Source organism: Balaenoptera ricei, chromosome 2 (genome assembly GCF_028023285.1).
Source record: "Balaenoptera ricei isolate mBalRic1 chromosome 2, mBalRic1.hap2, whole genome shotgun sequence".
Taxonomy (NCBI): domain Eukaryota; kingdom Metazoa; phylum Chordata; class Mammalia; order Artiodactyla; family Balaenopteridae; genus Balaenoptera; species Balaenoptera ricei.
Genome location: NC_082640.1, coordinates 160083084 through 160153674, shown reverse-complemented (window position 1 = coordinate 160153674; position 70591 = coordinate 160083084). Strand labels below are relative to the sequence as shown.

The 70591-nt window shown below is 46.3% G+C and overlaps 2 protein-coding genes, 1 non-coding gene and 1 pseudogene across 11 annotated transcripts; 2 read left to right on the top strand and 2 right to left on the bottom strand.

Annotated features, from left to right (window-relative positions):
* Positions 1-22238: 22238 nt before the first annotated feature.
* Positions 22239-24380, bottom strand: VRTN (vertebrae development associated). The gene has a single exon (XM_059915780.1). It carries the CDS (start codon positions 24378-24380, stop codon positions 22239-22241), a length of 2142 nt encoding a protein of 713 aa, XP_059771763.1.
* A 14835-nt stretch (positions 24381-39215) lies between these two features.
* LOC132360696 (BOS complex subunit TMEM147-like) lies at positions 39216-39864 on the top strand (annotated as a pseudogene).
* Positions 39865-41899: 2035 nt separating this feature from the next.
* LOC132360911 (U6 spliceosomal RNA) lies at positions 41900-42005 on the bottom strand. The gene has a single exon (XR_009501230.1). It is a non-coding gene; the product is annotated as a U6 spliceosomal RNA (small nuclear RNA).
* Positions 42006-55842: 13837 nt separating this feature from the next.
* On the top strand, positions 55843-70356 carry ABCD4 (ATP binding cassette subfamily D member 4). 9 transcript variants are annotated; one of them, XM_059914646.1, is made up of 19 exons: positions 55843-56017; positions 58440-58558; positions 58717-58844; positions 60032-60171; positions 61289-61405; positions 61763-61888; positions 62536-62586; positions 64144-64238; positions 64468-64589; positions 64698-64789; positions 65004-65093; positions 66646-66854; positions 66992-67083; positions 67537-67573; positions 67962-68011; positions 68457-68509; positions 68831-68907; positions 69556-69671; positions 69835-70356. In XM_059914646.1, exons 1-19 carry the CDS (start codon positions 55980-55982, stop codon positions 69901-69903), a joined length of 1821 nt encoding a protein of 606 aa, XP_059770629.1. In that variant the 5' UTR covers positions 55843-55979; the 3' UTR covers positions 69904-70356. The 9 variants fall into 9 exon arrangements, with proteins under 9 accessions (XP_059770629.1, XP_059770636.1, XP_059770635.1 ...); XM_059914649.1 differs by having other exon boundaries at positions 55844-56017; positions 58468-58558; XM_059914650.1 differs by lacking the exon at positions 58717-58844 and adding an exon at positions 58881-58946 and having other exon boundaries at positions 55844-56017; positions 58406-58558.
* The last annotated feature ends 235 nt before the right edge of the window (positions 70357-70591 follow it).

The window sequence follows — 70591 nt, the reverse complement described above, 5'->3', positions numbered from 1 at the left end:
AGAGGGTGTGATAGGAGGCAGGTGGAGAGCAGGTTCAGGCAGTAAACACAGCCTGGAACCAGCACCGTGCTGGGGAGTGGAGAGGAATCAGGCCCGGCTGGAACGCAGGGGGCCGGAGGAAAGCAACAATAATCAGCTTGGCTAACAGTTAACTTCTTAACCTCCTTGGAGACACAGACCCCTTTGAGGATGCACTGGCAGCTGAAGACTTGCCCCAGAAAGATGCACACCTGCACGCGCAATTTTATACACAGCCTCAGGCACACCCAGAGCCCCTACGGCCACCCCAGAGCACAAAACCTGCTGAAACTGTTCACTGTGGCCCCCAAGATGTGCCCAAAGCCCTCACCGCCCCTCGCAGTCTGGCCCCACGCCTACTGTGGCCTTATCCACTGCCCACGACACCCCCATTTTCAAGATCCCTGTGCAACGGCTCTTTGTTCCAGGCGTTTTTGATCCTAGGGTACACTTTCCCCTCAGGAACTTCTCCTCCTCCTCCTCCTCCTCCTCACCATTCAGAAGCTGCCTCTCTCCTCCAGGCATGTTTAATCATATCTCCTACTTAGCACGGTCTTCCAGGGTCAATGTTGCATATCTTTATTGTCTGTTTGCATATCTGATCTGTTCCCATCCCCTCACCCACACAGGTTTTGTGCAACCGGAGGGCCAGGACCTAATCTGATCCATAGCAGGTATGTACTAAATGAATGAACCCAAATATCACTGAATTGGGGCAGAGCTGCCAGGAGGTCCTGTTTCCCAGCAGCCCCTGAGGGCCCAGAGAAGGGTTTTTAAGGGCTGTGGTTGGTGATGGGCCATGTTCTTAGGAATAAGAATTGAATCTGATTCTGTAGTTCATGCATAGAAGTCCGTGGAACCGGGGAAGGACAAGGCACAGGGTTGGGGAGGGGCCACATGTAGGGTTGCCAGGTATCTTTTTTAAATTAATTAATTATTTATTTATTTATTTTGGCTGCGTTGGGTCTTCGTTGCTGCACATGGGCTTTCTCCAGTTGCAGCGAGTGGGAGCTACTCTTCGTTGCGGTGCATGGGCTTCTCATTGTCTTCGCTTCTCTTGTTGTGAAGCACGGGCTCTAGGTGCGCGGGCTTCAGTAGTTGTGGCACGTGGGCTCAGTAGTTGTGGCTCACGGACTCTAGAGTGCAGGCTCAGTAGTTGTGGCGCGTGGGCTTAGTTGCTCCGCGGCATGTGGGATCTTCCTGAACCAGGGCTTGAACCCGTGTCCCGTGCATTGGCAGGTGGATTCTTAACCACTGCACCACCAGGGAAGCCCCAGATATCTTCTTTAATTGAGGTGAAATTCACACAACATACAACTGACCATTTTAAAGTGTCCAATCTAGTGGCATGTAGTATATTCAACAATGTTGTGCAACTACCATCTCTTTCTAGGTGCGAAAGTTTTTCATCCCTCTAGAACACCCAGTACCCACTAAGCAATCACTCCCTGTTTCCCCCTCCTCCTCTCCCCTGGCAACCATCCACCTGCTTTCTGTCTCTATGGATTTACCTATTCTGGATATTTTATATAAAAGGAATCACACAATATATAAAATTTTGTGTATGGCTTCTGTCACTTAGCATAATGTTTTTGGGGCACATCCAAGTTGTAGCATGTATCAGTATTTAATTTCTTTTTTACAAAGATTATTTATTTATTACTGGTAAAATGTATATAATGCAATATTTGCCACTTTAACCATTTTTAAGTGTACAATTCAATGGCATTAATTACACTCACAATGTTGTGCCACCATCACCGCTGTTTCCAAAATTTCTTCATCACCCCAAACAGAAACTCTGTAACCATTAAGCAATAACTGCCTGTTATCCCCACCTACCCAGCCCCCTGATAACTTCGAATCTACTTGCTGTCTCTATGAATTTGCCTGTTCTAGGTACCTCATAGAAGTGGAGTCATACAATATTTGTCCCTTTGGTGACTGGCTTATTTCACTTAGCATATTTTCAAGGTTCAACCGTGTTGTTGCATGTGTCAGAACTTCATTCCTTTTTACTGATGAATATTGTAGGGATATACCACATCTTGTTTATCCAGTCATTTGTTGATAGATATTTGGATTGCTTCCACCTTTCAGCTATTGTGAATAATATTGCTATGAACATTCACACGCAAGTATCTGTTTAAGTATATTTTCAGTTTGGGGAGATTATACCTGGAAGTGGATTTTCTGGGTCATATGGTATTATGGACTGAATTGTGTCCCCCCAGATTCATATGCTGAAGCCCTAGCCCCCACTGTGATGGTATGTAAAGTTGGGGCCTTTGGGAAGTAATTAGGTCATGAGAGAGAATGGAGTCTCATGATGGGATTAGTGCCCCTATAAGAAGACACATGGGAGAGATCTCTCTCCTCTCGCTGCTAAGTGAGGATACAGCAAGGAGGCAAGCCAGAAGGAGGCTTCTCGCCAGAATTTGGCCATTCTGACACCCTGATCTCAGACTTCTCAGCCTCCAGAACTGGTAGAAATAAATGTCTGTTGTTTAAGCCACTCAGAACATGGCTATTGTTATAGCAGTCCAAACTGACTAAGACATATGGTAGTTCTTAACTTTTCGAAGAACCACCAAACTGTTTTCCATGGTAGTTACACCACTGTATATTCCCACCAGCAATGTACAAGGGTTCTGGTTTCTTCACATCCCAAACAACACGTTATTTTCTGTTTGTTTTCTTTTTGTTATTTATAGCCATCCTAGTGGCTGGGAAGTGATACCTCATCGTGGTCTTTTATTTGCACTTCCTTAATGACCAATGATGTTGAACATGTTTTCATGTGCTTATTGGCTGTTTGTATTTCTTCTTTGGGAAGATGTCTGTTCAAATGTCCCTTTCTAAAACTCAGTTGTTTGTCTCTTTGCTGTTGAGTTGTAAGATTTCTCTATGTACATCAGATACTGAATGTTTTTAGATATATGATTTTAAAATATTTCCCCCATTCTGTTTGTCTTTTCACTTTCTTGATAATGGCCTTTGATGCACAAGTTTTTAATTTTTATGGAGAACAATGCATCTATTTTTTCTTTTGTTGCTCATGTTTTGATGTCAACTTTAAGAAGCCATTGCCATATCTGAGGTCATAAAGATTTACCCATATGTTTTCTTCCAGTAGTTTTATAGTTTTAGCCCATATACTTAAATTGTTGATCCATATTGAGTTAATTTTTGTGTATAGAGTGAGGCACTATTTCTTGAAGAGAGGATTCTTTCCCCATTAAATGTTCTTGGCGCCTTTGTTGAAAGTCAACTAGCCATAGATATTTGGAGTTTATTTCTGGAATCTCAGTTCTGTTCTATTGGTCTGTCTATCCTTATCCCAGCACCACGCTGTTATAATTACGGTAACTGTGTAATAAGTTTGAAATTTGGAAATGTGAGTCATCCAACTTTGTTTTTCCTTGTGTTTCCTTTTCAGTGTTGTTTTGGCTATTCAGGTTTCCTTGAAATTACGTATAAATGTGAGAATCAGCTTCTCCACCTCTGAAAAGAAAAAAAGTCCACTGGAATTTTGATAGGGATTGCACTGAATCCATAGATCACTTTGGGAGTATTGTTATTCTTAATATTAAGTTTTCTAATCCATGAATATGGGATATCTTTCTATTTATTTAGGTCTTCTTTAATTTCTTTCAGCAATGTTTTATAGCTTCCAGTGTGCAAGTCTTTCATTCCCTGGTTGAATTTACTCCACAGTATTTTATTCTTTTCGATGTTATTGTAAATGGAATTGTTTTCTTAATTTCCTTTTCAGATTGCTGAATCTGAAATCTTAATTTCATTGTTGGTATATAGAAACAAAACTTATTTTGTGATTGATATTATACCCTGAAACTTTGCTAAATTTTTTTATTAGGGCTAATAGTTTTTTTGTGGATTCTTTGGCATTTTCTACATACAAAATCATGTCATCTGCAAATAAGTAAATAAACTACTCCTTCCTTTCCAACTTGCCTTTTTTTTTTTTTTTTTTTTTCCCAGCTGTACTATGCGGCTTGCAGAATTTTTGTTCCCTGACCAGGGATCAAACCTATGCCCCCTGTGGAGTCCTAACCACTGGACCACCAGGGAATTCCTTCCTTTCCAGTTAGGATGCCTTTTTTATTCTTGCCTAATTTCTTTGGCTGGGACTTCCAATACATTGTTGAATAGCAGCATTGGTGCTGCCAGATTTAGCAAATAAAAATACAGGACTCCATACAATATTTGGGACATATTTATACTAAACAATTATTCACTGTCTATCTGAAATTTAAATTTAACTGGATGTCCTGAATTTTATCTGGGAGAGTCCAGGGAATGGTCCCATAAGTGCCTGCACTGCCTGCCAATCCTTCACCCTTCCCATGACCTCCAAGGCTCTTGACACACTTGCCCTGCCCTTTAGGAAGCCTGGATGCCAGGAACAGCTTTGTCTAAACCCCAACTCTGATCCCCAGGGTGCTGGGCACTAAGAAGGTGGATCAAAATAACTGCTTTCTTTTCACTCCTGCTCTCAACCAGCAGAGGTGTGGGTCAGATTTGGGAGAAGCTAGGAAGACAAAGCCTAAGCCACCATTACAATATGGCCAGATGCTGGGACCCTGAGGAGAAAGGTGTTTAAGCTTAGTCCAGAGGTTTGGGTTAGGATGGAAGAATCCTGAGGACAGAGTGAATGCCTAGGGCTTTCTAACTCCTGAAAGATTATTCCCACATGTTTTTCTGATTGATCTTCCCAACATTCCCTGAGGAAAGCAGGGCCGCTACTATTGCCCTCAGTTCACGACTAGGGAGATTGCGTACCGAGAGCTGAAATGACTGCCCGAAGCCACACAGCTGACCAACCCTCTAAGGAGCAGGGCCTGTGCCAGGCCTCTGAGCCCCACCAAGCTCAGCGCCCTCCAGGATGGAACAGAGTGGGATTTTGACCCCCAAGCCTAATAACCACAGAGCTGCAGGAAGACCAGCCCTCAACTTGATCTGGACCATATCAAACCCCTTCCCTCCCCAAGGCACCCCACCCATCTCTTCACCCCAAATTCCAGGGTGACTGGGGAGGCAGAGCAAAGTCCATGTGCATCTAACTGGAAAATGAGCCTCATTACTTGTGCCTCACCAGTAATCCAGTTTACCTACCCTTCACCCCCAGGGCCTCTCTTTTTGCCTCCCTCCCCATCCCCAAACTTAACACCAGTGATGCCTGTTTTATTGTTTTTATTTTTTATATCGTAGCATCATTATTATTGATGGTGGAAGATCCACACATTGCTTGTAGCACATTTACATTCATTCTCTCATTGAATCATTCAACCATTCATTCAACTAATATTTGTTGTATTTCTTGAGCACCTACTATGTGCCAGGGACTATGTTGGGCCCTGTGACTAAGCCAAAACACTGGCCTTCCAGCAGTGGTTCTTAACCCTGACTATGCATTATGACCACATAGAGAAGTTTTTAAAATCCTGATTCCCAGCCATGCCCCAGATGAATGATTAGAATTGGGCGGGGGCAGGCGTAGGACCAACACATCAATGTATTTTCTGTTGCTAGATTGATTTGTTGTTTCATTTGCCACTTATTTCCTATGTATCCAACATAGACAATGCCATAGCTAGCTGGGTTAAAGAGGACAGACCAGTCATCTTCCTCTTTAACATTTAAACACCATCTTTGATATTAAATGTTTAAAAGTGGTATATTTTAAGCAAGACCCAGTACTTCTTGGAAGAGACTTCATCAGGACATTTTATATCTCCCAAAATTTTATTATAACAAAATTTTCAAACATACAGAAAAACTGGAAGAATTTTACAGTAAACGCCCACCTAGAATCTCCCATTATTACTCTATCCTTCTATCAATCCCTTCTAATTTTTTAAATGTATTTCAAAATATATCATAGACATCTATCCACTTCTCCCTAAATACTTCAACATGTATATTATCAACTAGAGTTCAATATTTGGTTACAGTATTATTTTTTACTTTCTACATAAAATTTATATTACAATGAACTGCAAAAATCTCAAGTGTACATTTGTCAAATTTTGACAATGGCATATACCTGTGTAATCCAAACCCCTATCAAGATATAGAACATTACAGTCACTCCAGAAAGTTCCCTTATTCTCCTTCCCTGCTAATCCTCACCCTATCCCATCCCCACCCCCTGCAGAGGCAATCTCTTTGCTGGGTTTTTTTTTTCCCCCTAAAATAGATTGGATTTGCCTGTTCTAGAACTTCACAGAAATGGAATCATACAGCATAAACTTGTTTATGTTAGGCTTCTTTCACTCAGCATAGTGTTTTTGATATTTATCCATGTCGTGTGTGTCAGTAGTCTGTTCCTTTTTATTGTTGAATAGTGTCCTTTGTATAAACAAGAGTTTATTTATCCATTTTCTTTTTTCTTTTTTTATTTTTTTCTCTTTTTTGTATTTTTTTCTGTTTTATTTTATTTTTATTTTATTTTTTTTTAACATCTTTATTGAAGTATAATTGCTTTACAATGGTGTGTTAGTTTCTGCTTTAAAACAAAGTGAATCAGTTATACATATACATATGTTCCCATATCTCTTCCCTCTTGCATCTCCCTCCCTCCCACCCTCCCTATCCCACCCCTCTAGGTGGTCACAAAGCACCGAGCTGATCTCCCTGTGCTATGCGGCTGCTTCCCACTAGCTATCTATTTTACATTTGGTAGTGTATATATGTCCATGACACTCTCTCACCCTGTCACATCTCACCCCTCCCTCTCCCCATATCCTCAAGTCCATTCTTTAGTAGGTCTGTGTCTTTATTCCCATCTTGCCACTAGGTTCTTCATGACCTTTTTTTTTTTTTCCTTAGATTCCATACATATGTGTTAGCATACTGTATTTGTTTTTCTCTTTCTGACTTATTTCACTCTGTATGACAGACTCTAACTCCAACTCCATCCACCTCATTACAAATACCTCCATTTCATTTCTTTTTATGGCTGAGTAATATTCCATTGTATATATGTGCCACATCTTCTTTATCCATTCATCCGATGATGGACACTTAGGTTGCTTCCATGTCCTGGCTATTGCAAATAGAGCTGCAATGAACATTTTGGTACATGACTCTTTTTGAACTATGGTTTTCTCAGGGTATATGCCCAGTAGTGGGATTGCTGGGTCGTATGGTAGTTCTATTTGTAGTTTTTTAAGGAACCTCCATACTGTTCTCCATAGTGGCTGTATCAATTTACATTCCCACCAACAGGGCAAGAGGGTTCCCTTTTCTCCACACCCTCTCCAGCATTTATTGTTTCTAGATTTTTTGATGATGGCCATTCTGACCGGTGTGAGATGATACCTCATTGTAGTTTTGATTTGCATTTCTCTAATGATTAGTGATGTTGAGCATTCTTTCATGTGTCTGTTGGCCATCTGTATATCTTCTTTGGAGAAATGTCTATTTAGGTCTTCTGCCCATTTTTGGATTGGGTTGTTTGTTTTTTTGTTATTGAGCTGTATGAGCTGCTTGTAAATCTTGGAGATTAATCCTTTGTCAGTTGCTTCATTTGCAAATATTTTCTCCCATTCTGATGGTCGTCTTTTGGTCTTGTTTATGGTTTCCTTTGCTGTGCAAAAGCTTTTAAGTTTCATTAGGTCCCATTTGTTTATTTGTGTTTTTATTTCCATTTCTCTAGGAGCTGGGTCAAAAAGGATCTTACTGCGATTTATGTCATAGAGTGTTCTGCCTATGTTTTCCTCTAAGAGTTTGATAGTGTCTGGCTTAACATTTAGGTCTTTAATCCATTTTGAGTTTATTTTTGTGTATGGTGTCAAGGAGTGTTCTAGTTTCATACTTTTACATGTACCTGTCCAATTTTCCCAGCACCACTTATTGAAGAGGCTGTCTTTTCTCCACTGTATATGCTTGCCTCCTTTATCAAAGATAAGGTGACCATATGTGCATGGGTTTATCTCTGGGCTTTCTATCCTGTTCCATTGATCTATATTTCTGTTTTTGTGCCAGTACCAAACTGTCTTGATTACTGTAGCTTTGTAATATAGTCTGAAGTCAGGGAGCCTGATTCCTCCAGCTCCATTTTTCGTTCTCAAGATTGCTTTGGCTATTCGGGGTCTTTTGTGTCTCCATACAAATTGTGAAATTTTTTGTTCTAGTTCTGTGAAAAATGCCTGTGGTAGTTTGATAGAGATTGCATTGAATCTGTAGATTGCTTTGGGTAGTAGAGTCATTTTCACAATGTTGATTCTTCCAATCCAAGAACATGGTATATCTCTCCATCTATTTGTATCATCTTTAATTTCTTTCATCAGTGTCTTATAATTTTCTGCATACAGGTCTTTTGTCTCCTTAGGTAGGTTTATTCCTAGATATTTTATTCTTTTTGTTGCAATGGTAAACGGGAGTGTTTTCTTAATTTCACTTTCAGATTTTTCATCATTAGTATATAGGAATGCAAGAGATTTCTGTGCATTAATTTTGTATCCTGCTACTTTACCAAATTCATTGATTAGCTCTAGTAGTTTTCTAGTGGCAGTTTTAGAATTCTCTATGTATAGTATCATGTCATCTGCAAACAGTGACAGCTTTATTTCTTCTTTTCCGATTTGGATTCCTTTTATTTCTTTGTCTTCTCTGATTGTTGTGGCTAACACTTCCAAAACTATGTTGAATAATAGTGGTGAGAGTGGGCAACCTTGTCTTGTTCCTGATCTTAGTGGAAATGGTTTCAGTTTTTCACCATTGAGGACAATGTTGGCTGTGGGTTTGTCATATATGGCCTTTATTATGTTGAGGAAAGTTCCCTCTATGCCTACTTTCTGCAGGGCTTTTATCATAAATGGGTGTTGAATTTTGTCGAAAGCTTTCTCTGCATCTATTGAGATGATCATATGGTTTTTCTCCTTCAGTTTGTTAATATGATGTATCACGTTGATTGATTTGCGTATATTGAAGAATCCTTGCATTCCTGGAATAAACCCCACTTGATCATGGTGTATAATCCTTTTAATGTGCTGTTGGATTCTGTTTGCTAGTATTTTGTTGAGGATTTTTGCATCTATGTTCATCAGTGATATTGGCCTGTAGTTTTCTTTCTTTGTGACATCTTTGTCTGGTTTTGGTATCAGGGTGATGATGGCCTTGTAGAATAAGTTGGGGAGTGTTCCTCCCTCTGCAATATTTTGGAAGAGTTTGAGAAGGATAGGTGTTAGCTCTTCTCTAAATGTTTGATAGAATTCGCCAGTGAAGCCATCTGGTCCTGGGCTTTTGTCTGTTGGAAGATTTTTAATCACAGTTTCAATTTCAGTGCTTGTGATTGGTCTGTTCATATTTTCTATTTCTTCCTGGTTCAGTCTCGGTAGGTTGTGCATTTCTAAGAATCTGTCCATTTCTTCCAAGTTGTCCATTTTATTGGCATAGAGTTGCTTGTAGTAATCTCTCATGATCGTTTGTATTTCTGCAGTGTCAGTGGTTACTTCTCCTTTTTCATTTCTAATTCTGTTGATTTGAGTCTTCTCCCTTTTTCTCTTGATGAGTCTGGCTAATGGTTTGTCAATTTTCTTTATCTTCTCAGAGAACCAGCTTTTAGTTTCATTGATTTTTGTATTGTTTCCTTCATTTCTTTTTCATTTATTTCTGATCTGATCTTTATGATTTCTTTCCTTCTGCTAGCTTTGGGGTTTTTTTGTTCTTCTTTCTCTAATTGCTTTAGGTGCAAGGTTAGGTTGTTTATTCGAGATGTTTCCTGTTTCTTGATGTAGGCTTGTATTGCTATAAACTTCCCTTTTAGAACTGCTTTTGCTGCATCCCATAGGTTTTGGGTCGTCGTGTCTCCATTGTCATTTGTTTCTAGGTTGTTTTTTTTTTTTTTTTTTTATAAATTTACTTATTTATTATATTTGGCTGTGTTGGGTCTTCGTTTCTGTGCGAGGGCTTTCTCCAGTTCCGGCGAGCGGCGGCCACTCTTCATCACGGTGCGCTGGCCTCTCCCATTGCAGAGCACAGGCTCCAGACGCGCAGGCTCAGTAGTCGTGGCTCACGGGCCTAGCCACTGCACGGCATGTGGGATCCTCCCAGACCAGGGCTCGAACCCCTGTCCCCCAGCATTGGCAGGCAGACTCCCAACCACTGCGCCACCAGGGAAGCCCCTCTAGGTATTTTTTGATTTCCCCTTTGATTTCTTCAATGATCACTTCGTTATTAAGTAGTGTATTGTGTAGCCTCCATGTGTTTGTATTTTTTACAGATCTTTTCCTGTAATTGATATCTAGTCTCATAGCATTGTGGTCGGAAAAGATACTTGATACAATTTCAATTTTCTTAAATTTACCAAGGCTTGATTTGTGACCCAAGATATGATCTATCCTGGAGAATGTTCCATGAGCACTTGAGAAAAATGTGTAGTCTGTTGTTTTTGGGTGGAATGTCCTATAAATATCAATTAAGTCCATCTTGTTTAATGTATCATTTAAAGCTTGTGTTTCCTTATTTATTTTCATTTTGGATGATCTGTCCATTGGTGAAAGTGGGGTGTTAAAGTCCCCTACTGTGATTGTGTTACTGTCGATTTCCCCTTTTATGGCTGTTAGTATTTGCTTTATGTATTGAGGTGCTCCTATGTTGGGTGCATAAATATTTACAATTGTTATATCTTCCTCTTGGATCGATCCCTTGATCATTATATAGTGTCCTTCTTTGTCTCTTGTAATAGTCTTTATTTTAAAGTCTATTTTGTCTGATATGAGAATTGCTACTCCAGCTTTCTTTTGATTTCCATTTGCATGGAATATCGTTTTCCATCCCCTCACTTTCAGTCTGTATGTGTCTCTAGGTCCGAAGTGGGTCTCTTGTAGACAGCATATATATGGGTCTTGTTTTTGTATCCATTCAGCCAGTCTGTGTCTTTTGGTGGGAGCATTTAATCCATTTACATTTAAGGTAATTATTGATATGTATGTTCCTATTCCCATTTTCTTAAATGTTTTGGGTTTGTTGTTGTAAGTGTTTTCCTTCTCTTGTGTTTCTTGCCTAGAGACGTTCCTTTAGCATTTGTTGTAGAGCTGGTTTGGTGGTACTGAACTCTCTCAGCTTTTGTTTGTCTGTAAAGATTTTAATTTCTCCATCAAATCTAAATGAGATCCTTGCTGGGTAGAGTAACCTTGGTTGTAGGTTTTTCTCCTTCATCACTTTAAGTATATCCTGCCACTCCCTTCTGGCTTGCAGAGTTTCTGCTGAAAGGTCAGCTGTTAACCTTATGGGGATTCCCTTGTGTGTTATTTGTTGTTTTTCCCTTGCTGCTTTTAATATGTTTTCTTTATATTTAATTTTGATTTAAGTTTGATTAATATGTGTCTTGGCGTGTTTCTCCTTGGATTTATCCTGTATGGGACTCTCTGTGCTTCCAGGACTTGATTAACTATTTCCTTTCCCATATTAGGGAAGTTTTCAACTATAATCTCTTCAAATATTTTCTCAGTCCCTTTCTTTTTCTCTTCTTCTTCTGGGACCCCTATAATTCGAATGTTGGTGCGTTTAATGTTGTCCCAGAGGTCTCTGAGACTGTCCTCAGTTCTTTTCATTCTTTTTTCTTTATTCTGCTCTGCAGTAGTTATTTCCACTATTTTATCTTCCAGGTCACTTATCCGTTCTTCTGCCTCAGTTATTCTGCTATTGATCCCGTCTAGAGTATTTTTAATTTCATTTATTGTGTTTTTCATCGTTGCTTGGTTCCTCTTTAGTTCTTCTACATCCTTGTTAAATGTTTCTTGCATTTTGTCTATTCTATTTCCAAGATTTTGGATCATCTTTACTATCATTATTCTGAATTCTTTTTCAGGTAGATTGCCTACTTCCTCTTCATTTGTTAGGTCTGGTGTGTTTTGACCCTGCTCCTTCATCTGCTGTGTGTTTTTTTGTCTTCTCATTTTGCTTATCTTACTGTGTTTGGGATCTCCTTTTCACAGGCTGCAGGTTCGTAGTTCCCATTGTTTTTGGTATCTGTCCCCAGTGGCTAAGGTTGGTTCAGTGGGTTGTGTAGGCTTCCTGGTGGAGGGGACTAGTGCCTGTGTTCTGGTGGATGAGGTTGGATCTTGTCTTTCTGGTGGGCACGTCCACGTCTGGTGGTGTGTTTTGGAGTGTCTGTGGCCTTATTATGATTTTAGGCAGCCTCTCTGCTAATGGATGGGGCTATGTTCCTGTCTTGCTAGTTGTTTGGCATAGGGTGTCCAGCACTGTAGCTTGCTGGTCGTTGAGTGAAGCTGGGTCTTGATGTTGAGATGGAGATCTCTGAGAGATTTTCACCGTTTGGTATTACGTGGAGCTGGGAGGTCTCTTGTGGACCAGTGTCCTGAAGTTGGCTCTCCCACCTCAGAGGCACAGCCCTGATGCCTGGCTGGAGCACCAAGAGCCTTTCATCTTTTGGGAGGTCTGACGTCTTCTGCCAGCGTTCAGTAGGTGTTCTGTAGGAGCAGTTCCACGTGTAGATGTGTTTCTACTGTATCTGTGGGAAGGAAGGTGATCTCCGCGTCTTACTCTTCTGCCATCTTGCCCCTGCATACAGGTATTTACATCTAGATAACAATATCTATGAAAAGAAATCTAGTGAAGTGAGATGAGCTTGAAATTTTCACATAATGAAAGATACTCCAGGCTGCTAATACTTTTTTTTCCCCCACACATTTAAATGTTTATTGACCATTTGAAATTTTCTTTTGTGAATTTCTAGTTCATGTCTTTAGCACATTTTCTTATCAGCTGTAAGAACATGTATGCATCTTTGCAAATCTGATGCCTAGTATAGAACCTTACACACAGCAGTTACTCAGTAAGTTTGTTGAATCCTCATTTGTTGGCTGCAAAGATATGTTTATTCCCACAGGACACAAGGCCAGGGGTTCTAAGTTTCAATACTGACTACCAAGAATTTACTATCTAACTTTGTAAAATCAAATTCTTGGAATTTGAAAATGCTGACCACAGTCAGACCCCCAGTAGGCTTGACACCATATATTCCCCAGTCCAATACTTTAGAGAGAATAGCTCCTATATAAAATTTTGCTGAAGAATAGACCAGGAAGGAGAGCAGGGACCATCTACCTGGTATCATTGAGAGGTACCACATGACTGGCCTGTCCCCAAACCTCCCTCTTTCTTGGTCTTCCAGAAGCCCCAAATCCATTTTCTAGCAGTCTTATACCTTGACAAGACTTAAAGGATTTTCTTTTTAACTTTTTATTTTGAAATCATTTTAAACCTATAGAAAAGTTGCAAAAATAGTACAGAGAATTCCCATCTACCCTTCACCTAATTCCTCCTTAGATGAACAGCTTGCATGGGTATGTACAGTTATCATAACCAGGAAAATAACATTGGTACGATACTACTAACTAAACTACAGCACTTATTCAAATTTCACCCAGATTTCCCCTAATCTCATTTTTCTGTTCCAGGATCCAATCCAGAGTCCACATTACATTTGTTTGTGTCTCCTTAGTCTCCTCCAATCTGTAACAGTTCCAGTTTTATTCTTTATAAGCTTCAGACTTTTGAAGAGTACTCATCATTTATTATGTACAATGTCTCTCAATTTCAGTTTGTCTGATGTTTTCTCAGGGTTAGATCAAGGTTATGAATTTCTGGCAAGAATTGCATAGACGTTGTATGTCTTATTACTGGTATTGCTAACCTCAATCACTTGATTTCATTGGTGTCTGTCACGTTTCTCCACTGTAAATTTATTGCTTTGATCTTTTTCCTAAGAAAAAAGGGATGGCATGGAAGGATTTTAAGCAAGGGACATGACGTGTTCAGTGACGTGTGTTTCAAAAAAGCCCTCTTTGTGGCAGCATGAAGAACAGACTAGAAGGGGCTAGAATGTACCTGGGGAAGGTTGGTTCGGGGTATAATACAGTCCAATATATGATGACGGAAGTGGGGAGAAGTGGGCAGATTTTAGAGATATTCAGAAGGTAAAATCATAAGGCAGGTTAATGAGATCATGCAGAGGTTCTGATAGAATTGGCCTGCACTTGAGCTTGGGCAAAGCCAGTTTAAAAACACTCAGGTGGGAATTCCCAGGCAGTCCAGTGGTTAGGACTCCACGCTTCCACTGCAGGGGGCACGAGTTCAATCCCTGGTCGGGGAATTAAGATCCCACAAGCTGCACAACGTGGCCAAAAATAAAAATAAAAAATAAAAGCACCCAGGTGATTGTAATGTTTAACCACATTGAGGTCCACGGCCAGCCCACGGCTTGCTCCAGATGGGCTTCAGGTGAAAGCCACTCAGAGTGGTCAAAGTCAAGCTGCTCAGTATCTCTCTGGATACATGGGGAGAAAGATGGAGGTGGGGGGCCCCTGCCATCCTCCCACAGCCCAGAGAGAGCTGGCAACAGCTCTTGGCTGGGAGGGGAGAGGATGTTACTAAGCCCAGAGGGCTCAAGGAGCGCCTGCCAGCACATCACTGCTGACTCTCTGAGTAGGGCTGCCAGATAAAATATAGGACACCCAGTTCAATCTTAATTTCAGATAAACAATGAATAATTTTTTAGTGTATGTCTCAAATATCGCACAGAACATACTTATACTAAAGCATTATTTGTTTACCTGAAATTAACATTTAATTGAGCATCTCCTGTTTCTATCTGCTGAATCTGGCAACACTATTCCCAAGGCAAGGATCTGATGGGTTTGCCCATTCCCATCTAGTGCAGGAGCTTCTAAAGCAATAGAGACTTTCCTCCTCCTCCCCCTCCCCTTCCCGCTCCCTCTCCTCTATCATCCCCAGTGTGGCCTGGCCAAGAGCAGGCCAGTACCTGGCATCAGCCTTTCCACTGCAAGCCACAGGGGGTCCCTGGCACAGGGCCCAGGAGGAAACAGCCTCCCACTCCAAACCCGCTCTTTTTGCAGTTCAATAAATATTTTTGCGCACCTACCATGGGCCAGGCCCTGTTCTGGTCAGAGGCATAAAGCAATGAACACGTCAGATGAGTTCCCGCTCTCTGGGGGCTTGCATTCCAGTGGGGGAGATGGACAGTGACGCAGAAAACAACTGTTTCAGATGGTGATGACGGCCATGAAAGGATGTGGTAATAGTGACCAGGGCCCAGGTGAGGTGGAGGGCTCAGGGAGGGCCTCTCTGAACAGGTGACATGACTTTGGCTTAAGGGACTAACAAGAGCCAGTTTTGTAAAGATCTAGGGAAGAGTGTTCCAGGGAGAGGAAAGACCACAAGGGATGTCACAGGACATCTGAGGGCGCTCCAGCACATCTGGCTGATTTGTAGGATTTGCCAGTTCTGTAGTGGAAATACTCCATCGTGGCCATTTTCAAGCTACCAACATGACCTGGTAATTTTTAAGAAGCTGATATTTTAGATGATTTGGGGCCTCATCAAGGTGCCGGGGCCAAATGGCTGTAGCAAAATCCTGCTCTCTTGGGGGTTTTTCCAGCTCCAGGCCTTTCATTCTCCTCAGTTCCTTCCTTCCCCACTCACCCCCACAGGGTGATCCTATGAGCCTTTTAAGACGCTTTTCCAGAAATCTTTCCCCAATCCTCAAGCAGAGGCAGGTTTGCTCCCTTGTACCCCATAGCATCATTGTCTCCCTCTGTTATAGCTCATAACATAAAACAAGTCCCTAGGGCTTTCCTGGTGGCGCAGTGGTTGAGAATCTGCCTGCCAATGCAGGGGACACGGGTTCGAGCCCTGGTCTGGGAAGATCCCACATGCCGCGGAGCAATTAGGCCCGTGAGCCACAACTACTGAGCCTGCGCGTCTGGAGCCTGTGCTCCGCAATAAGAGCCCGCGCACCGCGATGAAGAGTGGCCCCCACTTGCCGCAACTAGAGAAAGCCCTCGCATAGAAACGAAGACCCAACACAGCCAAAAATAAATAAATAAATAATTAAAAAAAAAAAAAAAAAACAAGTCCCTGGTTCAAGAGACTGACTTTAAAAACCAAAGCCTTATTGCATTGAGATGTCATTCAATGGCAAGTTATCATTGTAAAAGGCCTCTGTCTTTATCTCTCTAATAACATGATTTCAGATTATCATCTAAGATCCTGAACAAAGACATAAAATTACGAACTATGCTTACTGGACCCCTGAGAACCTCTGGATTTAGGATTGAGAACCGGTTATATAGTCAATGTTTCTAAACCACTCCAAGGGGCGCTAGGTCTTATCAAGCTTTGTATACTTCCTCTCCCTCACCTCTAGGCCTCAACAAATGTGGACTGAATGAATGAATGAATGAATGAAGTACTGAATATCCCTTGGACTTCCCTGGTGGCACAGTGGTTAAGAACCTGCCTGCCAATGCAGGGGACACGGTTCAAGCCCTGGTCTGGGAAGATCCCACATGCCGCGGAGCAACTTAAGCCCATGCGCCACAACTACTGAGCCTGCACTCTAGAGGCCACGAGCCACAACTACTGAAGCCCGCGTGCCTAGAGCCCGTGCTCCGCAACAAGAGAAGCCACCAAAATGAGAAGCCCGCGCACCGCAACGAAGAGTAGCCCCTGTTTGCCGTAACTAGAGAAAGCCTGCACACAGCAGCAAGGACCCAACGCAGCCAAAAATAAATAAATTAATTTTTTTTTTTTTAAGTACTGAATATCCCAAAGATACCAGCCTCCCTCCTGTCCCCACGAAGGTGACGTCTGAGGAGCGAAGGACTCCACAGCCACCAGCCCCTGTCCTGGGAACTGCAATGCAGCCTAGCTATACCCCCTCGCTGTCCCCTAATTCTGTCTTAAATGACAACAGATAACTCTGCCCAAAGTCAAGGGGTCTAGAAACTGAGCTTGGCTGACTGTCAACACGGACGAGCCATAAAACGGCACTGACCCTTCTGAGCCGGACTCGGCTGGGGACAGGCAGAACGCAAAGGCACTCAGGTGCTCCCCAAATACCTCCCTGACTCCCCACAGCCTGTGCTTTCCCTCCTCCCTGATGCTGGCCTCCCACCAGGCGGCATGCTGGGAGCTGCAATCTAGCCCAGGTGAGGCATGGGGCGGATCACCTGCAGCCTTCCGCCCTCCGCCATCCCTGCGGTTTCCTCAGGTGGAGGGCCATCCGTGAGCAGCTGTCTGCCCCATCTCTTCCTGCTGCCCTCTGATCTAGGTCCCCCTCCAGCTCTCTGCCTGGCAGAGCCGCTAGAGTTAAGCGGATTTCATGCTATTTTCAAAGTCATTTCCCATGGAAATTTTTTTTGTACCGTTAAACCTACTTTCTGCTGCTTCTCATCTCCCTGAAAGCTTCCTCCTCCCCTTCCATGAGATAAACCATGGCAATATTTAGGAACCTGCTAGTGACAACCTACTGGCATCCTCGGTTGGGGAGGGGAAATCATACTAGAACCTTCTTGCTGGAAGTCAGACCAGTGAGATGAGCAGACAGCACCCAGGGCCAGAGCAGGTTCCCCTCGCCCACACCCCCTGGGCCTTCCAGCCCCACCTTAACAACTGCCTTGTGTCAGGGTGCCTGTCCCTCAGCTTCCCATCCTCCCATGACAGCCACCAAACTGGGGTGAGTTTTTACAACCAGCATCCAGAGTCATTTGAGGAGCAACTGAGGCATTTCCGAGACCCCCAGGCAGCCTACATTTCTCAGAGAAGAGGTGGCCCTAGGAAGCTACAAGTTGGGAGGGGATCAGGATGAGCTATGAGATGCCAAAGCCAGCATATGCTTCCTTGTGACCCCACTGCACTTTTTGTGCATTCTGTATGAACGCCTCTGTCGTATTGAATCAGATCTCAGGTGCCAGTAAACCGAGGCCTTTACGAGGACAAGAGTTGAGGTCAGATGGTTCTGTATCCTCACCTTACAGCACAGGGCTCAGCCTATCATGGGTTGCTGGATAGGAGCCTATTACATCTGCCAGACCCCTTTGGTGAGCAAGGCTGATCCAACACCTCAGCCACAAACGATTGGACCAGACTTGAGATGCGACCTGGCATGAGAGCTGTGCTCAGATGAAAGGATGAGAATGGCCTGGACCAATCAAATTCTCTTCCTTGTGATAATCCAGCAATGTGGAAACACTGGAAGCCTGCAGTGTTCCTATGGTCCTGCTGTGATGGAGATGTGGAGGAGAGAAAATACTAGGATGACACCCAGCTTTCTGGCCAGTTCATCTGATACGCTGACTCTGGCAGCAACCATGGTAAAAAAAAAAAAAAAAACACTGAGAGAAGAGCAGATTGGTGGGTGTTGGGGGGTGAGCCCAGATTGGTGGTTAGTGAGACTGAGGTAAGGGTGGAACAGCCAGGAGAGGCAGGTGAGATATGAGGTGATGCTCAGAGCCCAAGAGTCACCCAAGGGTCTGAGTGCTGGACTTCAGAAATATTTGCGGAGAAAACCCATGCATCAAGGTAGACAAGATGATCTCCACCAAAATAGAGGATCCCTGCCCCAGATGATAAATATATGGATACTGAAATTTTTTTAATTATTCATGTTTCACCTGATTGTTTTTTTAGAGTGAAGCTTTTATATTCAAAATTTTAGAACTCGTTTTTACCTTACAACAGTACCAAATGTGAAAAGCTAACCTCACATATTCTGTCTTCTCCCTTTATTCAAACATTGTTCACTTCACTGGAATTTCTTTCCACATTTGCATCTGAGATAGAAGTGGCACAAAAAAATACAAATAATTTCAACAAATGTCAACTTCAAAATCAGCATGAAGTATTCTTAGCAAATATGGTCACTGCTTAGGTATTTCTGTCTTTCTAAGCAGGTTATAAAGGAAACAGCTTTCTACAGAAGAATAATATAACCATACTTATAAAACCTTTTCCAAATCAATAAATATTGACCTATCATTTTTCTTAATTCTCTTCCAACAGAAGCTAAAGTATCTCCCTGTGGATTTGGGCTCAGTGCTGGCCTCTGACAAAAGGAATTTTACATCTTGGGACAGGAGTGTTTTTAATCTAGAGAGTAACCTTGAGCAAGAATCTCCTTAGGCATTAGCTTCCTCCTAGAAAACAGGAATTAGATTCCCAGGGGTTCTCAGACTGGACATCATTGTTACCAACAGTAAATCCTCACCGAGCATTACTACGTGCAACATACTATACTATAGGCGTTATTATAATCCCATTTATAGATGGAGAAAGTGAGGCACAGCAAGGTTGACTAGCTCACTCCTGTGCACATACTGCTTCTCCAAAGTCTAAATCAGTAGGTCCAGGTGGAGCCCTGGAATCCACACTCCTAACAAGCTCCCCCAGGGACTGAGATCCAGGTGGTTTTTAGACCCTATTGTGAGACATTGCTCCAGGCATCAGATCTGCTCTGGTTCTGAGGGTGCAGGAAGGGAGCAAACAGGAGAATCTGAGCTCCAACCAGGGCATTTCACAGGACGGAAGATGCTGCCACCCTCTGACAGCTAAGGCAGTAAGGGTGGTAGGCTGTGGCTGGAAACAGCGTGATACTGTTTCCTACTGGGAACCCAGAGACTTTGTCTCCTGCTGCACCAGAGTGCCACCTGCTGGCTGTAGGTAGCCATCGCAGGCCAGGCAGGAACATCATTTGTCCAATCTCTTCACTGAACGTTAAGGGACTACCAAGCGACCACATCGGCGCTGGGGGTTCAGTGGAGACCCCACAGAGAAAGGCAGGCAGAGACGATGCCATAACAATGCTGCATGATTCCTGGAAAAGCAGGTAGGAGGCAAGGTCAGTCTGGATGAGGGCTACGGCATGAGGGGTCAGTGGGGAAAAATAAGCCTAGAGGTTGATAGGGATCAAGCTGGGGAGCCTCATTAGCGTTTGGATTTTGTGCTAAGGGTAATGGGAAATCCAGTAACAAGTCAGATTTAGGTTTCAGTGAGATCATTCTGGACTTTGTCGGGGGGGCTGGAATAGTTTGAGTGGAGGCAGAGTCAATTTGGAAACCATTCAAGTATCAGAGATGAGAGCAGCTGCTGGCCTAGATGAGGTGGTAGCTGCAGGGATGGAGAAATACGGACAATGAGAAATAGTTAGGATTAGGTTTGATTTTTTAAAAAAGAACAAATGTCAAAGAATAACAGCAGGACATCACAGTGGTCCCATTTCATTCATTCCTTCTTTCAACAAATTGTAGCACCAACTGTGTGTCAGAAACTAATCTACCTGCTGGGAATACAGTGTTGTAAGCCAGTCAGGGAAGAGCCCTGCTTTTCATGGAGTTATGCCCTAAGGAGGTGGGGGTGGGGGTGGGGGGGTAACATAATCAAATAAGCAAATAAACAACAAAAACAGATGGGAATAGGCACCATGTAGAGAATGTAGAAGGGATATGCGGCAGTGACTCATATCTGAATGTTAAGGAGCCTGCCCTGTAAAGATAACAGGGAAAAGCACTCTAGGCCAAAGTAAGCATAGCACATTCAAGATCAGAGGCAGCCAATGTGGCTGGATGTGGTGGGTAAAGGCAACAGAGGGACCAGAGGCAGGAAAGATAGTCAGGGGCCAGTTTATGAAGGACTTTGTAAGGCAGTGCAAGGAATTCTAAGAGTGAAGGGAAGCCACTGACACCTTTCAGAAAGGAAAGTGACAGAATCAGATTTCGCTTAAAGATCTCTCTGGCTGCCCTTGGAGAATGGATTGTGTGGGACAAGAGTGGAAGGAGGAGGCAGGTAGAACCTGAGATGTGGGCCAGGAGAGATGGTGGTGGCAGCAGCGTGAAGGGGAGGATTCTGGGCATACTTTAAAGTCAGAGTCAACAGGACTCCCTGATGGATTGGATGTGGGGTGAAAAAATAGCAGAACCAAGAATGACTCCCCAAGACCATGAGGATGACAGCTACTGCAGAATACCTAGACACAGGGAGAAAGGGCCTAAGGGAACGTCTTCCCCAAGGATGTGGCATCCCAACAAGCAAAGGCCTGGCCTTAATACTCAGCCCTGCTGGAGGGGGCATGTGAGTGAACCACACTGAAGCTCAGTTTCCTTACCTGTGGCTGGGCTTAGCCTGCTGGGGTGCATCGCAAGGACTAAATAGAAGCCTGACACAGACTTGGCCCTCATGCTGGCCCGGCCTCTGAGCACACTGAGTTGGCCAGTTTTCTCCCATTGTTGGGAAGTATCTTTCCAGGCAGCCATAGCCCTGCCCCCAGCGGGAAGAACACCCAAGGTCAATAACCAGTTCTAAGCAGAAACCCCAGAGTAATCCCCTCCATCCTCCAAGTCCTGGACCTGGGAACATCAAGGGAGAGAAATGGTCATTCTCAGCTCCTTAAACCAAAAGGGAACGTGGGAACAGGCAGTCACATAGGACAAAACAAATACCAGAGACCAAGGGCTGTGATCACCACATCACTTTATTTCTTTGGTTTTCCAACTTCACTCTTGGACAATGAAAATTCAGTCTCTTGCCTGCCTGGCCACTGTGTGGTCTCTCACTGGAGATGGGGCACAGGCTCTGAGGAGGAGCTCAACAGAAAAACTGGAGTCCCCAAGAGCCAGCCGGGCTGGCCGAGGACTGCGGGGTCCACAGCAGATGCACCAAGCAGCAGCAAGTAGAGACCCAAGGCCCTCTCCCTGAGTCCTTTACCACACTCCTCACAATGGACAGGCCAGCCTTCAGTGGTCCCCTAGAGGCCAACTTTGATTCTTTCTCTACATCCCTGCTTCTGCTCACACTGAGCCTGGCACCCTCTCCCTTAGGGGCACCAGGCAGAAGCCATGACCTGCTCCACATCTGATCTCTTAATGTTCCTCTGGGAAACACATTTGAGTAAGGGGCGTGCCAACCCCCAAAAGGAACTGAAGACATATATTCTTCCCAATGGGACAGACGGCCATGCTACAATACTCCTTTTGTCCCCGGGAAAAGCTGAAAGCAGCTTTAGCTAACCAACCCCGCTTCGGGTCCCCACATACATACAGCTTCCAATACCAGCAAGGGGGCCCAGCCAATGCACTTAAATCAAAACAAAAGACTAAAACCAAGACACAATAATAAAAATAAGAATGGTAAACAACTGAAGAGAATATCTCCGGTCCTGTAGCTCTCTGCAGGGGGCCAGATGGCTGCTCTCTGGCTCTCTCTGCCCTGGAGCTGGGAAACAACACGAAGCTGCCCTTGGATTCAGGGTTGATGCTATGAGAGCAAAAGGGATCCTGGCCAAGCCGGGGGGGGGGGGGGGGGGGGCGCAACTCAGGTCTCTGACCTTCTCCAAAGTGGTCCTCCTTCCTCCCAGCCCCTTTCATACCTCCCCGTCAGCCATCCACCAGGGTGAGGCCATCGTAGAGGGCACGCTTCCACATGTAGTAGGTAGAGCGGGCGGTGAGGGGGAAGAGGGCACTGAACTCCTTGTAGGAGGGGAAGCTCTTGGACTGGAAGCGCTTCTGCAGGAACAGCTTGGCCTGGGCCTTGAACTTCGTGGTGGCGAGCATGTCCATCACCAGCACCTGGCCGTCCCTGCCACCCGCCGCTGCTGCCACCACAGGGTGGCTGGACAGGGACCCACTGGGGGGCCGGCCCTGGGCCGTGGACCCCTCTTGCAGGGCCCCCTCTCTGGAAGGCCCTCCCTGGGCCTTCCCTGGATCCTCTCCTGGAGAAGCCGCCATCTGCAGGGTCCCTGCAGGTGGGACCATGGCAGCTGTCACATTCCTGCCAGCTTCTTTCTCCCGTTTCTCCTCCGCCTCCTTCATGCCCCCTTTGCCCAAGCTGGGGGCCTGTATCTGGAGCTTGGACAGACTTCTGGGCCAGCCCCGGGCAAGACTCTTCCAGACCCAAAAGGTGGAGGGAGACAGGCTCGGGTAGCGGAGGCGGAAGCGACAGAAGGGGAGGTGCCCACTGAGCACCTGCTTGCGGGCTGCCCTGCGCAGGCGCCTCTGCCAACGGGACAGGGGCATCCTCAGGGGTAGGAACTCCCGGGGGGCAGGTGACCCCCCACCCGTTGCTTTCCCTGCCCCTTCTCCTGCCTCACCCTTCCAAGGGAGCAAGGCCTTTTCCCCAACAGATGCTGGCTGGGAAGCCCCGGCTACCGAGAGGGCTGGCGCAGGCTTGAAGCTGGGGTTCCTTCGGAGAGCCTTTCGGCGCCAATTGTAGTAGGTGGACCGGGAGATGCCAGGGAACCTGCGTTTGAAGCAGCGATAGGGTACCAGCGTATTCAGGGAGATGCAGTGCTCCAGGTACAACTTGGCCCGCTGCATTAAGACCATTCCAGGGCTTGACATGGCCGACGAGGAGCACCCCAGCCCCTTGGCAGCCTGCTCCGCCGGCAGCTTCTCCAGCTCCTCCATGGCCAGCTCCTCCTTGGGGGCCAGGGCTCGGCAGGCGCCAGAGCCCAGGAGCTCGTGCTTCCAGGCGTAATAGGTGGAGCGGGAGATCTCGGGGAACCTCTGGAGGAACTGCTGCAGCGGCACGACACCCCCGCGGTGGAAGCTGTCCTGCAGGAAGTGCTTGGCCGAGAAGCGGGTGGCCACCCTCTGCCGGTGCTCCTGGGACTGCCGCCGCCAGCGGTAGAAGGTGCTCTTGGTGACGCTGTAGCGCTCACCGAGGTGGGAGTAGCTGAGGCCAGGTTCCCGGTTGAGCAGCTCCAGGGTCTTGGCGGGCGGCGGCAGCGGGGCCAGGGCAGCGGGAGTCGGGGCCAGGCCGGGGCTGGCACTTTCAGCCTCCACCTCCTCCAGCCCCACCACAGGGGCAAAGTACTGGTGGCGGAAGAGCTGGCTGGTGAGGGGCTGGCCGGCCCACATGATGTGCAGCGTGGCGGGCATGTGGTCGCAGCGGCGGGGCCGGATGACGCGGTTGAAGTATGGCCGGATCTTGACGTTGCGCAAGGGGTAGATGGAGTAGATGTTGCGCTGAAGGACGGAGGCGAGGGCGTACAAGTGCCACACGTTGGAGAAGCTGCTAGGAAAGCAGGTGGCCTTGACGTCCGCATCAAAGATGGCCTCTAGCGTGGCGGACGGCAGGCTGGTCATCTCCGGGGACTCCTCAGAGCACAGGGAGTAGCGCACGGCCTGCAGCATCACCTTGGAGTCAATCATGCCCTGGAGGTAGTAGTGCCGGTGCAGCAGCATCTCTACCACTGTGCGGGCCCGCAGCTCCAGGCTGAGGCCCGCGTCGCCCCACAGCAGCATGCTGGCCGCCTCGAACAGCAGGCTGCCCTCGCCCTTGCACACCAGCGGCAACATGTTCCGGGGAGCGTCCTCTGGGTACAGGCTCAGGGCCACCGAGTCCACCTCCAGCACCTGGGGGCCGGGGCCTCCCTCCCGGCTGGTGGGGAGCGCGAAGGAAGACAGGACCTGCTTGGCCTCCAGAGCAGCACCAACGAGACCCTCCAGGCCCTCGGACTCCACCGCCTCCTGCAGCTCCTGCAGCACCTGCTGCACCAGCTGCTCCCGGGATGTCATCCTACCAGGGCAAAGGACAGAGGGCAGAGGTCAGCCAAGGCACCCAGATGATACCCAGCAATGGCGGCTTCTCCACGCCTCTGCCTTCTCCCTCAAGATGACGCCTAGCTATTCCCATCCTTCCATAGCAGGTAATGGCTACGTGCCTCCTGGGGTTTGTTTAATTACTCAGTGGTACAAAGGAAGAGCTTGGCCTTGGAGAATGGCTTTGAATCCTGGTTCTGATATTAGCTTGAGTAAGTCACTCAACCTCTCTGTGTTTCTGGTTCCTTTTCTGTTAAAATGGGGACATAATAAAAGTATCTACCTTATAGGACTGTTGTGGATATAAATGAGACAATGAAAGTAAAGGACGGAGATATGTAAGTGTATATTTATAAGTGTACACACACATACACACACACATATATATATATATTCATCCTTAGAAAAGTGCCTGGCACATAGTAAAGTACTGAAGAAGCATTAGCTATTATATATTAGAGTATTATCTAGTACTATACATATTATATAGTGCAGGTATAAAAGCTGTACCTCTACACCTGTTAAAGACAGACAGACAATCACACATAACCTAAATTGGTCTCCTTTTTCCTAAAACAGTGATTCTCAAAGTATGGTCCATGAGGACTTCCCTGGTGGTGCAGTGGTTGAGAATCCGCCTGCCAATGCAGGGGACACGGGTTCGAGCCCTGGTCCTGGAAGATTTCACATGCCGCGGAGCAACTAAGCCCGTGCGCCACAACTACTGAGCCTGCGCTCTAGAGCCCGCGAGCCACAACTACTGAGCCTGTGTGCCTAGAGCCCATGCTCCGCAACAAGAGAAGCCACCACAATGAGAAGCCGGCACCGCAATGAAGAGTAGCCCCGCTTACCACAAGAGAAAGCCCGCGTGCAGCAACAAAGACCCAGCGCAGTCAAAAAAAAAAAAGTATGGTCCATGGACCCTTGGGGTTTTCTGAGGGGCTGCAAGTTAAACTGTTTTCATAATAATACTAAGATAACAACACTAAGATATGATTTGCCTTTTTCATTGTGTTAACATTGGAGTACAGCTAGTACCTCAGCATGAATTAAACTAGAAATCACTGTGTTCTACCCCATCATGTAGCCACAGTTGGGAAAAAGAAAGCTAGTATCACTCCAAAATGTCCTTGATGCAGCAACAAAGATCATTATTTTTTTAAATCATAACCCTTAAATACATGACTTCAACGTTGGGAGTGACAAAACGGGGAGTACTCATAGAGGATTTCTGCCGCACACTGGTGCATAATGAATGAGTGACAATTGTTTGGGTTGCATGATGAACTAGCCACTTTTTCATGGAATACCATTTTTACTTGAAAGAAAAATTGAGTGGCATTAGTCATTTAGACTTGGATATATTTGACAGACATTTTCTCAAAAATGAATAAGGTGAGGCTGTCACTTCAAGGAAAACTACTACTATTTATGGCCAGTGAAAATTTTTGTGCTTTCATTTGAAAATTAGAATTTTGGAAAACTTGTATCCACTACAGTGAGCTTGACAGCTTCCCAATACTTAAAAGATTTTTCTGATGGGACCAGTGGTGACACTAACACATGTAACTTTTTATACTATATAATGGAATGTTCAACATTTGAAGATTTGCATCACTCAATGAACTGTATTTCCCAAATAACCAATGGGATGGCACGGGTAAAAGATCCATTCAAAGTATAAAAGAAAGCAACGGATTTTTAATATAATAGGGTACAGAGGTTCCTGGATATTATTTCAGATTCTGCATTATAACTAAGCTTTGAGGAACTACCACCTGTCGAGTTTCAGTGTAGCTGTCAAAGAATATCCACTGAAAATGCTACCAAAATACACTTCCTCTGGGAACTCTCTGGCAGTCCAGTGGTTAGGACTTCACACTTTCACTGCCGTGGCCCAGGATCGATCCCTGGTTGGGGAACTAAGATCCTGCAAGCCCCATGGTGGCAAAGCCAAAGGAAAAAAAAAATAAAAATATTCTTCCTCTGTCCATCTATGCGTCTGGATGAAGTTGGATTTTCTTCATGTACTTCTACCAAAATAATGTATCACAACAGATTGAACACAGAGGCAGATAAGAATCTACTTGTCTTCTGATAACCAGATATTACAGAGATTTGAAAATTTTTAAAGATGCACTGTTCTCACTAAACTTTTTTTGTCCTGGAAAAGTTATTTTTCACAAAAACTATTATTTCTTACCATGTAACAGGTTTGTTCTTTTTTAATAAAGAAATCTTTTCTAAATGTCTAAATTTTAATTTTGAATGTAACATGTTGACAGATGTAACCTATATAAACAAAAGCTCTTCAGGGTCTTCAATTTTTAAGAGCATACAGGTGTCCTGAGACCAAAACATTTGAGAACTGCTGCCCTGGGATAAAGTTAGTCTTTTCAAAGAGGTAGCAGCAGCCTAGCCACTGTGCTGACACAGATCTAATAACTAAGGTTTACTATTTGCCATGCACCTTCCCAATCCTGGCAGCGGAACTTTAAGGTGGGTACTAACATTATCCCCAATTTACAGGTGAAAAAACTGAGACAATCAAATTTAGGCTCATTTGCCCAATTTGCCCCAGGCCACATAAGTGGTGCAGCCAGTAGTTGAAACCAGATGCTCTTTAGGGCCTGTGATTCATCTACTCCTGTTTAAAATGCCAGCCACCTTTCAATTCAAACTAATCACCCTAATTACTGGTAGGTTTTCTGTGTTGTGTTGCAAAGCAGAGTAATATTCCTTTGTGGACATTGTTTTTAAATTAAAAAGGAGACCATTATCCTTTCTCAGATCTTTGATTTTAATAAATTCCTTTAGATTAGCCTTAGGTTTAAAAATTGTGTTTGGGTGTATACATTTGTCAACTCATCAAACTGCACACCTAAAAGGAAAGGGTTTTGCGCACTTACAAGGGATGCATTTGGGTGTAAATTATGGTTCAGTAAAGTTGAAAACAAGTTTTTAAAGAACCAAAGGCTTACCACCAGAATTTTACTTGGTAACCATAAAAAAGAAAGCTTTTTAAAAACTGGTAATCAGAATCACCTTTGGATAAAACTTTCTTGCTTGTAGATTTTTTTTTAAATGTGTTTACCGTGACAAACCTGGTCTAACCTCTCACTAGATTTCTATTTGTCCCACATTATCTGACCCTGGAATTGGGCTTTTAATCTGTTCATCTTTTATATACTTCATATTTACTTTTTTAAAAACTTAGTTTTTTGGACTCAGGAGATAAACTTCACCGAGAGCACTTCCATATGCGATAAAAAGTTGAGCCCTGAGGAACAAACTGTATACACAGAAGAGCTTTTTCATTCTGGCAGACAACAAAGATGCCGGGGGTTTTGTTTTTCTTGCATGTCACCTGTAAACGCTGCTATACGGATGCATATAAATGAGAGCTCTGCTCTGCTAGATACTTCGCAAACAAAATTATGAAAATAACCACCATTCACCTACTGCTTACTATGTGCATTTAGGTAATTCAACCAAAATCTCAAAAAAAATAAGAAGGGATAATTAAATTGTGTGGGTGATTCTTCCTGCCCTTCCACACCAGGAGCAGGGCACAATGTTCCCTTAAACGATTACAAGTTTCTGTGGGCTTTGCATTGGGTGAGCGTTTGGACTTCAGGCTTTTCAGAGGTAATATTTATATGTGGTTCTCACTTTCCTTCTACATGAATTACAACTCCATCACACCTGCACCTTCACTAGGATAGCTACTTCTAGTTCACACCTAGAGAAATGGAGGCTTGGGGGTTAAATAACATTCCCAAGACCACAAGCTATTAAAACTACAAAACGTAAGCAATCTGACTCCAGAGCTCCCCTCCTAACCCCTGTAATTCCACCATACAGGGAAATACAGGGCCCAAAATGCTCATTATCCAAAGGATGCAGAAACACATGGATTCTTGGGGTTTTGAGACAAAGCTGGCCATTTTACAGATTAGGAAATTGAGGTCCAGAAAGGTAAAGTTGACTTGCCTGAATTCCCGCTGTAGTATCCAGATACCTGCCAACACGTCCAGATAGACCACACGTCTTCCTGCGCAAACCCCACCCTCCTCCCTCCCCTTCCCTGTCCCACCCTACCTACTCTTCCCATCCCAGTCCCACCCCACCCCACCCTAACTCATTCCTTCCTCTTCCCCAAAGAGGTAAGAGGAGGTGTGAGTAGGTAATACCCTACTTCTTTTTTCCTCAAAAGCTTGCTGAGAAAAAGTAGCTCCCTGGAGAGGCTCTGCACCTCGCTTCAACTCAGGTGGGTCTGGACCAGGAGAGAATGGGGCAGCGGGGAAAGGCCAGAGGCTGTACGGGGAAGCTAATCATACTTAAGTAGACAATTGGTTGATGGGGTTCAGGTGCAACAGTCTTTTTGGTGATAGCTCCCTGGAAACGCAAAGCAAAGCAGATCTGACGATTACCAGGTGCATGCGTGGAATAAGGTGCAGAAAGTGAGAGCTAATCTAGGGGTCTTGCCCAGCTGGCCTCCCCTGGCCCCACCACTCTTAGAAGGGACCTGAAAAAACATGAAACCGAGGAGGTAGGGCCCCTCAAGGCGACACAGGCTCCCCGGCTTGAGGTTGGAAGGGAGGAAATAGGACATCCAGAAAGCATCCAGCCAGCATCTTGGCACCTAAGAAGGGCTCTGGAGCCCAGGAATGAATGAATGGACACGGGCAACTCTGCAGGCAATTCAAAGCCTCACCTTCACCAAGGCCCACTTTCCTCCTCCCCCAGTCTCCTTATTTCAAGCAGATGGGGTCTCGGAGCCCAGGTCTGGCCTCTGTCCCTTGCATTTTAAAAGGGGTGAGCCAAGCGCTCTGGGCAGGGCAAGGGAAGAAAGGGCCAAAGAATCTGCTGACAGTGTTGGTAAGTCTCTGGCCTCTAGAACAAACACCCTCCCTGCCAGGCTCATCCTGGGCTCCGCATTCGCTCACCAAGGACCCCGTATTCGCTCACCAAGGACCCCGTATTCGCTCACCAAGGACCCCGTGTTCTCCCCATCCCTCATAAAGCAGGTCCTGCAGTCTCAGTAGCCAGCCAGGCCCTACAAGCATGAGGGAGGGCCACCCTGGCCTCAGCCCTCAGTAAGACTGGCTAAGACCGTGGAGGCATGGCTGGCATCTCACCCGGCCTGGCTCCACACCTCTCTGGCCTGCCCTCCAGTCCCCCAGTCACGCCGGCCCAGCTGCCCAGGCTGCGCCTCTGGCTCGAGGGAGCGCCAGCCATCTTGGCTTCTTCCCCGGTGGCCAGGAGGCCTCGCGGGGCATGGGCGGCCACAGGTCCTGGCTGGTGGCAGGCAAGTCCCTTGGCTGTGACTTCCCAAGGAACCTCCCACCAACCAAGGGCAGCAGGAGGGCCTGGGGGCACCAGGGTGGACCTGAGGCCACCCAGTCAATCATGCCTCGGTAGTTCCCAAGCTGAGTAGCTCTAGGGGACCACGCGCCTGGAAGGGAAGAAGAATGGGCAGCGAGGCCCACGAGGGGAAGCGGAGCGAGCCGCCAGGAGGCCCTGGATAGCTGGGGAGAGAGCTGGCTGGCTGGGGGTATCTGAGACAAGGGACCCAACTGGGGAAACACCGGGAGTCTGGGGAAGGGCTAAGGCCAGACCATTGTGTAGGGTGGGGAGGGGAGATAGGCGGGCGAGCGGGGGGTGGGGATGGGGAAGGGGCTGGGGGTGGGGGTGGGGAGAAGGAGAACTTGAAACAATGCGTCCCCTCTACACACACACACACACACACACACACACACACACACGCGGCATCTTCAGAGTCACTCTATGACCCTTGAGTCCTTTAGTGTCCCAAGGCCACCCCCTCGTTCCCCTGGGGTCTCCAAACTGCTCGAGGCACCCACCCTTCCTAATTTTGAGGAAACTTCCTAGTTTACTGACCTCGAGGGTGGCCCAGAGCCCAGGGGGCGTCCGCTTCTCTCTCCACCTTCCAGCTTGGGACATTTAAGTCACCCTGTGGGCAGTGTCCCCAGCTGAGCGCCACTCTCACTCCAGAACTGGTTTCATATCTGTGGTGGACCATTGAGCATGGACCGTCTACAGCCAACTGGCCGGTGGAGAAGCGGCTTAAGCCACTCCCCCCAGGAAATCGCCCACCCTCAAGTGCTCTGGTCCCAAGATGAAAGAAGTGCAAATTCGGGGGTCACTTCCAATGGTAAAGTGATAGCAGCTATTGTCTCGTCCACTCTACCCAGCTGGGGGTGTTAAAGCGCCCTGACCTAGCTCTGAAACGGACCCCAAACTGCCCAGGGAAAACTTGAAAGAAAGTCGAAAGATTTCCGAAGAATTTGGGGGGAGGGGAAAGGGAGGGGAGGAGGTTTAGATAGAAAGACCTAAGGAAAGTCTATGGCCAGGCTAAGACGGGGAGGGGGTGGCGAGAGCGAAGCTGGAGCCGGGAAACTAGCCTTGGGTGATTGGTTAGAGGACTTGGGGCTCTCTGAACCCCCAAGGTGCATCTCTTCCTGAGGCAGCTCCCCCATCCCTGGCTCCCAAGAGACAGGGAGGCTGGAGCACTCACTGCCCCCACCTTGGTGCAGGCCCCCTTCCCTTCCAGAAAGGCCTCCATCCCCACCTTTCCCTGAGCATCCCCCAGGCTTGAGGCGCAACACCTCTCACTCCCAAAGTGTGCCTGGGCCAAAGATGCTTCTGTCTGGGTCCAGGGCACCTATCCCAGGACACCTGGTTTTCTGAGCCCAGCAGAAAGGTAAGGACATGTGGTACCTGGGGCTTCCGTCCCTCCCCGCAGCTCACCTCAGCCCAGAGGCCTCAGATAATCCCGGAGGAACTAGTCCTATCCGCCCGTCCAGTTCCCCGCTGGTGGGGGAGGTGAGGGCTGGCAGATTGCAGCCTTTGGTGGTAGCTCCCCCCAGGGGCTTTCCTGCCCAGCCTTAACCCTTTGGAGTGCTGGGGCTAACAGCTTCTCCCGGGCTTCAGTTCCACCCACCTCTCCTCTTTATCGCCTTACCCCTCGCTACCACTGTAAAATGCCCCCCAGTGTCGGTTATGCCCCAGTTCCACTAATCATCTACTCCTCTGCCGATCATGAACCCTACACTTATCACCTAAGTCAAAACTCCTTTATCAAACATCCATCCTCAGGAAAGCTGGATGAGGGGGCCACCAGAAGTGAACTCAAGTCCAGTCCCTGCATCTTAAGCACACCAGCCCCACCCACCATGATGGCAGTCGCCTGAGGCAGTGGTTTAGACGCCTCCTGGACTTGGATTTGAATGCCAACCCTGCCCCATACTAGAGTATGGCTTTAGGCAAATTGTTTAAACCTCAGAGCCCTGATTTATTGGTTACTGGGGCCTAACATTTACGCCAGAGAGTTCGTTTACCCCCAGAGTTGTTGGGTGGATTCAGTAAGATAAACGTAAGCCTTTAGGACTGTGCTTGGCACAAAGCAAGTATATTCCAGTTCTCAGGCTCTCCAGTGAATTTGAAATTATTTTTAAGTTCTTAATATAAATGCAATATTTTAAAAGTTTCAGACAATAGTGGTGATTTTGTAGAAGGAGATGGAATTACGAGATACTTTTTCTTTCCACATAGCTTTCTGTGTCTTTTGACATTTTATAAGGAGTCCGCATTACTTGCTATCATTTAAAAAAGGCAATGAAGATAATTTAAAATTCTTTAAAAGGCTAATAGACTCTTTTAAAGTATTTTTTAAAAAGAAACCCTAGTGATAAAAAGGTTTGTTGGCGCTCCCATTACCAAAGTAAGAGTCTTATTTATAGACTAATTGGGAAAATGAATAATTGGGAGAATTTTAAAAGTAAAGTAGTAAGAAGGAAAAATCACCTATAATCTCATTATCTAAAGACAGCTATTGTGAACATCTTGGTACATTTCTTTCTAATCTAGTTTCTTTTCTTAGACTACACAAATTAAACTTTGTCTTTACAAAAGACCCAAATGGTACAGAGTAAAAAATAGAGTAAATTGAGCCAGTCCTCCCTTTTAGTCCCAAACCCATTCTCCTCATTATGAGAACTAAAACAACTGCCCAGTTCTTTTTCTGTATATTTTCAGCTTTTTCTGTGCATATACACATGTATATTTTTCTAGTCTCTCTGTGCATATTTTTATTCTGTGTTAAATACTTTACTTTTGACTAATATATATTATATATGTGCATATGTATTATATACATAAATGATATCTAAATAATAATACAGTAGTCCTTCCTTATCTGCAGTTTTGCTTTCCTTGGTTTCAGTTAACCTGCAGTCAACTGCAGTGGAAAAATATTAAATGAAAAATTCCAGAAGCAAATATTCATGAGTTTTAAATTGCTCGCTGTTCTGAGTAGCGTGATGAAATCTCTCATCCCCCCGGCTCTGTCCCACCTGGGAAGTGAGTGAATCATCCCTCCCATCAGCCTATCCACGCTGTAGACACTACCCAACTAGTTAGTATAGGGGAAAACATAGTATATATAGGGTTCGGTACTCTCCGCGGTTTCAGGCATCCACTGGGGTTCTTAGGATGGGGTTGGGGGGGCTGAAGTAGGGAGGGACCACAGTACCACTGTATATTATTCAAAATGCTTGTAAATATTGGTTCAGGAATTTACTAAAGTATTCAAGATTCAAATTTCAGCCCTGTTCCCTTTCTACAGTTTCTCTTTTCAGAAGCAACCACTATCATAATTCAAAAAGAGACATGCACCACAATGTTCATTGCAGCACTATTTACAATAGCCAGGACATGGAACCAACCTAAATGTCCATCAACAGATGAATGGATAAAGAAGATGTGGCACATATATACAATGCAATATTACTCAGCCATAAAAAGAAACGAAATTGAGTTATTATTTGTAGTGAGGTGGGTGGACCTAGAGTCTGTCATACAGAGTGAAGTAAGTCAGAAAGAGAAGAACAAATACCATATGCTAACGCGCATATATGGAATCTTAAAAAAAAAAAAGAAGAAGGTACTGATGAACCTAGTTGCAGGGCAGGAATAAAGAGGTAGACATAGAGAATGGACTTGATGACATGGGGTGGGAGGGCGAAGCTGGGGCAAAGTGAGAGTAGCATCGATGTATATACACTACCGAATGTAAAATAGTTGGCTGGTGGGAAGCAGAAGCATAGCACAGGGAGATCAGCTCCGTGCTTTGCGATGACCTAGAGGGGTGGGATAGGGAGGATGGGAGGGAGGCTCAACAGGGAGGGGAGGGCTTCCCTGGTGGCACAGTGGTTAAGAATCCTCCTGCCAATGCAGGGGACATGGGTTTGAGCCCTCATCCGGGAAGAGCCCACATGCTGCAGAGCAACTAAGCCCGTGCACCACAACTACTGAGCCCATGTGCTACAACTACTGAGCCTGCACTCTAGAGCCCATGCTCCACAACAAGAGAAGCCACCGCAATGAGAAGCCCGCGCACTGGAACAAGAGTAGCCTCCGCACAGCAATGAAGACCCAATGCAGCCAAAATTAAATAAATTAAATAAATAAATTTTAAAAAGAGGGAAGGGACATGGGGACATGTGTATGCATATGGCTGATTCGCTATGTTGTGCAACAGAAACTAACACAGTATTGTGAAGCAATTACACTCCAATAAAGATGTATTAAGGAAAAAAAAAGCAACCAACATCGTTTCTAAGGTATCATGCCAGAGATCTGTTATGTATAAAGAAGCAAATCTCTCAGAGAGCATTTTGTCCTTTCTTTAAAGCATAAATGTAATATACTACTCTTATGTACCTTGCTTTTTAAAATAAATTTATTTATTTATTTATTTTTGGTTGCATTGGGTCTTCGTTGCTGCGCGTGGGCTTTCTCTAGTTGTGGCAAGTGGGGGCTACTCTTCATTGCGGTGCGCAGGCTTCTCATTGCAGTGGCTTCTTTTGTTGCGGAGCGTGGGCTCTAGGTGCGCGGGCTTCAGTAGTTGTGGCATGCGGGCTCAGTAGTTGTGGCACGTGGACTCAGTAGTTGTGGCACACAGGCTCAGTAGTTGTGGCACGCGGGCTCAGTAGTTGTGGCACACGGGCTTAGTTGCTCCACGACACATGGGATCTTCCTGGACCAGGGCTCGAACCCATGTCCCCTGCATTGGCAGGTGGATTCTAAACAACTGCGCCACCAGGGAATTCTCCCCACCTTGCTTTTTATACTTTAATTTTTTACCCAGAGCCACCACTGTTCAATAAAATAATGACAGGCACACATTACTTTTACACTTTCTAGTAGCCACATTCGAAACATTAAAAGGAACAGGTGAAATTAATTTTAACAATAGATTTTATTTAAACCAATATATCTGAAATATTATCATTTTGACAGGAAATCAATGTAAAAAATTATTAATGAGATAGCTCATTCATTTTTTTTTGTACCAAGTCTTCAAAATCCAGTGTGCATTTTCCATTTAAAGCATATCTCAGAACTAGACACATTTCAAATGTTCTATTTACTCATGTGGATGGTGGCAGATATATTAGCACATGTCTAGATGTAGCATGAACTCCATTTTATAAATCAACATAATGTACTATCCAGTCCTCTATTTTTTTACGTTATTTATTTATTTAGTTAGTTATTTATGTGGCTGTGTTGGGTCTTCGTTGCTGCACGTGGGCTTTCTCTAGTTGCGGCGAGCAGGGGCTAATCTTCGTAGCAGTGCGTGGGTGGGCTTCTCATTGCGGTGTCTTCTCTTGTTGTGGAGCATGGGCTCTAGGCACACAGGCTTCAGTAGTTGTGGCTCGCAGGCTCTAGAGCACAGGCTCAGTAGTTGTGGCGCAAGGGCTTAGTTGCTCTGCAGCATGTGGGATCTTCCCGGACCAGAGATCTAACCCACGTCCCCTGCATTGGCAGGCAGACTCCTAACCACTGCACCACCAGGGAAGTCCCTATCCAGTCCTCTATTGATGAACCTTAAGGTCATTTCCTTCTTTTGCTCTTAAACCATGCTACAATTGGTAACTTTGCACACACATAATTTTGCACATGTGTAGGTGTAACTATACCTTCAAAGTGTATGCGTATAGTAATTTAGATAGATTTTGCCAAGTTTCTCTTCGTAGAAGTTGTACCAGTTTATTCCCCCCAAAACAAAGTATGAGTGTAGTCTTCCTACCCCTAAGCCAGCATAGTGTGTCATCACATTTTTTTTTATCTTTGACAATCTAATAGGTGAAAACTTAGTCTCTCAGTGTGGTTTTAATTTACAATTTTCATTACGAGTAAAGGAGAGCATTTTTCATCCATTTAAGAGCCATTTATATTTCCTTTCCTGTGAATATCCTTTGCCCCATTTTGCTATTTGGTTATAGACCTTTTCTTATTGATTAAAGAGAGTTTTATATAAAGACAGCCCTTGGTCTACGACAGGAACTAGAAATACTTTTTTCTGAGTTTGTGGTTTATAATTGGACTTGGCTCACGGTGGTTTTTTTATCATGAAGAAATCTGCTTATTTTTACATATATTGAACATATCTTGTCTTTAATGGATTCTGGATTTGGTACATTTTAATCTACCTTTATTTAAACCATTAAGATGAGGTGTCACAAAATTAAGGGCCTCGTCATAAGCTGTCCAAACATCAAAAATCCCAGATTCCCAGCAATAATTAAACGAACTCCTACAAGTAGATATCTTTAGTTAATATATACCTTGCTTTGAACAAAATTCAGATTTAGGAAGCAGATGAGTTCAGGGTAATCCTTCACTTATAAAGGGGCATACAATAGGACAGCTTCCTTTACATAATGAGCTGAGATAAGTAATTAACTGTGTTTAAATTTACAGCTTTCCAGGGGTTGTATAAGTGGTGCTTCACCTGTATTTGGATCAGCTACAAAAAACAAGTCCGGTATTGAGTGAAGTAATATTGATTGAACACTGACTGTATAGTGAAAAGCCTGAGCTTTGGAGCATAATGGCAGGGTTAAAATTCCAGCTCTATGCCTATGTGCCCTTGAACAAGTTTTCTCACATCTCCAGACCTAATTCCTCACTTAAAGAATGATAATAATACCGGAGAGTTTGCTCTGAGAATTAAATGAAAAACTGCTTATGAAGTTCTTAGCACAGGTCTCATGATAAAATGCTCTGGACATGTTGCTGCTGTTAGATTTAGCTGTCTTCCCACCTCATTCTTCTTCTATAGATATTTAAAGAATTCATCCATTTGTCATTCAATTAATGCAGCCACTCAATGCCTTATTAAATAATTTACATATTAGTCCATCATTTATTCAGTTATTCATTTACTCACACATTCACTCATGCACTGTCATTCATTCAACAGATATTTGAGCTCCTAGTATGGGCCAGATCCTGGGCTAGCTCTGAGTACATAGTGATGTCCATGGACCTGACTCAAGAGTTTGAGGGTTGAGGTTCAAAAGCTTCTCATTCACTCCACAGCAGAACAAATACCTGTGTTCACTGTATGCCATGGCTCTTTATCCAATGGCTGCTAGTTTTAATTCCATGACAACATAATCTCCTGGCTTCCTTTCTTTGTCCCTTTCTCTTCTTCCCCCCCCACACCCCGCCCTTTTACCCTCTCTTTGCCCAGGACTCTACCCCGGACTCAGGCCTTTACTACCACTATCAGAGTCCCTTGGCGATTACCAAGACAGATGACCACTCAGACTCTGAGTCAGACTAACCTGAGTTGAAGCTCAGCTCCTCTACTTCCTAGTTTAGGGAACTTAGACAAGTCTGACCCTCAGTTTCCTCCTCTGTAAAATAGGGATAATAATATCCACTTTATTCGAATGATTGAATTAAACAATGAAGTCACTCCTTCACTGCAAAGAAACACTTAACACCAGGGAGGTATGCTGATCAATTCACATCTCAATTAGTTGAGTGTCTACTCTATGTAGGCATTATGTTCAGTACTATGAAGACACACAATGAGCTAATGTCGGGCTTCCCTGGTGGCGCAGTGGTTAAGAATCCGCCTGCCAATGCAGGGGACACGGGTTCGAGCCCTGGCCCGGGAAGATCCAACATGCCGCGGAGCAACTAGGCCCGTGAGCCACAACTACTGAGCCTGTGTTCTAGAGCCCACGAGCCATAACTACTGCGCCCGTATGCCACAACTACTGGATCCCGCGTGCCTAGTGCCCGTGCTCCACAACAAGAGAAGCCACCGAAACAACAAAGAGTAGCCCTCGCTCGCCGCAACTAGAGAAAGCCTGCTCACAGCAACGAAGACCCAACGCAGCCAAAAATAAATAAATAAAATAAATAAATTAAAAAAAAAAAAAAGAGCTAATGTCATCTCTTCCAGTCAGAAGCCATCGCCCAGGGGGGTCCACAGTAAGTGCTCAATAAGAGCTACTATTATTTGCTTTTCCCAAGGAACGCCCCTCACTCCTGGACACTGGCATTTCTCAGAGACCTGTGCTGAGAGGGCTGCTGGACTGATGCTAGCTTCTCTGGTTTCATTTGCAACTCCAATCTGGCATTCTGTATGGCTTTAAAGTCATTTAATTTTGTGGTAAATTTGAATATAGACTGGGTATTAGCGTATTCTAAGGAATTAATAATATTCTAAGGAATTAATGTTAAATTTGTTAGAGGTGATAATAGTAAGAAAAGGTCCTAAATTTTCAGATGTTTGTAAGAATTTAGGGTTGAAATGGTAGGACTTTAGGTATTTGCTCTTTAAAAATCAGAGGAAAAGAAGAAGAAAAAGTGCCCCCCCCACGACTGTTTGCCATTAAACACTTATCTTTTGTTACCTGATTTTAAAAAAAAGGAAGAGAGAGAAAGGAAGGAAGGAAGGAAGAAAGAAAGAAAGGAAGGGAAGGAGGAAGAAAGAAAGGGTAAAGCATATATGGCAAAATGTCAATAATTATTGAATCAGGGGTTCATTTTACCATTCATTCAAGGTGGTTCATTATGCCATTCTCTCAGTTCTGATGTGTTTGATAAGTTTTATAATAGGAAGGTTGAATATCTATTTTTGATGAATGGGAGGATCACTTTATGGAAGCGAAGGGGAAGGAAACTTACCCGCATGCAGCATTCCCATTTAGGCGGAGGACAGGCAGCCCTATCCTTAGCCAGGAGGAGAGCTTGCAAAGGGTGGGCTATGTCATTAGATTGACACCTGCTTTATTTACAGGACCTTTGCAGGTGCCCTTGGGGAATTCACCTGGACAGGGAAGAAGGCTTGTGGATAACTTACCCCTCCCCTGCCCCAAGGAAACAGGCACAGGTACCCCACTGGAACAGCTAGGCCTCAGACCAGGTTTTAAGGCCTTGTGGTCCTCCCCCCCAAGTTCATTACATTTCTTCTGTCACCTCTATTTCATCCGTAAAGGAGAGACAAGACCACAGGCCAAACCCAAGTTCTCCCAATTACTCTGTTCGTTATCTCAAGCCTGGTGCCTTTGATCTTGGTTAGCTTATTCCCAATTCCCTCCACTCCCCACCACCACACACAGGTAACCCCTTTCATTAGTTTCCTTCCAGACTTTCTTTTTGTAAGTATAAGTAAAATGCAAATATACATCCTCCAATAGGCTTAAAACTAACAACAAAGCAAATTGAAAATAGAGAAAATTGCGGTGTTCCAGGTAAAGAGTGAAGTAAGTCTGGGAGTTGTTAGCATATAGATGGATAAGCTCTAGAGGCAAGGGAATAGAAGAAGGAAAAGAAGGGAGAAAGAAAAGGGACTAAACTTTAGAGTCACCCAGAGGAAAAGCAAAAAGAGGCAGAAGGAAGGTAGGTGCCAGGCCCAGGCTCAGGCGCCAGGCCTCCGAGGCAGAGAGGCGCGCTCCGACGGACTGGGCAGCCGGCGCCATGACACTATTCCACTTTGGGAACTGCTTCGCCCTGGCCTACTTCCCCCCTACTTCATCACCTACAAGTGCAGCAGGCTGTCCGAGTACAGCGCCTTCTGGAAGTGCGTCCAGGCCGGGGTCACCTGCCTGTTCGTGCAGCTGTGCAAGATGCTGTTCCTGGCCACTTTCTTTCCCAGCTGGGAAGGCGGCATCTATGACTTCATTGGGGAGTTCACGAAGGCCAGCGTGGTTGTGGCAGACCTGATAGGCCTAAACCTTGTCATGTCCCAGAATGCCGGCAAGGGGGAATACAAGATCATGGTTGCTACCCTGGGCTGGGCCACCGCCAAGTTCATTATGTCCTGCTACATCCCCCTCTGGGTTGGAGCTCGGGCACTGAGTTTGGCTGGAAATACATCCAGATGAGCATTGACTCCAACATCTGTCTGGTCCATTACGTCATCACATCTGCCCAGGTGTGGATGATCACATGCTATGACCTATACCACACTTTCCAGCCAGCAGTCCTCCTACTGATGTTCCTTAGTATCTACAAGGCCTTTGTCATGGAGATGTTTGTCCACCTCTGTTCCCCGGGCAGCTGGATGGCACTGCTGGCCCTCAGCACCCTGGCCCTGTATGTCGCCCTTGTCAATATGCACTCCTAGGCTTGGTGTCCCAGACTTTCACATACCTTTTCCCCATCTCCAGGTTTTAGTGAAGTAAACAGTATTTGCAAAGTTCCAAAAAAAAAAAGGCAGAAAGAAAAACCCAGAGAGAATATTTTAAGAAGAGGGGGATAAGTAGTCAATTGTGTTATCTGCTCCTAATATGTGAATAGATCTGCATGAACCACCCTTGAAAGATAGCCATGTTAAAGAGGGAGTTCAAAGTTAAATATATGTTATGATCCTACTTTTGCAAAATTGATATGTATACACACATGTTCAGTGAGTAGAAAGAAGTCTAGAAGACTTTAGAAAGAGCAGACTAACAGGGGAAACCCTGGTGAGCTTGTTTGTGGGAAAAGGTGGCCTTTTTACTTTGCACACTTCAGTTTTGTTTGCATTTTTTACCACAAGAATGCATTCTTTTGGTAAATAAAAAAGATTTGTAAAGGGGGGAAACTACTGTTTAAAACCACCTATATTCAAATTTTCTGTGGAGTAGAGAAGGTGATTAAGAACGTTGGCTTCAGAATCTAATAAACGTGAGTCTAAAACCCAGCTCAACTCCATGAACCAGTTAATCTCTCTGAGCCTCAGTTTCCTCATCTGTAAAATGGTGATTATACTGATAATTACTTCAAAGGATTGCAATAAGGATTAAATGGGGAGCATGAGTAGAGCATCTAGTACAATGACTGTCATACAGAAAAGGTTCAATTGATATTAGTTATACATATATAATACATATATAAGTTATATATTATAATATTAGTTTTATATATGTAGTAAATAAAATAGCTATTACTAGATCAAACCAGCCAATCAGAGATGTACTCATTTGGACAACATTATTTTGGTCCCTCTAGAACTGCTGTCACTGAAATGCATTTTCTGTGTCATGCTTTGGTTGTTATAAGAAATGGTGATGGGCTTCCCTGGTGGCGCAGTGGTTAAGAATCTGCCTGCCAATGCAGGGCACACGGGTTCGAGCCCTGGTCTGGGAAGATCCCACATGCCGCGGAGCAACTAAGCCTGTGAGCCACAACTACTGAGCCTGTGCGTCTGGAGCCTGTGCTCCGCAACGGGAGAGGCCACGACAGTGAGAAGTCCACGCACCGCGATGAAGAGTGGCCCCTGCTCGCCGCAACTAGAGAAAGCCCTCGCACAGAAACTAAGACCCAACACAGCCAAAAATAAATAAATAAATAAATAAATGTATTTTAATAAATAAATAAATAAATGGTGATGTGAAGTCAGCCACTGTTATCTATTGCCAGGATCCATCCCATAGTCCCATAGTACCAGGGAACTCAGGAGGGGCCTGTGTCTACCCAGGGAGCGTACAAGATGGTCCTCAGCAGAATTTCCATGTGTTTTTATAGTTTCTCTCATTCTTTTCAATTTCTATTTTTGTGTTTTACAATGCACATAATATATTAGTTCATCAGTGCATATGTATAAATATAAACAAATATACCTGTATTGGGGAGTTTAACAATTTTTACCCACGGAAGATTAACTTATAAAGTTTGAAAAGCAGTGTCTTCTTGATGAGTTCTCTCAGACTCAAGGTTACAAAAAGCTGCATTTCTCCCAAGGATTTGGTTTATCGTTTCTAATAAATACAATCACTCCTGTCATTAAATGCCTTTTCTTCTTGGCTTTGACTGCTAGAAACCTCAGAGCCAGATTCATAACCCAGCTCTACACACAGAATGTCTATGGCTGGTATCCTGAGGGCTGTGGTTATGAGCACAGCTTCTGAAACCACATTGCCTGTGTTCACATCCCACTGTGTGAACTTGGGCAAGTGACTTAACCTCTCTGTGCCTCCGTTTCCTCAAATGTAAAATAATTATAACAATAATCACCTCCCAGGATTATTATAAAGATTAAATGAGGTGATGCATGTAAATCAATTAGAACAGTGCTCAGCATTAGTAAGAACTCAAATATTATTTTTGTTGTTATTATGGGCTCTCATTCCATGATTTCTTTCTTTTTTTAAAAAATTTTTATTGGCGTATAGTTGCTTTAAAATATGGAACACTCACAAATTTGCATGTCATCCTTGCGCAGGGGCCATGCTAATCTTCTCTGTATCGCTCCAATTTTAGTATATGTGCTGCCGAAGCGAGCACTCTCATTCCATGATTTCTTTACCCGTGCTTTTCTTCAGTCCCTTTTCTGCTACTCTTTATGTATTTCAGTAAGGCACTTAAAATCCTTTTTTGGAAAGAGTTTAAGCAAACAACCGTATGAATTTTTTTTTTTTCTTAATATGCCAGGCACTGAGTTAGGTTCTTGAAGAATACAAAGATAAAGAAAAGATTGTGGAAATTCCCTGGCGGTCCAGTGGTTAGGACTCCGCACCCTGCCAAGGGCCCGGGTTCAGTCCCTAGTCGGGGAACTAAAATCGCAAAAACTGCGCAGCTCGGCCAAAAAGAAAAAAAGAAAAGATTGTTTCTGCCTTCAAGGAAATGTTCAGTCTAGTGGGGAAGACATACATACAAATAGCCATAAACCAAGTACAGGATATGGAAAACCATGCAGGAGAGGTGTGCAAGTGCCATAAGGACACGGAGTAGATGAGATCCGTGAAAGCTTCCTAGAGGAGGTGGCATAGGGGTTGCACTGCCCAGGAAACAGAGATGATAGAGCAGAGATCCCAGGTGGAGGGAGTCCTGGTGATCTAAGGCAGACTCTCCAGGACCGATGTGCTACCCACAGTGCTGGTTAAGGTGGATACTCAATAAGTCCCTGTTTTTGACTGCTGTACTTGATTCAAGTGGTGTGAAAAAGAGGAGGAAGAGACAACAGGACAAAGCCCAAGAGCACCTCCCTTTTTCAAGGGAAGTGAAAAAGAACAGGAGCAGAACCAAATCCTCTGAGGCGGGAAGATAAACTTGCCAGCCAGGCCAGGAAACACAAATGTAAAAACCAGGCTCAAGCAGTTGCTTTGAGGGAGGAGGGAATGGAAATTTTGGGATGGGAGATTGGAGGGGTCTTCTGCCTGCATCCATCTGCTGTGCAGAACAAATGCCCAAAGCCCATAACGTTTCCTTTTGGGCTCAGAGATAGAACTTTCCTTTCCTTTCATGGTGTGGCTTCAACTTCAGGCCTTCCAGACCACTTTTGGGCACAGTCTTTTAAGGTGTCCTATCATCTCTAAGCAGAGTGATCCCAGGTAACTTCAGCCACACATTCCCTTCCTCTGAAGGCAAATGAAGAGTGAATCTAAAATAATGAGAGCCCTAATCAGAGTTAAATCCCTGCCCAAAAGGTCCCTAAGAAGGGACAGAGTGTGGTAAGCAAAGTACAAAATATAGAGTTGGACAGAACCGGCTTTTAATTCTGGTTTCTGACAAGATGCCATCCCCGGTACGCCCCAGGTTCCTCATCTGTAAAATGGGCATATGAATGTTGGCCTCAGGCTTGTTTGGATTACAGGACACGATATATATGTGCCTGGAACTCAGCAGGCACTAAGATTATCTCTGAGCTCTTTCCATTCCTGAAAATAAATAAGCTACCACATGTTAAGCACCGCCACTGTGTCAGGCGCTGTGCAAAGTGCTTCATTTGTGTTCCCATTTACTAATAAGGTGGTGGCCCACGTCCTGTCCTTCAGAAGGCACAGCAATGCGGGCTCTTAACCTTCCTGCTGCCCTTGGAGACTTCATCTCCTGAAGTCAAGTGGTCAACTTCTAGAACCCCTCAGGTGTCATCAAAAAGTTTGGCATTGCTCAGAGCTAAACTCAACTAACTCAGTGCTTACAGAAGTCTAGTGATAATTCAAGGCGATCCAGCCCCTTTCTTTTCCCAGAAAGAGCAGAGTAGGTAATGTCTGTTTAGATTTCATGTAAAGAGGTTACAACTTGATTTTCCTTTCTGAGTCAACCTTTCCTTCCTTCTGTTTCTTTAAGGTAGTGTTTCCCAAGTTGGCTGCTCATTGGGATCACCTGGGGAAGTTAAAAAACTCCCTCCCTCCCACCCCAAGAGATTGTGATATATTGATACATGGTCTGGAGTGGGCCTGGGCCTCTGGATCTTTTTAATTCCTGGGTACGCCAATGTGCAGTTAAGGTAACAACCGCTGTCCTAAATCCTCAGGTTAAAAAAATTATCTATCTACCTTCTACCTTAATAAATACATTTTTTTTAACAAAAAGGAATGACATTTATATATTGTTCTACTACTTGCTTCTTTTCACCCAACAGTACGTCATGGATTACGTTCCTTGTTAGTACATATAAAATTAGCTCACACCTTTTAGCAGCTGCAGAATATTTTATTGTAGGGATGCACAATAATGTATTTAATCAACTCTTTGCAGTTGGACATTTAGGTTGTTTCCACTTTTTCCCTGTTACAAACAATGTGAAAAGACATATTTGCACACATTGTACAAGCATTTCTGTAAGATTCACAAAGCGGAAATGCTTAGTCAAAGAAGGTAATATGCAGAGAAGTATTTAGATACTTACGTATTTATTTCTGTGTTTTGGTAAATGAATGAAGGAAGCACTTTGTGTTGTCATTTGCTGGGTACGTGCAGTGCATAGAATTATTGTGGCTAAAGTGGCTTCTGAGCCCTTTAAGGGATGGGACTGCTGGGCCCTTTGAGGACACCAAGGGCTGGCTGGGCTGACTGAAACCATGATCACCTCCGTGGCTGTATTTCAGCTTTCCTCTCTAAGGCAGGATGTGGCCAGGTTCCAGAGTTTTCATTCCTCTCCCTGCAGGGTGCCTTTTGATGTGTTGGCCCATATCCTAGGAAGTTGCAGGCGCTTTGGGGGGCTATCAGAAGATGTGGAACATGCCAGTTAGAATCAACCAGCCCTCATTTTGTCTGAAGCTTGGCCTCAGTCCGCAAGGGCAGGGCCTGCAAGAGATGGAGGAGGGTCAGGGAGCAGCAAATCTGAGCCAGGCCTGAATCTCCACAGGGCTTTTCACAGAAGTGAGGAATAACTGTCCCTTTTCCTGGCCTGTCCTACTGAACTACTATTTGAAACAAAATGTGGGCTTCTGTAGGAGGCTACCTAGGAGGGCAAGGGGAGCCCAGGTGGGGCCAGCCCTAAGGATCAGGAAAGATCAGGATGATGGGCTGTCTGATTTTAGAGCCAGCTGGTAAACAAGTAAACAGCAGGGACTGAGGGATTGTGCAAGAGAGTTTGAGGAAGGAGTTGTCCAGTCGGTCCTCAGACTCACAGTCAAGGTGGGGGGGTATGAGGAGACCTGGGTTCATATCCTGGCACTACTGCTGACAACTGATAGGCCGCTGACTGCGTGGAGGCCCGGGGGGGGACACACCTCTCCTGTCTGAACCTCTTTCCTCATCTGGAAAATAGGGTCCACACTTATTTCACCTGGGGTTGTTGTGAGAATTAAATGAAGGAACAGATGCACAGGCATTTCGCACTGTCCCTGGCACGCAGTAGGTGCTCAATAAATAGTAGCTGCATTTATCAGTGGATTCGGGAGCTATGCAAGAAAGATAGGGACCCATATCCTACAAGGAAGTCACTCCGTGGGGCCTGGAATCAGGCTTACAAGGAACAGGGAAGCAAATTCTGGCTGCTGCTGCTGGGCGGGTGGAATAAATTGTCCCGAACAAAGGGTCTGCACCTTCAGCCCTAGATTCTAGGATGTGGACCCAGCATGGAGCCCCATCTGTATTCCTGCTGCCCTGGCTCTCTGCTTCACAGGCAACTGCCCTCAACCTCCAGGGAACTATAAGGAGAGTCCCGGAGCCTAGAGGACCTGTGGCCCTGGCCATGGCCCTAAGGGAGAGGGGAGTGGGGGGTGGGAGGGAGGCTGTAAAAAATGTAAATGGTGCGGTGTGGAGCGGCTCCAGCCGTCTGACACTCCCCGGAGCTGGCAGGAGCCCAGGGAAGGAGCCCCAGGCCCCGGGCGCCTTTTGTCCCAGGGCTTGGCTATGTAAAAGGTGGGGGAAGGGGCAAGAATTCGTGGAACTTGTCCATTCATTGGAGCCCCCGCTGCCCGCAGGTGCGAGATGGGGGAGGGAGCTGCAGACTCCGGCCTGGAAGGTTTAGAAATGAGAATTTACAACTCAGCATGCAGTGGACGACAAACAGATTCCTTGGGTTCCAGCCTCTAAGGCTGTGAACCTTCAGGCCAGCCAGACTCCATCTCGCTTAAAATTGAGGCCATCAACTGGTTCCCTGCCCCCCCCCCCCAACTGGGCTTCCGAACTCCCATCTCGTCCATTCCCCAAATCCCCACTTTCCAATCGGTTTCCCCAGGCCTGCTCGTAAGGCTGTTGGATTTTCTGAGGTTTCTGTTTGTTTTTACTTTTCCATTCCTATATGGCTGCTTGGGGTTCACAAAGCACCATATTCAAGCATTAGATAGTGCTTGAACCGAAGTCCTAAAAAAAAACAGTGTGAGGAGAGGAAGGACTTGGAAGCATGCAAACCTGGGTCCGAACCCTGCTCTGCCCTTCCCAGCTGAGTGAATTCCAGGCAAGTTACTAACCTTTCTGAGCAGCAGTTTTCTATAGGTAAAATGGGAATACTGTGTTTCTGCTTCTAAAGGTTTTTGACAAATTAAGTGCTGAGTTAATGTTTAGGAAATTCTTAGCACAATGCCTGGCACAGAATAGGTATTCAATGAATATTAGGTTATTTCCTTTAATAACCATAGGAAAATAAGACAGAAACTCCCTGCAATGTTGTTTCAATTTTTATTTCCCTGTTGCTAGAGAGATTAATCTTTTTTTGGTGTGTTTTTTTGTTTGTTTGTTTTTGGTTTTGTCTTTGGTTTAACGATTGATGGGACACCTTTATGCATTCTGGAATTCTTTGTTACACAATTTGCAATTTTTTCTCTTGGCTGTCACCTGCTTTTGGCTTTTTGGTATCTTTCAACATACAGAGTCTCTTTTTCTTTCTACACAGTGTATGCCCAAAACCGCCCTTAGGGGCTGGTCCTCTATAGGCTGATTTACTTGGCGGTTTGGGGGTCTCACTGACTGCCTTTGGCCAGTATCCTCCTCAGAGCTTTCTCGGGCCCTCCGCTGTTCTCTAAAGGAACGTGAAAACCTGCTGCTGGTGCTCTTGACTGGTCCTGCTGTATCCCAGTTTTATCCCAAAATGCACACACTCCCCCCTCTACTGGTTTCTGGAAGGATCACATCTTTCTTTTACTGGTGTGCTGATATGGGGAAACTCCAAGATCTGACTGAGAAATTAGTGGCTCAATGAGAATTCGGATCCTCCATTAACCCTCTTTGGGGCCCAGGACTGAGTCTCAAACTCTCTATACTTCACCATCCTAGCTGCCCAAACTCACATTAACTGACCACTTAGCTGATGCATTTCTGAGAAGCTCTGCGTAAGTCTAATTTGATGGATTATACGTTAATGCTCTAGAAGAGAAGGAAATTAAAATAAATGTTATGTAGCCGACTATCTCATTTACTGGGCACTTACCATGTGCCGTTTGCTGTATTAAGTACTCTACTTGAAGACCTTATTTAATTCTCATGCCAATAAGGAAAGCTCAAATTTCTCCATTTTATAGATACAGAGACTGAAGCTTCTTTATGCAGCTTGGCCAAGGTTACCAGCTGGAAGTTTGCCAGATTGAGCAAATACACATATAGGAGCCCAGTTAAATTTAAATTTCATATAAATAATGAATATTTTTTTAGTATCACAAATATCAAATATTTCATGCAATATTTTATCTGGCAATCCCATCCAGATGGTAAGGGGTGACTGTGGACTGGAATCCAAGTTTCCTGATTCTCTGGGCTTCCAGTGGTAAGACCATGGAATTCTTTGAAAAGGGAAGAAACCTCCTGTGCTAACTCCTGGACTCCATCTCGACATACTGACTAGTATGGACGTGAGGACTTCTTAACAAGCATCTTCACCCTTAAGCCCCCACTCCTCTGAACTGAGAGCACTTTTGTATGTATCCAGCTTGTACATTTAGATGCCCATACTCAGCTGTCTTATGGCTTCCAATATTCTGAATAAGTTTTTACATTCGTTCGATCATCCATCCATTCAACTCCTTGACAAATACTTATTGTTTGAGGGCTTGTCCTGCCAACTAAGAATAGAAAGATGAATTAGACAAATTAGACACAGCCCCTGTCCTTGAGGGGCTCCTGCTCCACTGCAGGAGACTGACAAGTAAACAGACACAATTAAGTAGGTGATGGTTTGGGTGGGCTGTGTTAGAGACTATGATAGATCGAGGTTTGCTCCAGAAGCAGAGGGGCTCACGGTGGGAGCAGTCAGACACAAAACCCAGGAGATCAGCTTCAGCTGAGTATTGAAGGGTCAATAGTTTTGTTTTCTTCTGAAGGGGGAAACAAATGATAATAAACTTTAGCCGGTGGGTACAATCTGCAATAAGAAGTGAATTCAGATGAAGAAGAAAGTGAGAACTTGGGCTCCAGAGCCAGACATCCTGGTTACATCCAACTTCCCCCACTTACTAGCCATGTGACCGTGGCCATGTAACCAACCGATCATCTCCATGCCTCAGTTTTAACTTCTGTGAAATGGGGAAAACACTATAGTCTACCTCATTGGTTTGATGTACAGGTTAAATTAAATAATACATATAGGGAATTCCCTGGCGGTCCAGTGGTTAGGACTCTGCACTTTCACTGCCAAGGGCCAGGCCTAATCCCTGGTGTGGGAACTAAGATCCCGTAAGCCACACAGCGTGGCCAAAAAAAAAAAAAAATTCCATATGAAATGTCTAATGCAGCTCCTGAGATGTAGTAAGTATGCAACAGAGATTAACATCAACGATTTTCCCCTCTCCACTAGATCTTCCCTTCAGCCTACAAATGTGTTGTAATATCTTTCTTTGACCCCATATCTTCCTCTAACTACTGGCATATTATCTGTTCCCCTCTTAAAGCTGGCATAACTCTTCGAAAGAATTGCCTATAGCCCCTACTTCCATTTTATCACCTCTTTCTCTCTCCCAAACCCACTCCATGGAGCCTGCTTTTGTCAAGGTCACTGACAAGCTCCACGATGCAATCCCAGTGGGCAATTCTTGTCTCACCTGCATCCCCTCAGCAGTATTCAACATAGCTGATCCAGCCATGCTTCTTGAAGTGCTTGCTTTCCTTGGCTTCCAGGACACCACACTCATGTGTTTCTCCTCCTACCTCCCTGCTACTCCTTCTCCATCTCCTTTGCTGGCTCTCCTTCCTCCTCTCCAACTAGATGTTGGATTCCCAAAGGGCTCAGTCTTCTGACCTCTTTGCCTCTCTACCTGCCTTTACTCCTTAGGTGATCTCTTACGAGCTACTGATTTAAAATCCCACCTTTCTTCTGATGACCCCACATCTACAGCTCCCGCTCAGACATCTTTCCTGAGCTCCAGACTCAAACAGCCGATTGCCTAAGTAACATCACCAATAGGCATCTCAGATTTAACCTGTTGATAAACACACACTTGATTTACCACCTGTTCCCCACCCAGAATCTGTTCTTCCCCCAGAGCTCCCCATCTCAGTAAACGCTACCATCATTCACTCCATTGCTCAGACGAAAAACCTTGGAATCCCTCGACTCCTCTTTCTCTCATTCCCCACATCCAAACGCAAATCCTGTTGGCTCTGCTTTCAAAGTACATCCCTAATTCAACACTTGTCACTTTCCCTAAAGCAAGATTCCTCAGCTTCTGCACTTTGGACATTTTTGGAACAGGTAATTCTTTGCTCTGGGGAGCTGTCCTGTGCATTATTGTAGGATGCTTACCAACATCCCTAGCCTTACCCAGTAGATGCCAGGAGCATATCCCTGGTGGTGACAACCAAAAATATCTCCAGATATTGCCAAAAGTTCCTGGCCTGGGTAGTGTGGGGTGGAGAGGGTGGGACAAAATCACCCTGGTTGGGAAACACTTCTCTACAGCTTCTGCTCTGTAATCTCAACAATTACTATCCCTTACCTGAAATACCAGAATTGCCTCCTAACTGGTTTCCCTACTTGCATTCCAGCTCCCTCAGAATCCGCATGGCTCCTTCCCTCATTTCACTCAGGGTTGCTGTTTAAACCCAACCAGAGAGACCTTCCTTGATCACTCTCTCCCGAGGAGCACTGCCACCCCGATCCCTCTCTCTCCCCGCAGGCTGTGTGACACACACAGAGATGTGCAGCCCAGAGTTCCTTCCTTGAGGAAAGATTGTCACCCCAGCTGCTCGGAGTGTAGTAAGCAGACAGCCTTCAGCTGTCAGCCCCTTCAGGGATTGCCTCAGCCACAGAGCGGACTTGCCCAAGGTCATGACCTTCCCTAGGCAGCCCGCATCCAAGAACTGAGTGGGGCTCAGCAGAAAGGAGGCAACTCAGATGGGCCATTTTAGCTCTGGAGCTCCCCATGGACTCTGCTGAGGCTGTCATCCGAGCCGCCTCTCAGCTTGATTTCTCCCTGTGCCCAATCCTGCTTCCTTCCCCACCCTTCCACACATGTGATCCTAGAATGTTCTCTCTCGACACTGAGGTGCTAAACATCTCAGGGTGTGCATCCCAAAGGATTTAACCTGGGACACCCGCTATAGTTTTCTTAACATTATGACTTACATTTCATATCATTTTTTTTGGTTTATTATATGTATCTTCTCAAGGTCTTCTTTTGTTTTTAAAGATTTTTTGATGTGGACCATTTTTTAAGTCTTTATTGAATTTGTTACAATATTGCTTCTAGGTTTTTTTTATATTTTGGTTTTTTGGCTGTGAGGCATGTGGGATCTGAGCTCCCCAACCAGTGATGGAACCCGTACCCCCTGCATTGGAAGGTGAAGTCTTAACCACTGGACTACCAGGGAAGTCCCTGTATCTGCTTAAGGTCTTGAAGGCAGGGACTTTGTTTTGAAACTGCTGTATCACTAGCACCTAGAACAATGCCTGGCACATAGAGAGTAGGTGCTCAGTAAACATTTATTGAAAGTTGAGTGAATTATTTTCGTCAACCTCAGCTCCTCACTCCTCTAAGATTACTCTACAATCAAGGAGTTGTCCTTGGGTGAAATCAAATCAGCCCTTGGGTGATTTCTAATATGAAAGCTTCAACTTTTTAACAGATGTACAGCTCAGGGGGCAAATCTTTCCAAAATGATTTACTTCTGGAGTGGAACAGGCCCAGATGATTTCAGATCTAAAAGACCTGACATCAGGGCTCTGCTTGGCTAACAACGTGATCCCTCCTGCTCTGTCCTCCTTTCGTCTGAAAATAAACTTAACAGGCTGGTCTTGTGGGGAAGCTGCCAGGAGTCTTTGGACCAGCTACACTGCAGGTGTTTTGACCTGGTCAGCCCATAGGATAAGTTTCAGATTCAGTGGCTATTCTTGAGTATTTTTACACACTGTTTCATCTTTTTCAAGAGCATTCACATTGCTCAGTAATTTCCCATGACGGCCATGAGTTGTGGGTCTACTTTACCATCCTAATTTTATATGCAGGCAAACTGGGGTCAGAGGAGTAGCTTCATTCATTCCAGAACTGTTTAGTGAACACCTACGTGCCAGGCACTGGGCTGAGTATTACAAGGCATGAGGATGACAGGCAGGCTAGCAGGAGAGATGAGAAGGAAGAACTCTGTCTATTACTGAGGCGTGAACCAGGAGCTGGGAGGGTCAGAAGATGGAGTAATTTTTTCTTATTAAGAGACAACCTCTGGGAAGGTTTTACTGTGCAGGTCACGTTTAAAAAAAAAAAAAAAAAACAATCTAAACACACAGGCTCTTTCGTTCAAACTGTGTTTTGCTCTCTCCATTCCTTGCATTCCTAATTCCTACAGATTCCAATCATTTTAAATAGGTATATGCTCATGCACACATAAATATGCTTTTTTTTCAAATAAAATATGGAGTATGCCATCTTTTAAAATTAATCATATTTTGGCTATATCCGAGGATATTCATTTCAACATTCTATGTAATAGCAAGCGACTATAAACCACTAAAATGTCCAGCAATAGGGAACTGGATAGTTTCTCTAGGGACTTCCCTGGTAGTCCAGTGGTTAAGACTCTTCACTTCCACTGCAGGGGGCACTGGTTTGGTCCCTGGCTGGGGAACTAAGATCCCTCATGCCATGCAGCCAAGAAATTAAAAAAAAAAAGTTTCTCTATACAGTGGAGTACTATGCAGTGGGGAAAAATGAGGTGGGTCTGTGTGATATGGAAGTATCTCCAAGATATACTATAAAATCTAAAAAGCAAGCTTCAAGGCAGAGTGTTTAAAAGGAATAGGTAGGGCTGTGTGTTTGTGTGTGTGTGTGTGTGTATGTGAAAAATAATCACACATATAAGTTTGCATTTACATGAAACATTTTTGTAAAGATTCCTAAGAAGCTGTGAACAGTAGTTGTCTCTGGAGCAGGAGACACACTTATTTTTCACTATATGCCTAATGATCCTGTGTGAATTTTTTTATCATGTGTTTTTAAATGTTTCCATTAAACTAGTTAATTAAAAATGAATGAGACAATACAACATAGGCATTTCTCCCATGCTACTATATAGTACACCATTTCGCCCTGATCATTGCCAGGTGCTGTTTAGATACTTCCCACAGCTCCTTGATAAGGAACCTGAGGCAACTTGCCCAAGGTCACACAGATACTAAGCGGTAGAGCAGGGATTTGAACCCGTGCAATCTGGCTCTGAAGCCCATACTCTGAACCACTATGGCCATGCAGCCTCTCTCATTCTTGTTAAGGGGTGCAAAGTGTATTCCATAAAGTGATTGTGTCATACTTTTTTACGCTTTCCTCCTTTGATAGAAATTCTGGTTGTTTCTAGGGTTTTGCTATTACCTACCTACCACACTGCAGAAACACCCTCGTGATTAACCTTTGTGCTCTTGTGTAAATATATTTATAAGAGAAGACCTGGAAGTGAAACTATGGCATCATCTAAAGCTTGATAGTTATTATCAAATTACTTTCCTTTTTTTTTTTCTTTAACCGAAAAAAAAACCCTTTGTCGGGCTTCCCTGGTGGCACAGTGGTTGAGAATCTGCCTGCCAATGCAGGGGACACGGGTTCGAGCCCTGGTCTGGGAAGATCCCACATGCCGCGGAGCAACTAGGCCCGTGAGCCACAACTACTGAGCCTGCGCGTCTGTAGCCTGTGCTCTGCAACGGGAGAGGCCGTGACAGTGAGAGGCCCGCGCACCGCGATGAAGAGTAGCCCCCGCTCGCCGCAACTGGAGAAAGCCCTTGCACAGAAACTAAGACCCAACGCATCCACAAATAAATAAATAAATAAATTTATAAAAAAAAACAAAAAAACAAAAAACAAAAACAAAAAAAAAAACCCTTTGTCTTTGTATGAGAGAGGAAGTAGCCCCAAGTCTGGCAGCTGGAAAAGGGGAATTTCAGTCCTAGTATTAAACAGTATGAGCAGAGACAATGGCCTGTGTGTTTTGTGAGGTTAGGGATTGTCTTGCTCATCTTTGTTCAACAAATATTTATTGTGCCCTTACTAAGTGCTTCTGGACAATGATGAATATAATGGACATGGTCCCTGCCCTCATGCAGCTGATAGTCTGTGGAGAGAGAGGCATTAATAAAGTAAGCACACAAAATGAAAATATAATAACAAGCTTTGATAAGTGCCATGAAGAGAAAAAATGGGGTGCTATGGGAAGGAATAATAGTGTCCTTCTTTAGAGAAAGTGGTCAGGAGAGGGCTTTCTGGGGAAGGGACATTACACTGGAGATGAAGGAAGAGTAGAAATGAACAGAAGAGTGGAGGGCACAAGGTTGTTTCCCGGCACCTAAAAAGGTTGTGGTTGGTGGAGTGAGGGCACTAGAGCCTTTGGTACCACTGAAGGGTTTTAAGCGAGGTGTTGATCTGATTTTTGCAGTCTCCCTGGCTGTTGTGTAGGAACTGCATTAGAACAGTAGCAAGAATTCAAGTGGGGAAACCAATTAGGAGGTTTTTGCAAGACAGGAGAGCGATGACAGTGGTTAATCTAAGGTGATGGGGGAGGAACCTATAGATTAAAAGGGTCTCAAAAGACATATTGATTGACTGCAATGGGTGGACCTTATTTAGATCCTGATTTTTTTTTTTTAAAGTAAAAAAAAAAAAAAAAAAAGGAAAATATCAGAGTTACAATTGGAAATTTTAACAGGATATTTGATATTAAGAAATTTTTTTAAAGATTTTTTTGATGTGGACCATTTTTAAAGTCTTTATTGAATTTGTTACAATATTGCTTCTGTTTTATGGTTTCGTTTTTTGGCCGTGAGACATGGGGAATCTTAGCTCCCCAACCAGGGATCAAACCCACACCCCCTGCACTGGAAGGCAAACTCTTAACCATTGGACCGCCAGGGAAGTCCCAATAATTTTTTTTTTTTTTTTTTTTTTTTTTTTTAGGTGTTTCATTAGGTTTCCCATTACTCCGCTTCAGGATTAAAGTGTTGGAAATTATTTAGAAATATAAACTGAAATATTAATGAACAATATGATATATATAGCATTTTGTAAAGTTTAAAGTAATATACAGCATTAAGAGCCCTGGGACAAACCCCAAAGCAGAACACTATTGAGAGTGAAAGTCAACAAGAGCTACAAACCTGGATTTCCCTACCAAGGTGAGGTTGTTCACTTTGATACTTTTGTTGCCTTATTTAATTTTTCGGAAATTGTATCCTGATGTATTTATTTGTTTGATTTTCAAAGTAACAAAGACATACTTAGGAAATCACACTTGGGAATAGTTAAGCTCTTGCCATGTCGGGGAATCACTCAGTTATCTTCTCTCTCCTTTTCCCCATCCTGAGTTGGATGGCCCTCTCTACGGCTCTGCGACAGTGGTTTTCAGTGCTGGGGGGTGGGACAAGGCTAGGATTTTGCTCCTCCCCACCCCCGCCCACCAAGGGACATTTGGCAATGTCTGGAGATATTTTTGGTTGGCACAACTGGATCTGGGGTAGTGCTGCTGGAATCTAGTGGGTAGATGCCAGGGATATGGCTCAACGTCCTACCATACACAGGACAGTCTCTCCACTCGCCAAAGAAAGAATTATCAGGCCCAAAAAGTCAATAGTGCCAAGGCTGAGAAACCCTGCTGTATAGCACTTTGTCATAGCACTTCATAAAGACAACCAAAACTGTCAACTGGTTGGCCTTCCCAGCTAGACTGTCAACTCCAAGAAGACAGGTGATACATGTATCTTGTTGAGTGTTTGGAATATAGTTGACACTTAATAAGGATTGAAAGAAGGTGGGAAGGTACATCCAGGTTCAAATTTAGGGCCCTGTGAGATCATGCTGTTTGTGATCAGCCACTTGATAAGCATTTCATTCATTCAACATTTAACATATTTATTAAGCACTTACTATGTACCAGCAGCGTTTGATGCTGGGAATACAACAATGAGCAAGACAGAGTCCCTGCTCAATGAAATTTATTCTTATAAAGGAAGACAAACAATAAGCAACGAAACAAGATGATTTCAGACAGTGATAAATATTATGAAGAAAATAAAAGTATAGTGCAACAGTGAATGATGGGGCAAGGACGGCAGAGCCTAGGTAGGGTGAGCAGCTGACATTTGAACTAATGATGAGAATGAGCCAGCCATTGAAAGCTCTAGGCTAGGGAGAAGACTGATCCAGGCAAAGACTGTGAGGCCAAAATAGAGTGGCCTGTTCAATGAAGACCAAGGGGAGAGGGCCGGATCACTTGCGCCATGGAAACGTTTGGATTTTATTCTAACTGAAATTGGAAGCCTGACATGTTGTTAAAAGATCACTCTGACTTCTTTGGGAGAATGTATGAAACATCTATATTCAGAGTTTAAAATACTTCAGTCACATTCTCGGCTACTTCTTGCCAAAGGGGAAACTTCCCATATCCAGGAGGGGGCGCTCTAGGCGCCGGGTCAACAGACTCAGCACTGTGGTTCTTTTCGAGAAGTCGGTCGCTTCCGGGAGCGGCTGCGTCTCCCTGCGCCTTCCTCTCTATCCGCCCATCTCTGTGGTAGCCGGGTGCCGGGGCCCCGTCCCCCGCCCCTTTTCGGCGGCCGCGAGTTCTTCGGACTCTACCCTGAGCGGACCCGGGGGCTACCGGGCTCTCGCGTCGGTCGGATCCCGGGTCATGGCGGTCCGGGGGCCCGCGCCCCGGGCTGGCGCCCGGTGAGTACGGCGGCTGGGGAGGAGGACCGGGCCTCGGGGCGTCCTACTCGGGGCTGTGTGGGGAAGGAGCACCTTCCGCCCTCATAACATACTGTGATTTTTTTTTTTTTAACTTTTGACTCAACATGGTGTTTTTGAGATCATCCATTCTATAATAATCTAGTTTTCACTTCTGAGTGCTGCATGGTGCTACCTAAGTGCGTTAGACCCCAGTTTACTTATACATTACCCTAGTGACGGACACTTAGATTGCTTCCAGTTTTTAAGCACCACTTGCCTCCTTTGTGGATATGGGTGATCTTCTTTGGAGTATCCATCCCAGGGTAGGATGCTAGGTCACTTAATTCTGCTAAATTTGTTCTCTGGAATGGTCAAACCCAACTTCTCGACAGCATTGCCTAAAGGTTCCTGTTTCTCCTTAACCACCGACGCCCCATCCCCCCGCCCAATGTTTGGTATTGTTTGGTATTGTTTGGTTTTCTAATGTTTATCGACCTGATTAGTGTAAGGTGGTGTCCCATTGTGTTAATTTTCCTCTATTAAGCACTTGGGTTTCCCCTTATTTATATACTTTTCCCACTTTCTATGGATTTGCTGTCTTCCTGATGCAGTCATTCCTTATATGGACTAGATTTTATTACCTTGGTTATTTTCCACTCTGCAAGTAACTTCTCCAAGTCTTTTAATCTGTGGCACTATGTTGAACAAAAATACTTAATTCTAAGTTAAATCTGTTAGTTTTTCTGCTTTATAGTTTGTGGTTTGGGGGTCTTATTTGAGAAATACCTTCCATTATATTTTCATTAAGATATTTCTACATTCTATTAACTAAGTAATGTTACTTTTCACATTTAGATTTTTAATCCATTTGGAGTTTTTAAAGTTTATTTTTATACATGGTTTGAGGTAATGACCTAAATTTTCCCCTACCTTCTTCAATTAATGACAAATTAATTAATAATTAAAAATTAGAGAAGCTGTATAGCATAGTTAAGAGCACAGAGCCAGGCTGCCTGTGTTCAAACCCTAAGGCTGCCAATTATCAGGTGGGTGACAAGGCAAGTTACTTAACCTTTTTACCCTCAGTTCCTCATCTTTATGGTTGTGATTATTAAATGAATTAATACACATAAAATGTGTAGAACAGTACTGGGCACATAGTATGGGTTTGGCATATAATGTGTGTTTAATATGCCCTTTCTTGTGATATAATCTCTATTACGTGCCCACGTAAACATAGGTGAATTTTTTCTTTTTGGTCTTTCTGTTCCATGGTCTTTTTGTTCCTGTATTCATACCACACTTTGTTATTACTCCAACCCTGTAATATGATATGTCTTAATAACCTGATGGTTTAGGTGGGTTTCTTCCTCCTCCTTTCCTGTTCCTCACAGTTTTCCTAACCTATTCATGGACCTTTATATTTCCATATACAGTTCCTTAAAGAACTCCTGGTTTTGACTGGTATTGCATTGCAGTTACAGACTTCTATTAGAAATGAAGTCTTTCTATTTAAGTCTTCTTTCACATCCTATAATAGAGCTTTCGGTTTTTCCTCCAAAATGTCTTCTACATTCTTTTTTAAAGTTAATTCCTGGATATTTTATGGTTTTTCTGTACTTTTCTTACTTCTGTAAATGACATCTTATTTTCTTTATATTTGCTAGTTGGTTATTGTTGGTTATTGATACTCGTGTGTTAACCCTGTATCTAGCAACATTGCTGTACTCCTTTTATTTCTCACATTTTGTCTATTTTTTAAAAAATATTTATTTTGGTGTGCTGGGTCTTAGTTGCGGCATGCAGGATCTTCATTGCTGCGTGCGGGATCTTTATTGCGGCGTGCGGGACCTTTAGTTGCGGCGTGCGGGATCTTTAGTTGCAGCATGCCTGTGGGATCTAGTTCCCCGACCAGGGATCGAACCGAGGCCCCCAGCATTGGGAGCATGGAGTCTTAGCCACTGGACCACCAGGGAAGTCCCGCTAACATTTTGTCTATTGCTTTGCTGTGTTTCCTATGTAAATGATCACATCATCTGAAAATAATGACAATTTAATCTCTTCTTTCATTCCTTTTACCTCATTTCTTTTTTTTCTTTATTGCTTTAGCCAGGATCTTAAAATCCTTGATGTAGTGGGTTTCCTTGTCTTGTTTGTGACCAAAAAAGAGGATGTGGCTAAAGTTTCTTTATTAATTTAGCTATAGGTTTTTGGTAAATAACCTTTCATAGCATTTATCAATTTAAATTCCTTTTTATCCCCTGGTCTGTTTCCCCCCTACCATCTTCAGCATTCGTAAACCGTTCTTTCTGCATGGCCTGCGCCCTGCCCACCAACAGCTGTAGATAAGCTTGGTAACTGCTCTCTAAGGCTCTGTTGTCCTTTTAGGACTCTCTCTGCTTCTCCTGCTTCTCTTCTTCAGGCCCAGGTTAGATCTGCAATTTTTCCAGCGGTTCCTGCAGATACAGAAGGTTTTGTTTCCCTCTTGGTCATCACAGAATGCCTTGATGTTCCTGACCCTTTTGTGTGTGGCCCTACTGGGTGAGTGAATGAGCCCAGGCCGGTGGGGGGAGGGCAGCCCTGGTTTGAGGCCCTTTTCCTTTCGTGGGGTGTTGATGAGGCAAGGACTCAAGAGGAAGCCTCCCTCTGTCTTTTCTCACCCCTCATCACTGATTCCTGACTCCTCTCCTTCCCCTCAGAACAACTGGTGATCTACCGGGTTGGCTTGATTCCCAGTCAGTACTTTGGGGTCCTAGGAAACAAAGATTTAAATGGGTTTAAGACCCTGACGTTCCTGGCTGTTGTGCTCATCGTCCTCAACTCCATGGTAAGGTCTTCTCCCTGTGTCTCTCTTCCTCTCCAGCCTAGTGTGATGCCTCTCCAGTGCCCAGTGGGACTTAGCCATCAGGAAGCAGGAACCAAGCTGTGGGTGTGTGTTCCCTCCCTCTTCTGGGAACCTGGGGTCAAAACTCTAGGCAGGGCATTGATCTTGCTGTTGGCCCACATGGGACCAATTCCCAGAGTGTTTCGAGCTCCTAGGGCTTGGCCACAGGATTCTGGTTTAATCTAGCATTTGGTGGAAATGATCCTTGTCCCTTCCATTCCCAGAACTCTTGCTTCAGGGAGCTCAGTGCACTTGAAAACTGGGCTCAGCAGCCAGAGCTACTGCTGTCCTCTGGCAGGGCTGAGGCTGTGCCTGAGCCTGGCACTTGTCACATCTCCCAGCCTTTGCACCTGCTGCTTTCTTGCCAAATGGCCTCCTTCCCCCACCCCTTGTTCACTTGCTTAACACCTGCTCACTTTTCACGATTCCTCCGCTGTCACCTCCTTCAAGTCCTCCTCAACTTTTCCTTCATGTTTCCTCCACCAAACTCTGCCCCTTCGACTACTGATCCTTTGAGTTCAGCTCTGCTCTAACAACCCTTACACCCTTGTGATTGTCTGTGTCCTCACTAGCCTGTGAGCTCATTGCTACTTCCCTCGTGCTTAGCATACAGGGGCTCCATAGACGGAATGATGAGAGTCAGGGCTCCTTTTGGACTCAAGCCTAATGCTCTCTGTCAGGCTGCACTACCTGTTTTGTTGGGGAAGCCACTTCTCATCACACTTTGGCACTTTTGATGGGTCTTCGGTCAGTAAGCACCTATGTATTCAGACCCTGTTCCAAGTTTTGGAGGACAGAAAAGTAAGAACATAAGTGGAATAGAAGATATTGTTCCCAATCTCCAGAAGCCCATGTGCTCTGGAGATGTAAGACAATACACTGTAGAGGAGGCTAGAAGGCCTTGCCTTTGGTAAGCCCTTCAATATTTGGTGCAAGTCAATAAACACATGAGTGAATGAGGAAGGGATGAATCCCATGACTTGACGCTCTAATAGGCTCAAGTGCTGAGTGGACAGCCGAATGGGCTGGGACTGGTCAGCAGAGGCTTTCCGCCAGCCTGAGCTTGGAGCTGAGACTTGTTAGAAAGAGACTTGCATCTCTCCCTTCCCCTTGTCTCCCCCGCTGCACAGCTGAAGAGCTTTGACCAGTTCACCTGCAACCTGCTGTATGTGAGCTGGAGGAAGGACCTCACCGAGCACCTCCACCGCCTCTACTTCCGGGGCCGCGTGTACTACACCCTCAACGTGCTGCGGGATGACATCGATAACCCGTAGGCGCCCCCTCTCAGTCCTTGCCACCCTCTGCGTGGTTCGTCCACCTGGGCTGACACAGCCCTGGAGAGCCCCAGCGGCAGACCCCGTGAGGTCATCCACAGTTATCTGCAAATGTTGCTGCCCAGAGCCGAGGGGGAAGGGTGCCCTGCAGAGGACCCCGGAGAGGCTGCAGGGCTGAGGACAGGGAGCTAAAAGGAAGAGGCCAAGAGCAGCTGCCTTTTGTCCACTTCATATCCTGGGCTTCCAAATAAGGCACCCTCTGAAGACACTGTCCTTGCTAGAAATAGCTAGAAAAGCAGCGCTCCAATTTTCAGCAGTAAAAAACTACTGCTGTCTAGGACTCAGTCTGGGATTCCAGTCACCATTCTATCACCTCTCTTAGGTTCACTAAGCCCCAGGTTCCCTTACAGGTGAGGAAACTGAAGCCCAGAGAATGCAAGTGACTTGCCAAAGCTCACGTCTCACTGAGAGTAGGAGTCGTTGTGGCCTTGGTGGTGGGATGGGACATATGGGGTCTCTCTTCACCCTCATTCCCTCCCCGCTCCGCACCGTCCCAAGCACTTTGTTGCCTGAGGTAACCTCTCCTCAGCTCAAGTGGAGCTTTGCAGCAAAGACTCTTGGGAGGCTGCTGCTGCTTCTTAAGCTTCTCTTCTAGGCCTCTTCTCTATGACTCAACCCATACAGCACTTCCACAGCCAGATAGCTCACATGGGGGCAGGCTCAGGCTCGTGAGAGAGAGGTCAGGAGGAGTGAGGTAAATGAGGTAGCTTTCCTGATCATCCGGTAACTCGGATCCTCTACCCTCGGGTTTTTCATTGGCTCTGCTCAGAGCTGGCTCAGGACCCTTGTGTGCTGGATCTTTCAGTTGCCATTTTTTCTGAGGGGTAGACTGAGGCACCATAGGAAGCAACTCTTCAGAACCCTGTTCGAAAGTCCTTAGGGTCTCGTTGCCTCTAGGAAACCAGCCCTTGTCTGGGTCCATCTTCCCACGGGGTCATTGCTGACAGCACTGAAAGGCAAGGTCAGAATAAGAGGTAACCTGGAACTGTCTTAGCTCTCTCAACCCTCCAGCCCAGCTCCCCGGGCCTAGTCACTCCGTGTCATTGGCTCCAGGGACCAGCGCATCAGCCAGGACGTGGAGCGGTTCTGCCGGCAGCTCAGCAGCATGGCCAGCAAGCTGATCATCTCCCCCTTCACCCTCGTCTACTACACCTATCAGTGCTTCCAGAGGTGAAGGCTCTCTTCCTGCCGGCGCCCTTCCTCCTCCCCTGCCTGGTGATTCCCCAGAGTCCCTCACTCACACATTGGGCGGGAGTCAGCTCTCCCTGGTCAGCGTCCACGAGAGGCTGGTCTCCCCTCCCTCCCACCCGCACCCCAGGAAGTCTTCCTGTCTTGCATGCTTGGGCCCCTGCCCTCCCTGTGGCCCTGTGGTGTGTCAGTGTCAAGGCACCAGATGCCCCCGCACAGGAGCAGAAGCCGCACAGGGCTCTGAGATGGGACAGGGGCTGCCCAAAAGGGGGCAGGAGTCAGAGCAGAGGCCTGTGGGTATATGTCGCTCCCCACACCCTCCCTCTCTCTGCCTTTCAGCACCGGCTGGCTCGGGCCTGTGAGCATCTTTGGGTATTTCATTCTGGGAACCGTGGTGAACAAAATGTTGATGGGTCCCATTGTGGCAAAGCTGGTGCAGCAGGAGAAGCTGGAGGGGGATTTCAGGTGTGTCTCCCTTGCTTGAGGTTTCTGGGCCAGGCGTAGTGGTTAAGGAATGGGATCTGGAGAAAGGCTGCCTAAGTGTAAACCCCAGTTAGGCCAGCCACTAGCCATATGGTCTCGGGCGGAGTCTTGAACCTCTCTAAACTTCAGTTTTCCCATCTCTACAATGGGGATGGTACTGACAGAATTGTAAGGAGGATTAATGAGATCATACATGAGAAGCACTGAGAACGGTGACTGGTTGGCCATCATCATCATCATCATCATCATCATCATCCCTTGGCCTCCTCACATGCTTCTGTTCCAACCTCCCTTATTCTGGTCAGCCGATGGGTCCAGCCCCTACTCTGTGCTTCTTGGCCTCCTCCTTCAGACCCGGCCCTGGGAAGAAGAGGAGCTGTGGCAGGCATGCACCTGTCCTCTTTGGAGAGAGGCAAGTGGCTGCCCTGTCTGCAGGTCTCCTGCCATCCCTCCCAGGCCTGGAATTTCCCACCCTGTGACAGTCCAGGGAGAGGTTGGGCTGAGGCAGCCACAGTCTTGGAGTGGAGTCAGGCTCCTCTTTGCCTGGAGGTCTTCTTGATCCAGGACTCTGAAAGGAGACGGGCCAGTCCTGCCCACTGTCAGCACACCTTTGCCTTTGGTCTTCCCAGGTTCAAGCACATGCAGATCCGGGTGAATGCTGAGGCTGCTGCTTTTTTCAGGTGAGTCTAGTGGGGATAGTTCCCCTTCTGCCTTGTCAGAGCTGATAGTGGAGATGGTGGAGAAGGAAACAACCCTCCCACCATCACCAAGGCCAGGGGCCAGGCGTCCTCACACTTGGCTGTGACCCTCTCCCCTTATCTCTCACCGTCCTCGTCTGCCTCATCCTTAGGTCCATGGATTTGCTTCTGAAACTGGTTCTTCCTTTTCGTGACCTAGCGTGGGGCCTAAATTTGTTCTAAGAATGAAATGAGTGAATGCTTCATCATCTTACTGATGACTGTAAGGCATTGCCTCTGCCTCTGCTTTTCTGTCTGTAAAATGGCTTTCTGCCAGTGCCTGACGTCCAAGGCTGATCCTTTGTCTCTGTAGCATGGGAGGGAATGGAGCCTCTCAGGTCAGAAGACCTGCTCCCCACAGACACTGTCCTAGTGGAGCAAAGTGGTCTCCTGACAGCAGCATTGTGAAATCCCGTTCCTTCCCCCGGGGCCAGGGTAGGTCCCTGCACTCTGCCTCCTATGAGGACTCTGGATTCAGTATTTGGATTGACAGTAAGGGCCCAGAGGTTTGTGTTTAAGGAGTAGAAGTTACTCCTTGGATCACCTGGATCTAATAGCCCTGGGACTTTGCTCTTCTGTCCGTCTCTGCTGTAGTTTGTAGCTGCCACCACTTGGGGGCACCAAGGGTACCAGGGATCTATGAGTGGGGCTGGTCGTGGGGGCCAGGTAGGGCTGGGCCTGCGCTAGTTTTTTTTTGGATTCTGCAGTCACTGCTCATGAAGTTTTGGGCCCTGGGAAAAGCAGGTTGATTCTTGGAGCTCCGAATGTGTTTTCCTGCAGCCTCTCTGTCCTTCTTCATGCAAAGTCTGAAACGTTTCCTCTGTCCTTCCCCAACCTTTCTGCCTGGAGAATTTCTGTCCATCCTTGAAGCTCCAAGTCACCTCCTCCTGGGCGCTTTTCCAGACTCCCTTAGGGGTCACGCCTATTTGCTTCCATAGCCCTGAAGACACACGGCTTACGTAACACTTTCCATGTTCCAGGTGAAGAATGCAGCGCGTCTGCCTGCCCCCCTGAACTGGGAACTCCTCGAGGACAGGGGCTCTTTTGTCCAAAACTGTTTCGCTGGCTAACTAACACCAAGCCTGCCGCCTAGTGACTGCTGCGTGTATATTTGTTTAATAATAGCAGCTCTTTTTTATTGGGAGCCCCTCATGTGCTTGGCGCTTTAAATTCAGAAATTCTCACTCTAGCCTATTACGTAGGTATTATAAGCTCTATTTTATAGATGAGCAAACTGAGACTCAGAGGCTTAATAACCTGTCAGTGTTACCCAGCTAGTAACTGGCCAGAGCCAGGATTTGAATCCGGTCTGCCCAGTCTAGAGTTCATGGTCTTTCCGCAGACAATACCATGTTGAATGAATGAAGCAATGGCTGGCTGCTAGTGGCCGAAAGGGTCTGAGGGGAAGATCACTTGGGTGGGCTTGGTCCCTAAAGGGGAGTGTGGGGAGGCGGGCTCAGGCTCTCCAGGCGCCGTGGACATCCCGGCCTTTCTCATCAGAGCTGGGCATGTGGAGCACATGAGGACAGACCGCAGGCTGCAGAGACTCCTTCAGACCCAGAGGGAGCTGATGTCCAAGGAGCTCTGGCTGTACAGTAGGTGCAGGGAGCCCCGGGAGGCAGGAAGCATGGCGGGGGGGGTAGTCTCCTTCCCTCCCCACAACTCCCTCCTCCCTCTCTGCGCTGATCAGCTTGCCTTTGCCATGAGTGACCTCAGGAGAGTGAGGATCCCCGGAATAGCTTGACCCTGCTTGGCTTCCCGTTCCCCTTGGGGCGCAGGATTGCTTCCCAGGTCTCTCACCCTAGGTCTTTCTGTCTTCCGCAGTCGGCGTCAACATGTTTGACTATCTGGGCAGCATCCTGAGTTACGTCGTGATCTCAATCCCCATTTTCAGCGGTGTCTACGGAGACCTGAGCCCCACAGAGCTCAGCACCCTGGTCAGCAAGGTGAGAATCCCTTCTGGGGACCCCCTCATGCCATCCCCCCTGCCCTTTGGCCCAGCACCCAGGGCCTTGGAGTCAAGGCCCGCGCTCACTGCCCTCTGTCCTGTCCAGAACGCCTTTGTGTGCATGTACCTCATCAGCTGCTTCACCCGGCTCATCGATCTCTCCACCACGCTCTCCGATGTGGCAGGCTACACACACAGGTGAGGCTGCGTCCGGCCCCTCTAGGCACGCCCACAGGTGAGGCTGCGTCTGGCCCCTCTGGGTCCTGAGCAAAGCGTGTACCTCAGGGAGAAGTAGGAGAGTGAAAAAAGGAGCAGAAAAGCTCACCATATACTAGTGGGCATGAGAGAGAAAAAGGAGTAACGCCTTCACCGGGGCGCCCAGACCCTCCTCAGGTTTTCACTTCTCGCCCAGGATCGGGGAACTTCAGGAGACCCTGCTGGACATGACCCTGAAGTCGCAGGATGGGGAGGTCCTGGACGAGAGCGAGTGGGACTTGGCCAGGTGAGCGCTGGGCTGGCGGTGCAGCTCGGTGGTGGAGAATGCAGGCACTGGAACCGCCCTGGGGCCCAGCCCATTCCCAGCTGGGCAGCAGAGTTAGGCAGAGCAAATGAGGAAAGCTCTGTCTTATGCCAGGCACGTTGTAAATGTTCACCATCAATGTTGCTGTTCTGGCATCTGTGTTTATTTACACCATCCCCCAGCTGATGGAAACAAAGTACAATCTGCCTGGGCCTGAGTTAACAAAAATCTGGATTGTATCCCTCCTCTTCCTTTATTCCCTCCTCCTCTCGCTAAGCCCTGCCGCGAGTCCCCTTCCTTGGGGCAGGTCTATTCTTTGTCCCCACTCAGGTCCAGAGGTGTCTTTGTTCCGGTATCTTTGCAGGCTCCGTGATGTTTCTGACCTTTCTGTGCATCAAGGATTTGTTCATGTCCTCACTTTTCTTGAGCAAACTACTTAACTGTTTTGTGTCTCAATTTCTTCGTCTCTATAAAGAAGACGTTAATGGAACCTTCGTCTTAGGGTTGTTGTGGGGATTAGATATCATAGTTCATAGAAAGTGCTTGGACGGAGGCCACAGAGTAAGCTTTCAAAAATGGAAACAGGCTGAATTTCAGGGTCTACACTCAACTGTCTTCTTAGGAGCTAATGCCTTAACTGTTGCCTCTGTTCAGAATTAAAGCTTCATGCAGCTCTGAGCCCAGATGTGGGGCGGGGCTGGTGGTGCAGGGACTGTAGGGAACTGGAGATGCTCTTCTGTGGGGGAGATGGGCATCCGTGGAGAGCCAGAAACTCCAAAACTGTGTTAGTATTTCCGCTCCCATTCTTACCATCAGTCACACGGTGATGCCATGAAAATGCATGTAATGCCACCAACATTAGAATTGGACAGATGCAGCTCTGTGCCCCTGAGCAGGTTACTCAGCCACCTGACTCAGCTTCCTCATCTGCCCAATGGAGATAATAGCTGTGGTTCATGGCTGATAAGACTGATTAAGATCAGTCATGGGCAGGACTTTGCTCAGCCTGCCGCAGAGCAGGTACCCAATCCATCTCTTATCAGTTTGCTAGGGTTGCCGTGACAGAGTACCATAAACTGGGTAGCTTAAAGAACAAAGTTTGTTTTCTCATAGTTCTACAGGTTAGAAGTCCAAGATCAAGGTGTCAGCAGGGTTGATTTCTCCTGAGGCCTTGCTCCTTGGCTTGCAGATGGCCACTTTCTCAGTGTCCTTACATGGCCTTTTCTCTATGCTTGTGCACCCCTGGTGTCTCTCCCTCTTCTTAAAAGGACACCAGTCATACTGGATTGGGGCCCTACCCTAAAGGCCTCATTTTAAGGTAATCACCTCTTTAAAGACCCTGTCTCCAAATGCAGTTACCTTCTGAGGTACTAGGCGTTGGGACTTCAGCATATGATTTTTGAGGCCACAATTCAGCCCATGGCAACCCTCCAGTCCAGAGGTGATGCCCCCAAGGAGAAAGAACTACCCCCCTGCCCCCAGCAATACTGACACCGCTTATCTTCCCAACATCTCTTCCCTTCTTGCACCCTAGGGCCCCGGGATGGCCAGCAACAGAGCGAACAGATACAGCTTTTCTCCTTGAGCGGGTCTGCATCTCCGCCCCCTCCTCTAACAAACCCTTAATCAAGGATCTGAGCCTGAAGATCTCTGAGGGACAGAGCTTGCTTATCACAGGCAACACGGGCACCGGCAAGACCTCCTTGCTCCGGGTTCTGGGTGGCCTCTGGGCAAGCACATGGGGTGAGAACCAGCCTTCCCTGCTCTGAGCCAGCCTTGGCCTGTGGGGGGTATGTGTGTAAGAATCAAGCCTCTTGTTGGGAAAGTAGAGTGAGGGGCAATTACCTTTCTGGGAGATCTTAAAATGGTGTTTTCTGTAGGCTCAGTGCAGATGCTGACGGACTTTGGACCCCACGGGGTGCTCTTCCTGCCACAAAAGCCATTCTTCACTGATGGGACCCTTCGGGAGCAGGTTAGCCGGGGCCCACTCTTCCCACCCCTTCCGCCCAACCTGGACCCTGGTGGTGTGACAGGTCTCAGCCCTGGAGAGCTATGGGACAGCAGGTGGGGTATAAAATGAACCATGCCCAGGAACTCCCTGGCTCTAAGGACTTTTTATTCACTTCTATGGATTAGACCATGTACTCAGAGCAACTTCTGGGGGCAGGTTAACCTGTGGAGGCCATAAGCCAAATATCACATGTGTTTGTTGAACACCGGCTTGGATTCTGGGGGCCCTGCCCTGCTGTCTGCCAGCCCCGCCTCTTCCACCGGACCCTCAGCCAGGACGCTCCTTGCTCTCCTCAGGTGGAGAGGAGCCTGGCCTCTGGCAGTTCCTGGGGCTGTTTCTGAGGGAGAGTAGCTGTGTGCAGCCCCACCTCTCCTGGGCCCTTGCCCTAGGCCCATGTGGTTTTTCTTTTATCAGGTGATATATCCCTTGAAGGAGATCTACCCGGACTCAGGTGAGCTGAGCCTCTTCAGGACACATCCTCCCATCCCACCGTCTCTTCTCTGCCTGACTGTGGCCTCACCTGTACCTTTTGGGGGAGGCCCCAGCCAGGCTGCTGGTTTCAGGTGGGGTCCCCTCCACCTCCTCCTTTGACTGTTTACTATTCTGGGGTCTGTACCCTGACCTCATCTTGTTCCGTCTCCCCCTCCGGAGGAGAGACACCACTGGAGGAAAGGAAGGGATTACTTCCTTCACTGGGTCCTTCCCTTGTTTATTAGGTGCTGTAACCTGTCGCTTCAGAGCCTTGGCCCACATTCTGGGGCCCCCGGCCATGATGTGCCCCATCTACTCTGGCTACCCAGAGGAGCTGACTTCTTGAAGAAGGCGTCTGTGTTTTGCAGGTGCTGCTGATGATGAGAGGATCATGAGGTTCCTGGAGTTGGCAGGCCTGGTGAGTGAGGGCAGGGACCCTGAGGTCCAAGCCCACCCGGTGGCACTGACCGCAGATGCTGGCCCAGCAGAGCTGGCCCTACCGTCCCTGTCCCAGGACTGGAAGTCTGAGCCTGGGGCAGGGCGATGGGCGTATAGATCGGCAGTGGGAGCTGTTAGCCAGGTAGTGGCAACAGGCAGCGTCCACTCTCTAGCAAATTTTAAAACAATAATAAGACTATATCAGCCTGCTTTTTCTGGTCACCACGTTCCAGCAGGTCTAAACAGTGTGGCTGACGGACTGCTCCTCTCTGCCTGGGGCAGACTGCTCCCCCAGCCCCACCGTGGTACGCGACCAGGGGTCGCTCTGTCTCGGGTGTGTGCGGTGGGACTGAGGAGGTCCTCAGGATGGCAGGAAGCAGGGATGGGCCCTTTCATGGACATCGTTCCCTCTGGGTGTGTTACAGTCCAGCTTGGTGGCAAGGACAGAGGGTCTGGACCAGCAGGTCGATTGGAACTGGTAAGAAGGAGGTTGGGGTGCTCCAGAGCCAGCTCCCCCAAAGACAGTGGGTCCCAGAGGCCTGGGCAAGGGATGAAGTGACTTCTGACCCCAAATTCTAGGGGTTTGCTGGGCTGCTGGGGACCTGGTTCATGTCCGTGGTGCAGAATTTTGGCCTCGCCTTGTGTGGGCAGCGGGGCTGTGGTGGAAAGGGGGGTGACGTCCATCCGTCCTGGGGCAGCCTGTCTGCGGTGAGAGACTCTTCCTGCCCAGACCATTCTGTGCAAAAGCCAAGCTATAACCTCCTTCCTCCAGTGGGCCTCTCTCGTTCCCCTTTCTCAGGTATGATGTTCTGTCCCCAGGAGAGATGCAGAGGCTCTCCTTTGCCCGGCTCTTCTACCTGCAGCCGAAGTACGCAGGTGAGGTTCGCCCTGTAGGTACACATGCTAGCCAGGTAACGTGTGCGCTCACAGGTATAGCAGCGTGTGTTCGTGTGCACCTGGAGAGGCATTGGTATGGGTAGGAGAGCACACCTGTGCCTGGCCAGGCATCTCTGTCCCTGCAGAGGAGGATGGCAGGGCTCTGCCCATGAGGCAGCAGTGCTTGGCATACTCACGTATATGTTAAACTGCCAGTTCTTAACCTTTGTGCCAGTGCAGCTGCTGGAGCCAGCCTTGAGAGGGCTTCTGATGTTATGGTCGTCAGGCTCTGCCATCAGTGAATGGGCATCCCTCTGCTGTGCCTGGCGGAGGTGTGAACTTTTCTAAGGACTGACATCCTTGGGGGAACTAGGATTCCCTGGAATGAGTGGTCCTAGGCAGTGGCTGGTGGATTAGGGATAGGATAGGAAGCTGAGGGATTTTGTCCTGCAGCTGGCAGAAGGCTTCCCGGATGGCACCTAGCCCTCCGCTCCTCTGGCCCCTGCTCTCCCTAAGGCAGGGCCCCTGTAAGCCAGAACAGCTTTCAGCCTCCCACCAGGTCCCAGCGAAGGTGCGTGTGGGTTGGAGGAGCAGCAGAGGTGGGTCTGGGGCAGGACTCCATCTCTTCCCACTGGGTTCTGTCCTCAGTGCTTGATGAAGCCACCAGTGCCCTGACCGAGGAGGTGGAGAGCGAGCTCTACCGCATCGGCCAGCAGCTGGGCATGACATTCATCAGCGTGGGCCATCGGCGCAGCCTTGAGAAGGTACCCGTGCCCGCAGGATGGCCTGAGGAGGGGAAAGAATGCCAAGGCTGGGCCTGGCCGGGGCCAGAGGCCCCTCAAAATGGAGCGTGGGGATGGCAGGGAGGGCAGGGGATCTATCACAGCCAGGGCAGCCTGATCTCCGCGTGGTGGTGGTCTCTTGTAGTTTCACTCCTTGGTTCTGAAACTCTGTGGAGAAGGAAGGTGGGAGCTGACCAGAATCAAAGTGGAATGAAGCCAAGGCTGGCCACCGGCAGGAGAGCCGAGCCCAGGAGGTCGAGTCCCCAGGAGAGACCAGGAGGGCTGATGGGGCAGGGAAGGAGCTCCAGGTTTGCCTCACAGGTCCGGTGTGGGGAGCACCAGCAGCAGTGGGCTCGGCCCGCGTGTGGCCCCGCACAGGACGCCCACCCTGCCAGGGTGCCTCCTGCTGCCGCAGCCAGAGCTTCGTGCACTTGAAGTGCTGATTACTTACGTGTAACCTCGGATCGTGTTTTCTAAAGAAAACCTGACAGTGTGGGATCTATAAGAAATGAAGGGTCAAAATGGAGAGTGTATTGGACTTGGAGTCAAGAGATCCAGAAATCTTTTGGAATACATCAGTTTTGCAACAGTAGATTTTTAACTTTAATCAACTATTTAAATTTTATAACTTTTTTTAAAAGAAAAGATAAACATGTTTTTAAACTTGCAGCTTTCCCCTTTTTTCTTTCTTCTTCATCATAAGATGATCTTTTTTTTTTTTTTTATTGATTGATTGATTGCTATGTTGGGTCTTCGTTTCTGTGCTAGGGCTTTCTCTAGTTGCGGCAAGCGGGGGCCACTCTTCATCGCGGTGCGCGGGCCTCTCACCATCGCAGCCTCTCTTGTTGCAGAGCACAGGCTCCAGACGCGCAGGCTCAGTAGTTGTGGCTCACGGGCCTAGT

Excerpts from the sequence above, each read along its gene's own strand:
- VRTN (XM_059915780.1), bottom strand. The coding sequence starts at position 24,380 with ATGACATCCCGGGAGCAGCTGGTGCAGCAGGTGCTGCAGGAGCTGCAG.
- ABCD4 (XM_059914646.1), top strand. The coding sequence starts at position 55,980 with ATGGCGGTCCGGGGGCCCGCGCCCCGGGCTGGCGCCCG. Across the intron at positions 67,084-67,536 it reads ATGGGACCCTTCGGGAGCAG|GTGATATATCCCTTGAAGGA; the intron begins GTTAGCCGGGGC and ends TTCTTTTATCAG. Across the intron at positions 68,510-68,830 it reads CAGCAGGTCGATTGGAACTG|GTATGATGTTCTGTCCCCAG; the intron begins GTAAGAAGGAGG and ends CCCCTTTCTCAG.